The sequence below is a fragment of the Schistocerca serialis genome, chromosome 7 (assembly GCF_023864345.2).
Source record: "Schistocerca serialis cubense isolate TAMUIC-IGC-003099 chromosome 7, iqSchSeri2.2, whole genome shotgun sequence".
Lineage (NCBI taxonomy): Eukaryota > Metazoa > Arthropoda > Insecta > Orthoptera > Acrididae > Schistocerca > Schistocerca serialis.
In genome coordinates this window covers 583,343,227-583,415,315 of record NC_064644.1, presented here as the reverse complement: position 1 = coordinate 583,415,315, position 72,089 = coordinate 583,343,227, and positions in this window count along the sequence as shown.

The window sequence follows — 72,089 nt, the reverse complement described above, 5'->3', positions numbered from 1 at the left end:
TTCCTATCTTTCTGTTTACTCCTTCTTAAATTCAAAATGAAATTGTTTTCCATTTCCGTATTATTTATATTATTTGTAATGTATCTAAAAGCTGCACAACGAACAAAAACGAACAAATAACGGAAAAGCCCGCCTCCACGTGGCAAGACTTGGGCAACAGTGTGAGTGGGATCGGGAACAGGGGAGGTAACTCACATAACCACTCCTGGGCCCGAGCCCAGTCACAGTGGCTAAGAGGCTTAATACGACCCACCATAAGCAATTAGAATGTGGGTCAATAAATAAAGAGCAGCAAGTGAAAAAAAAAAAAGTCTTTAACACTGGTAGCATGCCGCGACAGCGTGGACGTGAACCGTATGTGCAGTTGACGGACTTTGAGCGAGGGCGTATAGTGGGCATGCGGGAGGCCGGGTGGACGTATCGCCGAATTGCTCAACACGTGGGGCATGAGGTCTCCACAGTACATCGATGTTGTCGCCAGTGGTCGGCGGAAGGTGCACGTGCCCGTCGACCTGGGACCGGACCGCAGCGACGCACGGATGCACGCCAAGACCATAGGATCCTACGCACTGCCGTAGGGGACCGCACCGCCACTTCCCAGCAAATTAGGGACACTATTGCTCCTGGGGTATCGGCGAGGACCATTCGCAACCGTCTCCATGAAGCTGGGCTACGGTCCCGCAGACCGTTAGGCCATCTTCCGCTAAGGCCCCAACATCGTGCAGCCCGCCTCCAGTGGTGTCGCGACAGGCGTGAATGGAGGGACGAATGGAGACGTGTCGTCTTCAGCGATGAGAGTCGCTTCTGCCTTGGTGCCAATGATGGTCGTATGCGTGTTTGGCGCCGTGCAGGTGAGCGCCACAATCAGGACTGCATACGACCCAGGCACACAGGGCCAACACCCGGCATCATGGTGTGGGGAGCGATCTCCTATACTGGCCGTACACCACTGGTGATCGTCGAGGGGACACTGAATAGTGCACGGTACATCCAAACCGTCATCGAACCCATCGTTCTACCATTCCTAGACCGGCAAGGGAACTTGCTGTTCCAACAGGACAATGCACGTCCGCATGTATCCCGTGCCACCCAACGTGCTCTAGAAGGTGTAAGTCAACTACCCTGGCCAGCAAGATCTCCGGATCTGTCCCCCATTGAGCATGTTTGGGACTGGATGAAGCGTCGTCTCACGCGGTCTGCACGTCCAGCACGGACGCTGGTCCAACTGAGGCGCCAGGTGGAAATGGCATGGCAAGCCGTTCCACAGGACTACATCCAGCATCTCTACGATCGTCTCCATGGGAGAATAGCAGCCTGCATTGCTGCGAAAGGTGGATATACACTGTACTAGTGCCGACATTGTGCATGCTCTGTTGCCTGTGTCTATGTGCCTGTGGTTCTGTCAGTGTGATCATGTGATGTATCTGACGCCAGGAATGTGTCAATAAAGTTTCCCCTTCCTGGGACAATGAATTCACGGTGTTCTTATTTCAATTTCCAGGAGTGTATGTTCGATTAGACTGGCATAATCCTCCTCACGTATTACCGTCTTAGCGTTTGCTAAGAGTTCTTCACCGTCACGTCTATTTACGTTCCAGTGTAGAGTTTCCTATATAATGGAAATGTCGTGTGGCTAGGGCCCCCCGTCGGGTAGACTGTTCGCCTGGTGCAGGTCTTTCGATTTGACGCCACTTCGGCGACCTGCGCGTCGATGGGGATGAAATGATGATGATTAGGACAACACAACACCCAGTCCCTGAGCGGAGAAAATCTTCGACCCAGCCGGGAATCGAACCCGTGCCCTTACGATTGACAGTCCGTCACGCTGACCACTCAGCTACCGGGGCGGACAGAGATTCCAATAATACTTCACCACATATTTTTTTATGGGGGTCTGAGTAGTGTACTCTACTCCGTCATCGTCCGCCAGCGCGTTTATTATTCTCTGGTTACCTCTACGTGTGTCCCTTATTACGTGGTATAACGCCGTACGTTCCTGCATAAGATGTCTCGAGCTCGCGTACGCACCCCATCCAGACGCGGTTACTTTCGACTTAAAGCGTTTGAGTATGTTAGCCAAAATCCATCTGGTTGTGATGAAGGTCTTGCAAACAGGGGAAATAATATTCCGCCGTTTGTTTCCGCCAGTATGCTTGGGCTTTTGCATACTGTATAATGCATTTACGGAGTACAGGTTTTGCATATTTGGTCCAGCAAATGATCCGCTCCCGATACCTCGTTCGGGAGAGTAAGCGTTTGTGCCAAGTCTGACTAATATGTTGCTTTAGTTCGACATCCTGCAATAGTGAGACGTTAACTTGCCACATCCCACGACCGCGAAAGGTTTGTTGTCGGATATACCTGAATGAAATATGGTATGCACAATGGTCGGAGAAGTTTATAGGCCATATCTCACAATCATCAATATTGCGCATGAATTCTTTGGTATCTAACCTGCTTGCTGACGTGATACTGATATAAGTATATCCGGTGCGGTGGGGATTCAAGTACATCCAGGTGTCTTGCAGTTCTAACTCAATCACCAATGTCTTTAGCTCTTGACAAGTATTAAAATTGGGTGTCTGGTCTTCACGGCGCAATACACAGTTAAAATCTCCGGCAATCACGGCAGCGGCTCCAACCTTCTTTAACAGTTCAACTATCCGATTCCGATAAACGTTATTTCTGTGTCGTCTTTTACACTCCTGGAAATTGAAATAAGAACACCGTGAATTCATTGTCCAAGGAAGGGGAAACTTTATTGACACATTCCTGGGGTCAGATACATCACATGATCACACTGACAGAACCACAGGCACATAGACACAGGCAACAGAGCATCACAATGTCGGCACTAGTACAGTGTATATCTACCTTTCGCAGCAATGCAGGCTGCTATTCTCCCATGGAGACGATCGTAGAGATGCTGGATGTAGTCCTGTGGAACGGCTTGCCATGCCATTTCCAACTGGCGCCTCAGTTGGACCAGCGTTCGTGCTGGACGTACAGACCGCGTGAGACGACACTTCATCCAGTCCCAAACATGCTCAATGGGGGACAGATCCGGAGATCTTGCTGGCCAGGGTAGTTGACTTACACCTTCTAGAGCACGTTGGGTGGCACGGGATACATGCGGACGTGCATTGTCCTGTTGGAACAGCAAGTTCCCTTGCCGGTCTAGGAATGGTAGAACGATGGGTTCGATGACGGTTTGGATGTACCGTGCACTATTCAGTGTCCCCTCGACGATCACCAGTGGTGTACGGCCAGTGTAGGAGATCGCTCCCCACACCATGATGCCGGGTGTTGGCCCTGTGTGCCTCGGTCGTATGCAGTCCTGATTGTGGCGCTCATCTGCACGGCGCCAAACACGCATACGACCATCATTGGCACCAAGGCAGAAGCGACTCTCATCGCTGAAGACGACACGTCTCCATTCGTCCCTCCATTCACGCCTGTCGTGACACCACTGGAGGCGGGCTGCACGATGTTGGGGCGTGAGCGGAAGACGGCCTAACGGTGTGCGGGACCGTAGCCTAGCTTCATGGAGACGGTTGCGAATGGTCCTCGCCGATACCCCAGGAGCAACAGTGTCCCTAATTTGCTGGGAAGTGGCGGTGCGGTCCCCTACGGCACTGCGTAGGATCCTACGGTCTTGGCGTGCATCCGTGCGTCGCTGCGGTCCGGTCCCAGGTCGACGGGCACGTGCACCTTCCGCTGACCACTGGCGACAACATCGATGTACTGTGGAGACCTCACGCCCCACGTGTTGAGCAATTCGGCGGTACGTCCACCCGGCCTCCCGCATGCCCACTAAACGCCCACGCTCAAAGTCCGTCAACTGCACATACGGTTCACGTCCACGCTGTCGCGGCATGGTACCAGTGTTAAAGACTGCGATGGAGCTCCGTATGCCACGGCAAACTGGCTGACACTGACGGCGGCGGTGCACAAATGCTGCGCAGCTAGCGCCATTCGACGGCCAACACCGCGGTTCCTGGTGTGTCCGCTGTGCCATGCGTGTGATCATTGCTTGTACAGCCCTCTCGCAGTGTCCGGAGCAAGTATGGTGGGTCTGACACACCGGTGTCAATGTGTTCTTTTTTCCATTTCCAGGAGTGTAAAAACAGGCATCTGATACATATAGATGGGCCTCTGATAGGGACAGGTTTCTGATACATTCCATTTCCAGGAGTGTATTATTCCCAGATGGAGCATATACGTTAATTAAAATGAGGCCATGAAGCTAGACAGCTATACCCCAAACAGACTGTAAAATAGCTTGAGCTCGACACGCGATACCCTTTTTGAATAAAACTGCTGTTCCTCCTTCATTTCCGATGTTGATGATAGCTTCGTAACCAGTTATGTCCGCTACTTTAGTTGTGACAACCTCTTGTAGCATGGCAACGTCTGTGTAAGCGACATAAAGATAATCTTTCAAACATGGTAACTTTACCGTTGAGCTTACCCGAGAGACGTTAGCTGTAGCTAGCTTGTAAGTCTGCATATAACTGTTTACTACTGCTCAGAATATTCCGACCAAATCGTGCTCGGATGCGGGTGAGACTCGGAAGATTATAACATGGTTGTATACACGTGATTGCCTAATTCCATCTGAATGCAGTACTTCCGAATGAGGGCTATTACCCTAATTATATCATCCATCGCCGTATCTCCTGTCTGAGATTTCTTAAGGATATCCATTGTGCGTGTTCTTTTCCTTTGTAATTCCTGTGTGTCTTCCTGACTTTGTATTCTTGGGGGCCATTTCCTTTGTTTAGACCCCTTTTTTGAATTGTCCTTACATGATACTGGGCGTCCAGACCGGTCGCTTAATGATGGGTTGTTTGGGTTTGCGTCCTCGTCTACTAGAATCACTGCCTACTGGTGACACTGCAACATCATCGGAAGTATAACCTAGTAGTACCTTGGGATTTTTAACAGGCATAGTAATTTCTTTTCCACGTGTCTTGCTACCATCTAAGGTCTGAGTATTAGTCTCCCATGGGGAGGCCTCATTCGAACATTTTGGCAGGGTAACCGTCGAACTCTGTTCATTTGTCAGTACGCTACGTGCGGTTGAATCCTCATTTCCTTCATTTTCTCCCTGACGTGATATGTGAGGACCCTGCCCATTCCCAGTTTCCTGTGATGGAGCTGGCAAGGTCTCCGCGTATGACAGTTTCTGCCGATGTCGCACATTGCCCTCGGAGGTGAATGCCTGGTTTCCCTCTGCGCCGGCCGGGGTGGCCGAGCGGTTCTAGGCGCTACAGTCTGGAACCGCCCGTCCACTACCCTCGCAGGCTAGAAACGTGCAGCGCACCGCGGAGGCAAGCTGCTGGAAGCAACATGATGCTATGGGAAAGATTCTTCCTCACTTGCATGGGACCTCTAATAGTCAAAGACACGCTGACCGCTGCGAACCACCTGCATCCCTTCATGCTTCATATCCTACCTGATGGCTATGTCATCTTTCAGCAGTATACCTGTCCGTCTCTCGGAGCCAGAACCGTGTTACAGTGGTTTGAGGAGCATTATAGTGAAATCACGTTGATGTGTTGGCCACCAAATTCGCTTGACGTAAAACCTATGGAACACATCTGGGTCACTATCGGATGCCATCACCACGTGCACAAATTAGCGGCACATTATTTGCGCCAGTTATATAACTTGTGCATAGACATCCCACACACCTTCACAAACCTATCGCCGAAAGGGGTGGCCGAACAGTTGTAGGCGCTACAGTCTGGAACCGCGCGACAGCTATGGTCGCAGGTTCCAATCCTGCCACGGGCATGGATGTGTGTGATGTCCTTAGGTTAGTTAGGTTTAAGTAGTTCTAAGTTCTAGGGGACTGATGACCTCAGAAGTTAAGTCCCATAGTGCTCAGAGCCATTTGAAGCATTTTGAACCTGCATCCATTCAGGTCCATTGTGCATTCCGACGGACTAGGGCAATTCCAGCAGGACACTGCGACGCCCCACACGTCCAGAATTGCTACAGAGTTGCTCGAGGAACAGTCTTCTGAGTTGGCTTTGAAGTCTTGAACCATAATATACGACGGGATATGCTTATGTTGGCCAACCAAGGACCTGTCTGTGTCTCAAATCTTTGCGGAGGGAAATTGGTTCAAATGGATCTGAGCACTATGGGACTTAACATCTATGGTCATCAGTCCCCTAGAACTTAGAACTACTTAAACCTAACTAACCTAAGAACATTACACACATCCATGCCCGAGGCAGGATTCGAACCTGCGACCATAGTGGACGGGCGGTTCCAGACTGTAGCGCCTAGAACCGCTTGGCCATCCCGGCTTCTAACATTTCGCACACCGTTGTCAACATTGAAATGTTTGTTGCCCCTCCATTTCTCACCAGTAGCCTCGAAACCCGTTCCATAAAGTGTTAACACTTGTTTGATGCGATCGAATTTCATTTCAAATGGGGGGTTGAATATGCGCACAGATCGCAACGCTAAACCAGCGTAACTTACGCCAATTGAACTACATTCACGATTGGAATGGAGAAAGTTCGCACACCGCCTGTTTTTGTCATAATCCGGGTACATGTTTCAACGTCACGCGCTTTAACATACACTGCAGTACCAAGGAAATCGATTGCCAAACCGTGAACATCATCATCTTGTGAACCTATCTTCTCGAACAAACAGTTATCGGTTTCATAAATTTTCGACCTTTCATATCCAAACGGGAAAGGAAATTTCAACGTAGACTTCCGAATATGAGCTTCCATAGCAGGATGGCTACGTTGCACTCACAAGCTACAGCGACACCCGGCTGACGACGTGACCCATTACTGGTGAGCTCCGCACACGGCGGCCGCTAGCTGGGCCAGCCAGCACTGTGCTACACTTCCTGTCCTTCGACAGTTCACTGTTTCCATTTTGCTTTTCTCCCGCAGTTCAGTACACCTCCTTTCTGTTTTCACGCTTGACCTGTGTTCAGTTTTTGACGATCCACTGAGACACTAAATCTGAGGAGCGGGCGGGAGTTTTCCTTTAAGCATCTAACCTAACTCTGCAGCTGTTTATATACTTAAAATATTTTGGCATTTACAAGTCACGATATCTTCTCTGTAACCGACGATTTTGTGTGTCATGATTTTATAGCTACACTGTGCTGCACTGTCTGCATTCCTAGCCTTACGTTCTTAATACACTACTGGCCATTAAAATTGCTAAACCAAGAACAAATGCAGATGATGAACGGGTATTCATTGGACAAATGTATTATACTAGAACTGACATGTGATTACATTTTCACGCTGTTTGGGTGCATACATCCTGAGAAATCATTACCCAAAACATCCACCTCTGGCCGTAATAACGGCCTTGATACACCTGAGCATTAAGTCCAACAGAGCTTGGATAGCGTGTACAGGTACAGCCGCCCATTCAGCTCCAACGGTATATCACAGTTCATCAAGAGTACTTCAAATGGTGCAAACGGCTCTGAGCACTATGGGACTTAACATCTGGGGTCAACAGTCTCGTAGAACTTAGAACTACTTAAACCTAACTAACCTAAGGACATCACACACATCCATGCACGAGGCAGGATTCGAACCTGCGACCGTAGCAGTCGCGCGGTTCCAGACTGAAGCGCCTAGAACCGCTCGGCTACCGCGGCCAGCCCATCAAGAGTAGTGAATGGCGTATTGTGACGAGCCAGATGCTCGGCCACCATTGACCAGACGTTTTCAATTGGTGAGAGACCTGGAGAATGTGCTGGCCAGGCCGGCAGTCGAACATTTCCTATATCCAGAAAGGCCCGTACAGGACCTGAAACATGCGGTCGTGCATTATCATGCTGAAATGTAGGGTTTCGCAGGGATCGAATGAAGGGTAGAGCCACGGGTCGTAACACATCTGAAATGTAACGTCCACTGTTCAAAGTGCCGTCAATGCCAACAAGAGGTAACCGAGACGTTCAACCAATGGCACCCCATATCATCACCCCGAGGGATACGCCAGTATGGGCATGACGAATACACGCTTCCAATGTGCGTTCACAGTGATGTCGACAAATACGGATGCGACTATCATGATGCTGTAAACAGAACCTGGATTCATCCGAAAAAATTGCATTTTTGCCATTCGTCGTTGAGTAATCCATCGCAGGCGCTTCTGTCTGTGATGCAACGGCAAGGGTAATCGCAGCCATGGTCTCCGAGCTGATAGTCCGTGCTGCTCCAAAAGTCGTCTAACTGTTCGTGCAGAATGTTGTTGTCTTGCAAACGACCGCAACTGTTGACTCAGGGATCGAGACGTGGCTGCACAATCCGTTACAGCCATGCGGATAAGATGCCTGTCATCTCGACTGCTAGTGATACGAGGCCGTTGGGATCCAGCACGGAGTTCCGTATTACCCTCCTGAAGCCACCGATTCCGTATTCTGTTGTCATTGGATCTCGACCAACGCGAGCAGCAATGTCGCGATACGATAAACCGCAATCGCGATAGACTACGCTACAACCTTTATCAAAGTCGGAAACGTGATGGTACGCATTTCTCCTCCTTACACGAGGCATCACAACAATGTTTCACCAGGCAACGCCGGTCAACTGCTGTTTGTGTATGTGAAAGCGGTTGGAAACTTTCTTCATGTCAGCGCGTTGTAGGTGTCGCCACCGGCACCACCCTTGTGTGAATGCTCTCGAAAGCTAATCATTTGCATATCACAGCATCTTCTTCCTGTCGATTAAATTTCGGGTCTGTAGCAAGTCAGCTTCGTGGTGTAGCAATTTTAATGGTCAGTAGTGTATGACGTCCTCTGTATATTGACATATGTCCCACTATTACGTGTAATTTGCGTACGTCGATTTGGCCCCTGTTACGCATATTTTATACTAGATTTTATTTTATATTTTGCGCTATGGTTTTATTAGTTTTATTTCCCGATAGTTTCATTATAACTTTTTATTATTTTTATTTCATGACAGCTGCAGTATACATTGCATCTTGCTTTTATTGTTCGTTCTGTAGATAGCGGTTGGCGATTGGGAGGAAACGCAGCGGTGCGGACATGTTTTTAGCTACTACGATGTCTTCGGTGGTCCCTCCCGCCCTCGGCACTTGTTCCGGTAGCGGTCACTCGCGTACACAGCCGTTCCAGGGTGCTTCGCGCGGCAGTCTGCTGGCCGGTTTTGCTGGGCTTCCACCATCCGCGGCGGGCAGGGCACTCATGTGGTAAACTACGAGTACTTTTGACGATCACCAAATGGCATTCTGCGGCTTTTATACTTTCATTTTAATTTCTTAACCCAGTGCCACATGTCTTGTCGTTCGCAGTCGGTTCATAATTTATATTAGACTATCAATGTGTGCTTATTTGCTGTTATAATCATGTTTTTTTTCGGTTAGGCCCCTTTTACCAGTTACGGTACCGGCTGATTCAGAGTACCCTCTCATGCCTCACCCGCGCTGAATCTCGCATGCTACTTGGAAAATTTCTTGGATTTTTTACTTGACTGTTACGACTTACTGGTACACAGTCAAGATATAACCTGATGTTCACGTTTGCGTGGACCCTTTTAACGTTAATAAATTTTATGAAGAATCCCTATAAGGATTCATTGCTTTTTGTAGCGCCTGAATATTGGATTTCCATCCCGAAACTCGGGTAGTGCGTACGATTTTATACAAATAATGGATTTGTTAAGTGCAACTGGAGCGGACTTATTCACCATGAAAACTTTTGCAGGATTACTCTTATCTGGACCATATGCAGTCGGAGGCTGTGATGATTCCATTGCCTCGTGGTATCCATGTCAAAACCGTTCAGATAATGTACATTTTGCAGGTTAGGCACACACACATGTTGCATTTCGTTTGAGTCTTATTCACAGTAAGTAAACACACAGCGGATTTGCACACTTCCACATAAGTAGACAAATGGTTCAAATGGCTCTGAGCACTATGGGACTTAACATCTGTGGTCATCAGTACCCTAGAACTTAGAACTACTTAAATCTAACTAACCTAAGGACATCACACACATCCATTCCCGAGGCAGGATTCGAACCTGCGACCGTAGCGGTCTCGCGGTTCCAGACTGTGGCGCCTAGAACCGCTCGGCCGCCACGGCCGGCACATAAGTAGACACACTGAATGAGTGTGACATCAAGGGCAGGTAAATACCGTGTATGTTTGTGCACAGCGTGCAGAATGTGGGTTACCAAAACGGATTTGCCATGGATACCACGAGGCAATGTAATCACCACGACCATAGTGACTTGAAAACTAGTTAATGGTACAGAAAATCATTCGTATCAAAAATTATAAAAAGATCGTTTTGCATGATGTACCCAAATAAATTGCCAATTTAAATCACATCGCCATCCACACGGGATTATAGTCAATATGGTCTGTAGTTGATCTTCCTACTCTGAAGCCAGCTTGTTCTTCGGCCTCCATTTCTTAAAATTGTATCTCTAAAATAGTTAAACATAGAATAGCAGTCACAGTTATTTTTCTATAATTCTATTACCCCTTTCTTATGAATTGTTGATATAAATCGTACTTCGAATTTTCTGGAATAGCCTAACCATTGAAACGTATTTTACTGAATTGTACGTTAACAATCACACCGCACTTCCAGCGGAAACAATCAAACAATCAAAGTAATAGGGACGTTTCTCACATGAAGAACGGAACCACATGTTCTTCGAATGTGATCTCAAAAGATAACATCTAACAAAAAAAAAAAAATCTGAAAAAGGGTGATTCCAACCAGGTAGATCAGGATGAAATGGAAACGGTGCTGGCACTTTTCAAGACGGCAGGTGTGGATGGGACTTTAGTATTACGGTAGAAAAATAAAAGGGTCAATAGGGAATGAGACGCTGGGTATAGCTACTTCGGAATAGCTATGCCATCCTCCTCGCGTTGGGACTACAACTCCTTCAAAAGTTTAACTAAACGTATTATGTGATTTTTTTTTCACTTTTATTTTCACAAGTCCGTCTTATTCACATAGATTTCTTTACACTTTATGACCGGTTTCGGCTTATCGCCATCTTCAGATCTGTTGAAAATATAAATATTGCGTAAGCTTACACAATATTTACATTTACAACAGATCTGAAGGTGGCGATAAGCCGAAACCGGTCATAATGTGTAAAGAAATCTATGTGATTAAGACGGACTTGTGAAAATAAAAGTGCTAAAAATAAAATGATAGCGGACTAATATACAGACTTCATGGCTTCAGTTGATATTATGTGAATGGCTACGCTAACTGCAGCTGTTAGTTTCTGGTTTATATTCGTACAATTTCGGCCTTAGGCGATTTTCAAATACTCTGTCAAAATATTTTTTTTTTCCGAAGCAATATTAGATCTTCAGTAGATACGTTTTTTAGTTAACGTTAACGGTAATGCAGTGAATCAGGTATTTAAAATTTATTTTTTGAAAAGTTAGTTGCTTTCGAGATATCCTCATGCAGCCAACCCAATAGTGCACTATCGTCGGTTATGACGATACGAACGTAAAGACAACACAACACCTGGTGTCCCAGTGAAAAAAATCCGACCCTGCCGGGAATCGAACCTGGGCCCCCTAAGTCTCCAGTCGGGCGCGCTAATCCTACAGCTACTGAGGCAAAAATTTACAAAATTAATTAAGGAAACGTCCCACATCTCTACATTGGCCAACCGGGAGTAGCGTTTAGTACATGTATGACAGTAATCCTTTTACCTCTGCAGCACATTTATTGGGGTCAGAACACAAAGAACTTCATCTGCATCTACACAGACACTCCGCAGTCCACTGTGCGGCGTGTGCCGGAGGGTAACCCATACCACTAACAGTCATTTCCTTTCCTATTCCACTCGAAAATAAAGCGACGGGAAAACGACTGTCTATATGCTTTCGTATGACCACTAACCTCTCGTATCTTATCTTCGTGGTCCTGACGCGCAGTGTATGTTCGACGTAGTAGAATCGTTCTGCTGTCATCTTCAAAGGACAGTTTCCTGAATTTTTTTCAGTTGTGTCCCTCGAAAAAATGTCGTCTTCCCTCCAAGGATTCCCGTCTGTGTTCCTGAAGCATGTCCGTAATAGTTACATGTCGTTCAAACCTTATAGTAACAAATCCAGCAGCTTGCCTTTACAGAAGAACCACAGTAAATGACTCGGTGCAGTCTCTACACATAACACATCAACGTAAATTACTGCACTACTGGTAGGTAGAGTCCCATAGAAGTTTATTTAAATGAACACAAAAAGTTAGGAAATAAGAAATTCGTCAACAGTTTTCTACCAGTCCTACGACCAAGACCTACAGCGCCTGAGAGATCGCTAGCGTTGTCGTGGTGACACTAAACAGCTGCAGGCACAGCACAGGGCATTTTGAGAATACCTAATAATAAGATGTTCTGGTGTTAGTATTACCATATGTTAAGCCTGCCCGGTTAGCCGAGCAGTGTAACGCACGGTTTTCCGGAGCGGGAAGGAGCGCCTGGTCCCCGGCACGAATCCGCCCGGCGGACTTGTGTCGAGGTCCGGTGAGCCGGCCAGTCTGTGGGTGGCTTTTAGGCGGTTTTCCACCTGCCTCGGCGAATGCGGGCTGGATATCCATATTCCGCCTCAGCTACACTATGTCGGCGATTGCTGCGCAAGCAAGTCTTCCACGTATACGTATACCACTGTTACTATACCACGCAAACATAGGTGTTAAAATCGTCTGGTGGGAGACTTTCCCTGGGAGGGGGGGTTGGGGGGGGGTCCACCAGGGGCCGAACCGTACAATAACCCTGAAAGTATCCAATACGTTACGGTACCTACATAACCTAAATTTTGTTTCGTCAATACTTTCAGCCTTATTTAAAAACGATACACTGCAGGTACAATATTGCTTTAGACAAATATCTTTAACTGGATGCTTGAAAATGGTCCATTGGTAACAATATACAGTACTTCGAAAATGAACTAAAAAGTAACTATTTCAGGCACCGTGGAGTCAGTGCAAAATTCATAGACACTGTAGATCTAGTTTAAAAAACCTTAAAGTGTTTTTTTTTGGTAATAAAGTAAACATAAAATAAACAGTTAAATGGGAAATTTGGATCCGAGAAGTTTTTGCAGCTCTTCACCATTTCTTTGGAGTTTTATTTGTCTATGTATTTCAAATTGGGGAATTACCTACTGAATAACCCATTCTTGAAATAAGTATAAATGTGAATAAAGCTAAAGATTTTATCAACGAGTTAGCTTCTGTTGTTGTTGTGGTCTTCAGTCCAGAAACTGGTTTGATGCAGCTCTCCATGCTACTCTATGCTGTGCAAGCTTCTTCATTTCCCCGAACCCACTGCAACCTACATCCTTCTGAATCTGTTTCGTGTAATCATCTCTTGGTCTCCCTCTACTATTTTTACCCTCCGCGCGGCCCTCCAATACCATATTGGTGATCCCTTGATGCCTCAGAATATGTCCTACCAACCGACCCCTTCTTCTAGTCAAGTTGTGCCACAAATTTCTCTTCTCCCCAATACTATTCAATACTTCGTCATTAGTTATGTGATCTACCCATCTAATCTTAAGCATTCTTCTGTAGCACAACATTTCAAAAGCTTCTATTCTCTTTTTGTCTAAACCATTTATCGTCCATGTTTCACTTCCATACATGGCCACACTCCATACGAATACTTTCAGAAACTACTTCCTGACACTTAAATCTATATTCGATGTTAACAAATTTCTGTTCTTCAGAAACGCTTTCCTTGCCATTGCCATTCTACATTTTATATCCTCTCTACTTCAACCATCATTAGTTATTTTGCTCTCCAAATAGCAAAACTCGTTTACTACTTTACGCGTCTCATTTCCTAATCTAATACCCTCAGCATTACCCGATTTAATTCAACTTTCAACTACATTCCATTATCCTCGTTTTGCTTTTGATGACGTTCATCTTATGTCCTCCTTTCAGGCACTGTCCATTCCGTTCTGCTGGTCTTCCAGGTCCTTTGCTGTCTCTGACAGAATTACTATGTCATCGGCGAACCTTAACGTTATTATTTCTTCTCCATGGATTTTAATGCCTACTCCGAATTTTTCTTTTGTTTTCTTTATTTCTTGCTCAATATACAGATTGAATAATATCGGGGAGAGGCTACAACCCTGTCTCACTCCCTTACCAACCACTGCTTCCCTTTCATGCCCCTCGACTCTTACAACTGCCATCTGGTTTCTGTACAAATTGTAAATAGCCTTTCGCTCCCTGTATTTTACTCCTGCCACCTTCAGAATTTGAAAGAGAGTATTCCAGTCAACATTGTCAAAAGCTATCTCTAAGTCTACAAATGCTAGAAACGTAGGTTTGCCTTTCCTTAATGTATTTTCTAAGATAAGTCGTAAGGTCAGTATTGCCTCACGTGTTCCAACATTTCTAAGGAATCCAAACTGATTTTACCCGACGTCGGCTTCTACCAGTTTTTCATTCGTGTGTAAGGAATTCGTGTTAGTATTTTGCAGCCGTGGCTTATTAAACTCATAGTTCGGTAATTTTCACATCTGTCAATACCTGCTTTCTTTGGGATTGGAATTATTACATTTTTTAAAATCTTATGAGACAACTGCTAAGGTCATCAGTCCTAAGCTTACACACTACTTAACCTAAATTATCCTAAGGACAAACACACACACCCATGCCCGAAGGAGGACTCGAACCTCCGTCGGGATCAGCCGCACAGTCCATGACTGCAGCGTTTAGACCGCTCGGCTAATCGCGCGCTGCTGGAATTATTATATTCTTCTTGAACTCTGAGGGTATTTCGCCTGTCTCATACATCTTGCTCACCAGATGGTAGAGTTTTGTCAGGGCTGGCTCTCCCAAGGCTATCAGTAGTTCTAATGGAATGTTGTCTACTCCCGGGGCCTTGTTTCGACTCAGGTCTTTCAGTGGTCTGTCAAACTCTTCATGCAGTATTGTATCTCCCATTTCATCTTCATCTACATTCTCTTCCATTTCCATAATATTAACCTCAAGAACATCGACCTTGTATAGACCCTCCATATACTCCTTCCACCTTTCTGCTTTCCCTTCTTTGCTTAGAACTGGGTTTCCATCTGAGCTCTTGATATTCTTTAATCCAAAGTTCTCTTTAATTTTCCTGTAGGCAGTATCTATCTTACCCCTAGCGATATACGCGTCTACATCCTTACATTTGTCCTCTAGCCATCCCTGCTTAGCCATTTTGCACTTCCTGTCGATCTCATTTTTGAGACGTTTGTATTCATTTTTGCCTGCTTCATCTACTGCATTTTTATATTTTCTCCTTTCATCAATTGAATTCTGTATCTCTTCTGTTACCCAAGGATTTCTATTAGCCCTCGTCTTTTTACCTACTTGATCCTCTGCTGCCTTCACTATTTCATCTCTCAAAGCTACCCATTCTTCTTCTACTGTATATCTTTCCCCCATTCTTCTCGATCGTTCTCTACTGCCCTCCATGAAGCTCTCTACAACCTCTGGTTCTTTCAGTTTATCCAGGTCCCATCTCCTTAAATTCCCACCTTTTTGCAGTTTCTTCAGTTTTAATCTACAGTTCATAACCAATAGATTGTGGTCAGAGTCCACATCTGCCCCTGGAAATGTCTTACAATTTAAAACCTGGTTCCTAAATCTCTGTCTTAGCTTTATATAATCTATCTGAAACCGATCAGTTCCTCCAGGCTTCTTCCATGTATATAACCTTCTTTTATGATTTTTGAATCAAGTGTTAGCTATGATTAAGTTATGCTCTGTGCAAAATTGTACCAGGCGGCTTCCTCTTTCCTTCCTTACCCCCATTCCATATTCACCTACTACATTTCCTTCTCTTCCTTCTCCTACTATCGAATTACAGTCACCCATGGCTATTAAATTTTCGTCTCCCTTCACTATTTGAATAATTTCTTTTATCTCATCATACATTTCATCAATTTCTTCATCATCCGCAGAGCTAGTTGTCATATAAACTTGAACTACTGTGGTAGACGTGGGCTTTGTATCTATCTTCGCCACAATAATGCTTTCACTATGCTGCTTGTAGTAGCTGACCCACATTCCTGTTTTTTATTCATTATTAAACCTAGTCCCGCATTACCCCTATTTGATTTTGTATTTATAACCCTGTATTTACCTGACCAGAAGTCTTGTTCCCCCTGCCATAGAACTTCGTTAATTCCCACTATACCTAACTTTAACCTATCCATTTCCCTTCTTAATTTTTTTATCCTACCTGTCCGATTAAGAGATCTGACATTTCACGCTTCGACCCGTAGAACGCCAGTTTTCTTTCTCCTGATAACAACGTCCTCCTGAGTAGTCCCCACCCGAAGATTGGAATGGGGGACTGTTTTACCTCCGGAATGTTTTACCCAAGAGGACGCCATCATCATTTAACCATACGGTAAAGCTGCATGTCCTCGGGAAAAATTACGGCTGTAGTTTTCCCTTACTTTCAGCCGTTCGGAGAACCAGGACAGCAAGGCCGTTTTGGTTAGTGTTACAAGGCCAGATCAGTCAGTCATCCCGACTGTTGCCCCTGCAACTGCTGAAAAGGCTGCTGCCACTCTTCAGGAACCACACGTTTGTCTGGCCTCTCAACAGATACCCATCCGTTGTGGTTGCTCCTACGGTACGGGTATCTGTATAGCTGAGGCACGCAAGCCTCCCCACCAACGGCAAGGCCCATGGTTCATGGGGGGCGGGGAGTTAGCTTCTACCATAACTAAATAAAGCATAACATTAGATATACTATATATATGTACGTGTTTTCCTGCATTCCGTGTGTGATATCAGGTCTGGAAATGCAATAGGCGATCTGTGTGAACGGAAATGAAACACTAGCGACACTTGAACCTTGGAGTGCGATAGCAGAGAGGAACGTGCATTAGAATGTGTGGCAGTGGAATTAAGATGTCTTAGGAAAAACTGATATATTTTCAGTTTAGAAGATCTGGTAGACTTTTTAAAACATGTTCCATGGAAAAGTAGTTTTTTAATAGACGTGTTAGGTGTATTTAGCTCTCACTTGTCAAATATCATTTCGAGAGGTATTTCTGTCACTTGAACACTATGGAAAGTGATTAGTAAACGAATAATAAACTTTATATAGGTTCTTTTTTAAAAGTATGGGAATACACAGGAAAACTACTTTCATAGACTGACGTGAATATCAAATTTAATTGAGAGTGCGTCTAGCTTAACTTGTGGAGTACATCTTTGTGTTATATAAAATAAATGGGTTCGGTTTCTAAACTCTTCCGTCTCTTTTGCGAATTATTAAAATCAAATGTTTTAAACTGGTCAGCAGACATTCAGTGACATGTGTTGCTGTATACCGCACATGACAAAATACAAAGGCACGGGGAATGATTGTAATGTTGCAGATGAGCGCTATTTGAAAAGTAATATTACTTTACTTTACTCCCAGCAATCTCGTCCTTCGAATTTTTGGTTGGTTGGCTACTCAAAGTCTGTTTGGTTGATTCATATTTTACAACAAGAGTTCCAGGATTCTCCAAGTCATGTATTACTTTCTGTAATGAAACGATTTGGAGGTTTTTCTTCTTCATTATTTACTGCCTTAGTTAAGATACGACAGCACATATCACAAACAAAAAGCTACCCTCCTTTTCAACTAAATAGCTGCCTTCCCACACTTTGTCAGTCTACACGATTTACAGCAAGGAGCCGAATTTTGTGAACACAACACCATTTACATGCGCCAAGAAGTTGGACCAAGACAATGAGAAATGCGAATCTCGCCACGCATAGATATTAGGAGATGTCGATCTATAGCTTACTTTACAAATATTTTCATATAACTGTCCAAAAAGTTATAGAAATAACAACAGCAATAATAATAATACAAACATCTTTACAAAAGTTTGGAGTAATATGTTTATCAAACTTTTATTATTTTCATTTTTAGTTTGAAGTAATTTGTTATGACACATTTTTGTGATTGAATATAAACAAACAATATTTTACTATCCTTATACTCATAAATAAGAAGCCAGAACATTTCAATCTATAAAGAATGCCAGTAAATCGGGTAATACATTTATTCGAGTGTACGAAGATGTAAATTAAAAAAATGTTATGACAAGTTCATTAAGAGTTTCAGTGTTTTATGTGTAGAATGGAAAGCATCAGTGTGCAACACTATTTCTGCGGTAACAACTATTGTCTTTGACTAGAAGTGTGTGCGAATCCACTATAGCGCAATGCATTACATGTACACCGCATTGTAAAATCATTCCTATGATAGAATTTTGGGGTGTGTTAACCGCAATTAACGTACAAACCATTACGATAACCCCGTATATTGGTCACGCGTGTGTTATGAGAAAAGAAAAGGTGGTTTAAGCTGTAGCATACTAACTCACTGATACAACATAAACTTAAACGTAGCCTAAAGTAGTCAGAGATTTGAACACATGTTCAGTTTCATGAAGTGGAAAGTTATCATATATGTAAAGAATATTCTGAAGTTTATAGACAGTAGGTTAAAAGAACACACCAGAAAATATATAAAAAAACGACTGGAGGACAAAGAAGAATGATTAGGATTTAACATTTAACTGACTTCCTCTTGATTTCGGGAAGAGCAGTCTCGGAATGGACACGCAGTCTTTCCATGGAAAGACCCCAGCACACGCCTTAAGTGATTCAGGGATATTGCCTCCCCTTAAGAGATTCAGGATTATTCCGGAAGACCTGTATCATGATAGGCGGAAAGGGTTTGAAACTCGTTCGAGTGCCTCCTTCAGTAAAACAGCTCATGTCAAGATCTTGTACTTGCTTCCATGCGTAAACCCCTCGACTTTCCGCATTTCACAGTCCAGAGCTGCCACTTCTTGCGGCAATTAACTAACGACCACACTCGTTAGCGCGTTTCTGCACTGCGAACCTGTTTTCAGAAACATAGAAAGTTCGAGGGAAAATCACTGGCTGCTCAGACGTTCAGCAAGAAACCAGTACACAATTACCATTAATTGCATCCTTCGCAGCAGTCAGGTTGAAATTGTATTGTATTGTAGGACTTCCTCAGCTTCAAACGGAGTCGGGTCGTTTGAAAACTCGCATAGCCGCTCGAGTAGCTGCGGTCACAAACAGTAATCACAGGTAACTACCTCGTTTACAAACGTAACTATTGAACAAGAAAATAGGTGCTAGGTATAGTACCAACGTGCTATGTACGTCCGCAATTAGCGTGATCGTCACCTCAGGCAAGAGAAATCGTCGTGCCGTTTATTCTGCGAATATTGTAACGAGTCCCTACGCAGATGGCGCCAGATGTGGTTCGAAACGTCGCTTAGCTTTTGTAGATCGCAACATTTCATCTGTAATCCAGAGGTAGGCTTGGAAGTCGTGCCAGATATGTTGATAGGGTTGATATTCGGCGAATACTTCTCGGCCAGGATATCAAGGAACACGATCACACTGGTCCCTTTACCTCAGTTACACTACGGTGATCCGGCGCCAAGAATATTCCTCATTATGGGGATGACATCAGCCACGCAAATGGTCAGAAATATTTTAACAGTGATCCGGTGCACAGCTCGTATGATTTCTTCTGTAGCAACTACATATACATGAAAAAAAAGACAATAACCTAAGTCTGTCACAAAGCAATATTTTAGCTGTAGCTGACAACATTATTAGTAAGAAATCGCGATTCGCCTGCGTCTGGTCACACAGCGAAAATTTCCCATCATTACAGTCCGAGTAACCGATAACCTCCGGCTGAACAGGAACTACGGGAATTAGAAATTATGGATCATGTCAAAAGTTTTCGATACATTTGTGTACAACGGTTCTTAGGAAGTTTAGTTTTTATGCGTACTCCATATAGATTAGAAATGGAAGGAAGAACAATAGGATCTAAAATATGTTGATTTACTTTCACTACACGATTTCCTGATCGTGATTTGTGTATGAAAATTGCTTGATGTCAAGTACACAATCGTATTTGGTTTTTTAAGATGGTAATTTTTCTTGGCGGGTGGAGAAGAACTGTTGAGCTGAAACTAAAGTCAACTAAAAGAAATAAAGTTATTTTTCGTATGGAGAAGTGGAGAAAATACTAACACCTGCTGCAGAACAAGGATATTAGGAACAACGAAGTACATGTAACTTCCTGGCAGATTAAAACTGTGTGCCGGTATATATATATATATACAGCGGAACAAGCCTTCTGGCCTCCTTGTTTCCAAGGAATCCTTAATACATCTTACCTTTATTTTGGGGAACCTAAATACAATAATAATTTTGCAGGAAACACTAATTTTATTATGTGTAATGAAACATTCTGATATTATTTTAAACGAGGAGACTAATCTTAAAAAAAGTCGTATACAAATTCACTAGAATTCTTCTGCTAACAGCAGTAATACAAAGTAGAACTAAGAAGTAATATTATGTATTATGAATGAGAGAATACACGACACTGGTGTAATGTTCTACAGTTTAAATGCTTTTTATTCCAGTCCTTGATCTCAATATGAAGTCCTTCGACGATGACCGGTTTCAGTCAGTAATGACCATCTTCAGATCTACAATATACAAAATATACAACTAGTGGACAGTCTACCTTTCAGAACAATGCAGTGTTCCATATCACGATATACTCTCATACAAACTGGGAATGTACAGATAAAATAAGAAAGCGTACCTGTTCTACACAGTGTCATAATGTGATAAAGCTGTAATGTCATCGTTAAAACATACATATGCTCAGTAAATCATCGTCACGTAAAACTGAAATATGGTGTAAAATAGACCATTCGCCCACACAGTCGTTTTGCAACGAGCGTTACTGTACAAAACAAACTGAAGTGCAGTAACTACCAGAAATATGTTTGCCCTCATGCTTTATAGATGTCGCCACTGGGGCTTAGATGTATTCTTGATTTTCGTAAGAACTGTAATATGATGAAAATACAGTAGGTAAAAATACATGTTGCAGACTTTTAAATTTTGATAACTATTATAGAATCAATTGTAATAAAATAAAAGACGAATACAGTTAAACATATAAAATTATATAAAGGGAAAGATGATAGATTTGACATTTTTATGGTGAATTGACGTTCATGTCGCAGCTTGTATTCTACAGTCGTTTTATTTTATTTTATTTTTTTCCAAGCCGATTTTCGGCTGTTGCGCCATCGTCAGCTTCAAAGATAAATACGAGTATGTGTGTCTGTGAAATTTTTGTGGGATGCAAAATTTTAAACTTGGTGCGTCAAAGAGTATCTCAGTTTTCAAACGTGATAATTGTTAGCGTTTGATTTAGGATTAAAGTTAGAGTAACTGTTTCAGTAAAATGCGATGCAAAAATATGTAGCTTAGATAAAATATGGAACACGTTGAATTTTTTTTATCGAGTTCGCACAACACAATCACTGAATTAAATTTCTCATCGCACAAGTGTTTCACAGATCTTGCTTTGCAGAGAGCCGTACTACAACGTTCCTACCTAACATTTCACAATAGACAAAATATTTTCTGATGAAGTCATACGTTATGACCTACCAGTATGGCAAGAATTACAGGAAGCGGACAACGATTGTAAATTGTATCGGACACAGCCACAATTTAATATGTATGACGGCCTTCTGTGCAGGGAAACGAAGTTAGGGCCAAGGGTAGTATTGCCAGCGAAGTTGAGGGATGAGGTTTTAAAGGAAGATCATGATCACGCGTTATCTGGTCATGGAGGGTGCAGAACGACGAATAGGAGAATGGCGGAGAGGTATTGGTGGAGAGGTAGGAAAGTAGATGTGGATCAGTATGTCAAGAATTGTTTACCATGTGCGCAGAGAGCAGATTTGTGTCGGAAACAGATACAGCTACAACGATTAGCGGAAGTAACATGTTCATTCTGTTTGTTGGGGTCGATGTCTTATGAGCTTCCAGGCAAGCACCATCGGGGACCAGATTCGTTCTGACAGTAATAGATAATTTTTCTTGGTATGTGGAGATGGTGGATAAGCCAATATGACAGGCAGCAATGGTTGCGCAAGCGTTAGTAAACAACTGGATTTTGAAGTTTGGAGTACCAGAGACAATAATTACTGACCAAGGGACCAACTTCATATAGAATTTAATGAAGGAATGTGTAAATTGTTGAATGTAAAGAAGTTGAGGACGAGCACGTTGCATCAACAGGCCAACGGAAGGACAGAACGGGTATACATAACAATCAGGAAAATGCTGAGTTTTTATGTGGATTCTCATCACCATTAGTGGGACGAGTATTTGAAGCATGTTGTATGCACGTACAAATGCAGAAGTTCATACAAATACCGGTTTATCTGCATATGAGGTAGTGTACGGGTGAAAAATGCTGTCACCGTTTGATTTGGTGAAGCTACAGAAAAGAAGGACTGGTGAATCTGTACATCAATTCGCAAGAACAATTCGGGATGTTTGGAAACTGGTACAAAAGGCGAATACAAAGGCTTTGGAAAGGCAGGAAGACGCAATAAAGTGGAAAGGAAGTTTATCGCAGTATATAGTGGGGCAATGGGTAATGCTGTCCAGCACCTACATGCAAAGAGGGAATATGAAGAAGTTCCTCACGAGGTATCATGGACCATACCAAGTTGATGAAACCACATATCCCGTTAATGTTAAGCTTCAGCTGCCAACTAGAAAGACGATAGTACGCATTGGGCGGTTACGGCCATTTAAGGGTTGCCCGGATGTGATTCCAGGCGTGTCACAGGAAGGAAACAGGAAGAAAGAGAGAGTGAAGAGAGGTGCTAAGCACAGAGAAAACCAGGAAGATAGAGTACAGGATGATGTACCGTATGCTCTGCAGTCCAGAAAGTACAAGAGTATTTATAGTTTTCTCGTTTTCGTGTCATGTATCAATGGGTTTGCGTAGAGTAATTAGGCATTGTATTTTGATATGTTGTATGTATTTTCGAATATAGCCTGCTAGGGACAGCAGTCCTTTTGAAGAGGGAGGAAGGGTTATGGTGACACCTGGCCTCAGGTTACTGAAAAGGGACGTGTAGTGTCTGACGTATGTGGAGTGTTGTCGGAGGAGAAATTAAAAGCAGTTTTGGAGAAATAAATGCGTCGGAGTAAATTTTGCGGCAAAGCCGTAATGAACATATATTGAACGATGTCAGAGTCGTACGATTTCCTGTTTAAATTTTTATTTATCGACAGTGCTGGGTCAGGGAAGTCGTGTTTATTGCACCAGTGGCGGAGCTAACATCAGGGCAGAGTGTCTCCTAACGATGGGGCTGCGCAGCCAGCGATCCATGTATGTGCCATTTTTAAAGCTACGAAATCGGCATCTACGACTGAAATGGGCACGTGACCATCAGCAATGGACGTTGGCGCAGTGGCAAAATGTAGCATGGACTGATGAATGCCGGTACCTTCTTCATCATGCCGATGGGCGGATGCAAATCCGTCAGCTTCTAGGGGAACAGCTCCTTGACAGCCGTGCTGCGAGATGGAGACAAGCTGGCGGCAAGTCCATTATGCTCTGGGGAAGATTCACGCGGGAATCCATGGGTTCACGTAACGCCTGAGATGTATCGTACACTGGTTGCAGACAGCATGCACCCCTTCCCAACGGCAGTGACATTTTTCAACAAGATAATGCACAATGTCACAAGGCCAGGAGTGTGTCGAGTGGTTCGAGGAACACAGTGGCGAGTTCCAATCGATATGCTGGCCCCCGATCGAACACAACTGGGATGTGATTGAACATGGCGTCAGAGCTCTTCAGTCCCCTCGTCGTGTGCTGATGTGTGTGCGTATGTGGTGCCAACACTGTCCAACGAACTACAAATGCCTCATTGCTCCCAAGATCCTGCTGGTCAGTGTGCAAAGAGAAGATCTACTGTTTGTTTAAATAAGTTGTTTGAGTATGCTGTGATTTGTTCTTTTAATGGATTTTGATTTCCTCTGCTGTGTTTCGTTATCTTGTTCCGGAAGATTCAGTCTGCTCAGTGCAAAATTGAGTTCTTTTTCAGTTTCTAACGAACGCTGGCCAGTAGCATCGCCTAGGGCAGTTTTTTCAAAATTATTAGGCCGAACATCGTCCCTGTGCTCCTTGTACTTCAGCCTGAAGGAGCAAATGCAACCGTTAAGCTAAATTTTGTTGATACCAGCTGTATCACATTTAGCAACTGTGGTGTCACCGCCAGACAACATACTTGCTAGGTGGTAGCCTTTAAATCGGCCGCGGTCCGTTAGTATACGTCTGACCCGCGTGTCGCCACTATCAGTGATTGCAGACCGAGCGCCGCCAAACGGCAGGTCTAGTCTAGAGAGACTCCCCAGCACTCGTCCCAGTTGTGCAGCCGACTTTGCTAGCGATGGTTCACTGTCTACATACGCTCTCATTTGAAGAGACGACAGTTTAGCATAGCCTTCAGCTACGTCATTTGCTACGACCTAGCAAGGCGCCATAATCAGTAATTAGAATGAATTCTGGACAATATTGTGAATCATGTACCGTCAAAAACGACTTTCATCATTAATGGATTAAAGTTAAGTATGAAACTAATTACGTCCGCTTTCTGAATTCTCATTCCATGTCATGTTCCAGACCTCACGTCAGCATAGTTCTCCCCTCCTCACGCCAGCCTGCGTGAGCTAAAACGTGTGCATTTCGGCTCCAGTTGTAACATGGTGTTGGCTCTTCAGCCAGCACAACAGCAACCATTCTGCCACAGACTGTGTGCTCCGAAACAGGCGGGATCCTCTACCACTGTGGAACGTACCCGCATCAGGACGAAGACGTCACGTCTGGTTTCTTTCATTGAGGTCCCGTTTGAAGAGTAGAGGCGTGTAAGAGGGGAAACAGGCGCTTCATAGTTGACACTCAGCGATCAAGGTTTTAGGAGCAGATGAATCGACAGAGCTGAATGGCCTTGATTACTGATCGGAGGTTGCCGTAACGTTACAAACGCTAAATATAGTGTCGTTTGCTGCTTATAACTGACTGCTGCAAAAAGCTGTGCGATATCAGTCGATGTCGTTCACATCGACCACCTCGTACAGTCAGCTTCAGACACTGTTCAGACTGCTGAATTGTTATGCTCATCGAATGGGCACTGCGGGTTTATTATGCAGCTTCATTCTACCATTTTATCATGAACTGAAATTTTATCTATTACTAATATTACATTTCAGTGAACTCACTTAACAATTTTAAAGTAAAAAATATTTAAAATACGAAATTTTTTTGAAAATCACGAAGATGAACAATCAGTATTTGGTAACATATGTCCTCCTTTAGCAGCGAACAAATCTTTAATTTTCCTTGGCTTAGGCATAATGCATTCTTCGATGTTATATTCTCCAACTCAGGTGTCCAGTGCCATGGTCTGACAAGTTTTTTCAGTAGCCTGATCATATTTGTGGGTATGTCTCCCTTTGCAGTTTGGCTCTGAGCACTATGGGACTTAACATCTGAGGTCATCAGTTCCCTAGAACTTAGAACAACTTAAACCTAACTAACCTAAGGACATCACACACATTCATGCCCGAGGCAGGATTCGAACCTGCGAACGTAGTGGTCGCACGGTCCCAGACTGAAGCGCCTAGAACCGGTCGGTCACTCCGGCCGGCCCTTTTGCAGTTTTCCTCTTCAGACCTTTGCGGACATTTCGAGTAGGGTTCTTGTCTCCAGAGTTCCCGGGCCAGTCCAGAACATGAATTTTACTCTCACTTCAACTTTTAGTCATTTTACCTGTGTCATGGAGCAGAATAGTGCATAAGGATGTAATTGTTGTCTGGGAACTATTCCTTCATCTGGAGTAGAAGGCGAGTATCCAGTACCGACATCGAGGCATCATCTGTTTCAGAATATAAGGGCGTCCATTTCATTTGCTACTTATTACAGACCATACGATTACTGACAGAAGATGACTGAATCGTTGAACTGTGTAATCTTGGTCAAATTTTTCATGGCTCCTGCGTCTCACAAATTCTGTTTTGTCTTGCAGAGTTTGGAAACTTGTTTTGTCAGCGAAGCGAATCTGGAATGAAAACACGTCGCATTTGGAAGTCTGTCATAATAATAGATGGAGTAGGATGGTATCATAATTTATTTACCTTATTACGGTTACTTACGGTATAGTTTTTGTTCTTCTCGTTTCTGTTTCATCACGGGATAAGTTTTTGCTTCTTGGCAGGCTGACGGCATCGCAGCCCAACTTCGCTGAAATTTCACTGGAGAGTATGGGCAGATGCAGGCACTCCACCATTCTCCAGCTTGTTGTTAATCATTCTCATCCGTTTTCTTCGGTTTTATAATACCATTCGCCTTATTTCTTTTTCTGTCATAGTGGATGTAATGCGTTTCCCACCGCGTATACCCTTACGCTGCGTTTCGATACCTTCATTATTTTACATTTTGTTTCTTATTTTTCTATCTGTGGACAGTGAAATTCCTTCCATATGAGCAATATCTCGCTGATTATATTGACAGTCTGGGAAAAGAGTTCATGTTTTGGCCTTTTTCCGTGGAGAGAGGTTAATACCTTTAAGATTTTAAAGATGGCTGCTCTTCAACATCCGTACATACAAGAGCTTCAACGGATTGGGAATAACAGCCAAACAGGTGCAAAAACAAGTGTGTTGAACGTTGACCATGGTTTCGACTGTTTTAAAACCGTCTTTTTCAGAAGATGTAGTACTTAAAAATCACATTATCTGTAGTCAAAGTGGGAGCCATTGACTCTTGCACAATCATGTAAATACATTATAAAAAATATAGCGGTGGGCAATATAACTTCGTCTCAATTTTTTTTTAAATATCACGTATTTGACGCAAGATATGACAATATATAGTATGCCAATTGAAAGATTTGTATGAAACTGACATTTAAATATAAAACGTGGTATCAGAGCCTCTGAACGTGACATATTGACGATCAATAGGATTTGTACAAATCTTTCAAACGCTATTCCATTCATTGTTATATCCTGTCTCAGATACGTGATACTTTAAAAAAATTAAAGTCTAAAAACAAAGTCTTACTGCAGACAGCTACTACTTTTATATAATGTATTTACATGATGATTATAAGGATGAGATCTATTGGAGTCAACGACTCCCACGACTCCCACTTTGACTACAGATAATGTGATTGTACGTCCTACATCTTCCGAAGAAGACGGTATTAAAAGCGTCGAAACCATGGTCGATGTTTAATAAACCTGTATTTTGCAACTGGTTGGCTGTTATTTGCAATGCATTGAAGCTCTTAATACCTACACCCATATCTAAAAACGGTTACAATGAGACCACATTGATAATTGAGGAAATAATTAGGAGTTAAAACGGAATACATTGCCTAAAATATAATGGATTACGTAAAGTCCGATAATAACTGAATAACTCGCCGATCGTCTGGATATAATGCCCTGAACTTAGCTTCACAGAGGTAGTTCTGGGCAGTCACAGCTATTCAGTATCTCAGCAAACATTGAAGTAACAGTCCGAATACATTATTGAATGGGCATACACTGTTGTCAAACAAACAAATGAGCTTATTTACTATTCTAGAATCCTGTGGATAAAATACGACTCATCGATCATAGTTTAGTGTAGAGGACTTCGTAACCTGACTCGAAAACTTCCTAAACTACATGGTAAGTATATTAATTTAGCACCCCACTGTGCATACTAGTCGACTCATCCTACCTATATCGGTTGATTTTTTCAACTTATTTGTGACTCCTTTATTTACAGTTTCAGAGTCATATAATTAGTTGTTATGTATGATGAATATTGATAAGCGAAAAAAGAGGGAAACTAACTTCCAGTTATTCACTGTGTGATGTATTTGACAGGTTTAGACTCGAAATTTGTTGGCAACTACCAATTATGGAAACAGCCTTTCATGTACTTTGGGAAAGGGACGCAAGATGCTTTAATCCACAGAAATAATAACATTAAAATTGCTACAAATACTCCATGTATCACTAGCAGAAGAGCCTAGCTAAGGATTAGCAACACTGTTTATCGAGCAAGAGGATAACTTGAATTTTAAAAGAATTTAAAAGCTATGGAGTTAAAAAGAACAATATCTTAAGTGGACAAAATTGTTTAAAATTTTATACAACAGTTAACTGAATATTAATGTTCTTTTATTTATGAGACCATGGGAGTCTAAATAATGACATTCGTTAGATTAATGAAGGCAAAAAGAGGAATACAGCTACGTTAATAACATTAGGCTGTGCCGTAAAGTCTTGCGGGACGGCTGCGGCCATCATGCGAACACTGAACACGTCTTTTTTACAGTCTTTTAGAGCGCTATTAACTACCGTCTACTTGCTTGTTTCGTACGTTTTATGGGCATTAGGCCGATGTCCAAGGAATGTTTCTCCGACTAACGTTCTGGAGGCTTAACGACGTAGAAAGCAGTTACAATCTGAAACAAACTTTTTGAGTTGTTATAGTATCAGAAGATGTCTAGTGAGTGTTAGATGGAGAAATATGGTTTGGACTACGACCTAATGCTCATAGGAGAAAACTTACTAAATACGCAAACACAGCTGTGAAAGCGTACATTGCACGGGTCCACTCGCTGTCAGAACTTCATTTCTATGGGCTTTCAAGTGTAGCCCACCTCAGAATAGCAGATAAGAGGGCTTATACTGAGTACCGAGTCACAAGGTACCAGTCTGGACACTACTGCTTAATGCGCCATCTCGCTTGGTATCGTCGGTAAAGAAATATTGTCTCATTTTCTTTAGTGTTTCACAATAAGGCTACATTAGATGAGCACAAAGAAGAGTGGTAGGCTAATTATGAGCACGACAGCCAGTTAATTAGCTTTTATAACTACATTTGTCATCAGTTTCTGACTAATTGTAATATCAGTTTGTACATTGATACGGACTCGTGACAATATGAACACGATTACAACTCGCCTTACAGTATAAAAGTAATTGCTTATGGAGACAGAAAGGTGTCACTACAGGGAGACAAGAACGTAGAGCAAATGACGTCCCAGTTGCTTGCTGTGGGGGAGGGGAGCAAACAGCGAGGTCATCGGTCTCTTCGGATTAGGGAAGGATGGGGAAGGAAGTTGGCTGTGCCCTTTCAAAGCAACCATGGCATTTGCCTGAAGTGATTTAGGGAAATCACAGAAAACGTAAATCAGGATGGCCGGACGCGGATTTGAACCGTCGTCCGCTCGAATGCGAGTCCAGTGTGTTAACCACTGCGCCACCTCGCTCTGTGACGCCCCAGTCAAATTACACATACTGTATCAGGAGAAGAGTTCTGTATATGTGAACACACCACATGCCTCTCGCATCACTTCACTCATATCATCACCAGTGTGGTTACTTTTCAACTTCGCCAATTTGCTGTGTATCAGATAATACAGAAATAATCCACACAGGAACACAACAGCAGAAACAATGCTATCTGTGGTGTCACCGCCAGACACCACACTTGCTAGGTGGTAGCCTTTAAATCGGCCGCGGTCCATTAGTATACGCCGGACCCGCGTGTCGCAACTGTTAGTGATTGCAGACCGAGCGCCGCCACACGACAGGTCTAGAGAGACTTACTAGCACTCGCCCCAGTTGTACAGCCGACTTAGCCAGAGATGGATCACTGACAACTACGCTCTCATTTGCCGAGACGATAGTTAGCATAGCCTTCAGCTACGTCATTTGCTACGACCTAGCAAGGCGCCATAGCATTTGATAATTAATATTGTGAAGCATGTACAGTAACGAGAGATGTTCTACAATTGTGGATTAAAGTTAAGTATTACATCCACTACGTACTTTATTTGCTACTATACATTCCCTTAACTGTTCCAGACCTCACGCCAGTCTGCGTGAAATTAAACGCGTGCATTTCGGCCTCTTCTGCCAACACTTCACTATCTACAATCACTTAACTAACAGCTCACACATACTGTCTACGAACAATTTATGTGCTCCTTAGAACGGGAGAATTATTGATCTATTTATCTATCCTGATAAGAATAGAGCTATGAGGGATTCTCTTACAATCATGGCGTATTCGTTGTATTTTACGTTATATACGGACCTTGCCGTTGGTGGGGAGGCTTGCGTGCCTCAGCGATACAGATAGCCGTACCGTAGGTGCAACCACAACGGAGGGGTATCTGTTGAGAGGCCAGACAAACGTGTGGTTCCTGAAGAGGGGCAGCAGCCTTTTCAGTAGTTGCAAGGGCAACAGTCTGGATGATTGACTGATCTGGCCTTGTAACAATAACCAAAACGGCCTTGCTGTGCTGGTACTGCGAACGGCTGAAAGCAAGGGGAAACTACAGCCGTAATTTTTCCCGAGGGCATGCAGCTTTACTGTATGATTAAATGATGATGGCATCCTCTTGGGTAAAATATTCCGGAGGTAAAATAGTCCCCCATTCGGATCTCCGGGCGGGGACTACTCAAGAGGATGTCGTTATCAGGAGAAAGAAAACTGGTGTTCTACGGATCGGAGCGTGGAATGTCAGATCCCTTAATCGGGCAGGTAGGTTAGAAAATTTAAAAAGGGAAATGGATAGGTTGAAGTTAGATATAGTGGGAATTAGTGAAGTTCGGTGGCAGGAGGAACAAGACTTCTGGTCAGGTGACTACAGGGTTATAAACACAAAATCAAATAGGGGTAATGCAGGAGTAGGTTTAATAATGAATAGGAAAATAGGAATGCGGGTAAGCTACTACAAACAGCATAGTGAACGCATTATTGTGGCCAAGATAGATACGAAGCCCACACCTACTACAGTAGTACAAGTTTATATGCCAACTAGCTCTGCAGATGACGAAGAAATTGAAGAAATGTATGATGAAATAAAAGAAATTATTCAGATTGTGAAGGGAGACGAAAATTTAATAGTCATGGGTGACTGGAATTCGAGTGTAGGAAAAGGGAGAGAAGGAAACATAGTAGGTGAATATGGATTGGGGGACAGAAATGAAAGAGGAAGCCGCCTGGTCGAATTTTGCACAGAGCACAACATAATCATAACTAACACTTGGTTTAAGAATCATGAAAGAAGGTTGTATACATGGAAGAACCCTGGAGATACTAAAAGGTATCAGATAGATTATATAATGGTAAGACAGAGATTTAGGAACCAGGTTTTAAATTGTAAGACATTTCCAGGGGCAGATGTGGACTCCGACCACAATCTATTGGTTATGACCTGTAGATTAAAACTGAAGAAACTGCAAAAAGGTGGGAATTTAAGGAGATGGGACCTGGATAGACTAAAAGAACCAGAGGTTGTACAGAGATTCAGGGAGAGCATAAGGGAGCAGTTGACAGGAATGGGGGAAATAAATACAGTAGAAGAAGAATGGGTAGCTTTGAGGGATGAAGTAGTGAAGGCAGCAGAGGATCAAGTAGGTAAAAAGACGAGGGCTAGTAGAAATCCTTGGGTAACAGAAGAAATATTGAATTTAGTTGATGAAAGGAGAAAATATAAAAATGCAGTAAGTGAAACAGGCAAAAAGGAATACAAACGTCTCAAAAATGAGATCGACAGGAAGTGCAAAATGGCTAAGCAGGGATGGCTAGAGGACAAATGTAAGGATGTAGAGGCCTATCTTACTAGGGGTAAGATAGATACCGCCTACAGGAAAATTAAAGAGACCTTTGGAGATAAGAGAACGACTTGTATGAATATCAAGAGCTCAGATGGAAACCCAGTTCTAAGCAAAGAAGGGAAAGCAGAAAGGTGGAAGGAGTATATAGAGGGTCTATACAAGGGCGATGTACTTGAGGACAATATTATGGAAATGGAAGAGGATGTAGATGAAGATGAAATGGGAGATATGATACTGCGTGAAGAGTTTGACAGAGCACTGAAAGACCTGAGTCGAAACAAGGCCCCCGGAGTAGACAATATTCCATTGGAACTACTGACGGCCGTGGGAGAGCCAGTCCTGACAAAACTCTACCATCTGGTGAGCAAGATGTATGAAACAGGCGAAATACCCTCAGACTTCAAGAAGAATATAATAATTCCAATCCCAAAGAAAGCAGGTGTTGACAGATGTAAAAATTACCGAACTATCAGCTTAATAAGTCACAGCTGCAAAATACTAACACGAATTCTTTACAGACGAATGGAAAAACTAGTAGAAGCCAACCTCGGGGAAGATCAGTTTGGATTCCGTAGAAACACTGGAACACGTGAGGCAATACTGACCTTACGACTTATCTTAGAAGAAAGATTAAGGAAAGGCAAACCTACGTTTCTAGCATTTGTAGACTTAGAGAAAGCTTTTGACAATGTTGACTGGAATACTCTCTTTCAAATTCTAAAGGTGGCAGGGGTAAAATACAGGGAGCGAAAGGCTATTTACAATTTGTACAGAAACCAGATGGCAGTTATAAGAGTCGAGGGACATGAAAGGGAAGCAGTGGTTGGGAAGGGAGTAAGACAGGGTTGTAGCCTCTCCCCGATGTTGTTCAATCTGTATATTGAGCAAGCAGTAAAGGAAACAAAAGAAAAATTCGGAGTAGGTATTAAAATTCATGGAGAAGAAATAAAAACTTTGAGGTTCGCCGATGACATTGTAATTCTGTCAGAGACAGCAAAGGACTTGGAAGAGCACTCGAATGGAATGGACAGTGTCTTGAAAGGAGGATATAAGATGAACATCAACAAAAGCAAAACAAGGATAATGGAATGTAGTCTAATTAAGTCGGGTGATGCTGAGGGAATTAGATTAGGAAATGAGGCACTTAAAGTAGTAAAGGAGTTTTGCTATTTGGGGAGCAAAATAACTGATGATGGTCGAAGTAGAGAGGATATAAAATGTAGGCTGGCAATGGCAAGGAAAGCGTTTCTGAAGAAGAGAAATTTGTTAACATCCAGTATAGATTTAAGTGTCAGGAAGTCATTTCTGAAAGTATTCGTATGGAGTGTAGCCATGTATGGAAGTGAAACATGGACGATAAATAGTTTAGACAAGAAGAGAATAGAAGCTTTTGAAATGTGGTGCTACAGAAGAATGCTGAAGATTAGATGGGTAGATCACGTAACTAATGAGGAAGTATTGAATAGGATTGGGGAGAAGAGAAGTTTGTGGCACAACTTGACCAGAAGAAGGGATCGGTTGGTAGGACATGTTCTGAGGCATCAAGGGATCACCAATTTAGTATTGGAGGGCAGCGTGGAGGGTAAAAATCGTAGAGGGAGACCAAGAGATGAATACACTAAGCAAATTCAGAAGGATGTAGGTTGCAGTAGGTACTGGGAGATGAAAAAGCTAAAAAGCTTGCACAGGATAGAGTAGCATGGAGAGCTGCATCAAACCAGTCTCAGGACTGAAGACCACAACAACAACAACAACAACTTGTTACGAGAGGTGTTATATTTAGTACAGGAATGTATCACTTAGAGGTGATAGTGATATAAACAGTAAAAGTGGAAGAGCTATAACAGAAAGAAAAGCCAGTAACTGTTTACTTGTGAAAAGTAGAATAATGAATATAGTTTGCTGGAAGGCAGATTTAGATTGTGTGCCGTAGGAGACGTGAGAGAGTAGTAAACATGAGGGACAACGGAAGTAATTGAGAGGGGAGAAAAATAATAGTACAACATGGCTGTATAAAAACGACAAGGAGAATCGTTTCACGCAGAAGACTATTTGCCTGTCCAAGAGTTGCTTACCCGTACGACACGAAGAACAATTTTTGAGAGAATAATTGTGGTTACGACAAAAGAAAGTGGTTTATCTGTTTTTAGGTAATAGAGGTTGAATTTTCCGTAGGGTGTAGTGAGGCCTTGTGTTGCGATTAGAAGGACATTATGAGTACTTAACCTTTGATGTTAGGTACTGAGTGTGTTTACAGTGAGAAGACGATGAACTAGACATAGCATATGACAATCTAGTAGCTTGCCTGGTCCCAACCATACCAACTGGGAGTATAAAGCACTGACATGATCCAAAGAGGCAAATGTTCTGGACGAATTGCACACTAGAATTTAGTCATTTCTGTCTTATCAATAATCATATGGTGCTGGGTTACATCATAAGGGTGGAGTTCGTCAGAATGAGTCTGCACAAATATTTTGAGAGTGTAAAGAAGTGAAGATCTTCCTCGATATGTCGACAATGGTTTCAGGTTAGTTGCGGTCCTCATCCAAACTTGCACTCAGAATCTTCATCGTTTGCTGATATAAGATTGAGCTACTGTGAAAAAGGAAGAGGGCAACTATTTGTGAAAGTCTGCACCAATAAATTTTGGACGAGATACTGAAAATTCTTCCGACTTCTCTAAATTTATTGTAGAAATGGTCTTTACGGCGTCAAAACACTGATGAGATATCATGAGCAATCAAGGTGAACAATATGTTGCCTAGGTGTGACATCCTTGCCACCCCCCCCCCCCCCATCACCACCACCACCACCATCTCATGGCTCTCTTAGGAGGATACCATCACAAATTTTCATTCCCACTGGAGCTACAAAGCTACAAATTCCTTTCCTTTAATTCTTTCTTAAATAAAATTATTTTTTTCTTCTCTAATCCTTTCAGGCAATGTACTGAATGATATTTTAAGTTGATTGAGATACGTGCACATCCCTTCAACATTTCAGCAAAGGCTTAATCAGTCTTATATCAAACAATTATATATTATATGCGGAGATAGGAAATCACAGGAACAACTAAAATAGAGCATCACTTCACGGCAGTTTGCATTTATTATAACACTTGATAACAGACCAAGAAAAGTCGCGTGTTACACTCGACAGATAATAGCACTAGAACAATAATAAACACCTGATTCAGTTTTCTGCACATTAGTTAATGTTCAACAGGCGAACACAATTTAAGTTCTCCCATAAATATAAATATGGGCATGTGCGCGTTAAAGAACTGGTTATGAAACAGTCACTTATAACATGAAGGCAGGCACACTCCATTTAAAGAGAAAATAATTTGCAAGTTTATGCATTGACTAGAACACATTATGGCGAGTGAGACGAAAGTGCTCCGTCCACAACACCTTACGGCGACAGTTAACCTCAAATAAGTTCCTTTCTTTGCAATATGACATTAAGTACAGCTCAATAGTAATAAAAAAACATTTAGATTCCACCGATATATATACATAAATACATAAAAAAAACTAAATTGGAAATTGACATATTTATACTCAAAGCAGCCGCACGCCATCTAAACACCCTAAAAATGGCAAATTAATGGCTACCTAGAGTAGCATGCTTATAGATTGACTAGAATAAATGAATAAATGTCACATACACGGCTTCTGACGGCCGACAAACTGTGTTGGGCTATTGAGCAGTGATTAATTTAAACTAGCCACAACATACGCTAATCAGTTTAGCGGCGTATTTAAAGACAAGCGTCGAGCAAGAACCCTGGTCAGAAGTACTAATTTACAACAAACTATAGCACTGAAATCAACTAATGGCAGGTTTACCATTACCGATGTGGTGTACGATGGATAGTCAATAGACTGAACACTCAGCTGAAACACAAGTATAATGCTGAGGGGCGAAACGCCCAGTCCAAAGCGTGTTTAGCGCAAACACCTAGTTTGAGAATAAAACAACCACGAAACAACAGGATGATATTACAGCTTGCAGTACAAATGCCAGAGCCCGAATATAGCCTTAACTCAAGGCAAGACTAAAGCACACTAGTTTCTCTCTCAATTAAAGTTTCCAAAACAATCAAAGCTAACAGGATTCCCTTACACGGCAGACGTGCCAACACTTCCGTTCACACCCCAGAATCAACTAGCGCAACATAAATCATTGACACATTTCAGATAATATTTTAAAACACTTGAATATCTTTGTTTACCACAAGCCTTAATTAGTTAACAGGTTAGGCTCTCTTATTGATGCCACGCAAATGAGGTTGCAATTAAAGGCCTACAATTCTACTTTGCCATTTAACACGGGTCGTGACGAGGAAAGAAAGAATCCACCTAATTAATTGAAAGTCACTACTTGGATTCAGTATTTGACGATGCGCTTAACATTAACAGACAAAGATTAGAGTCAAGTTTACACTCGCAAGCAGCACACGCAGAAAACGACCATAAAGTGAGCATTAAATAAACTGCTCCTTGTTCAGTCATTTACACACCGACGAAACAAATAATCTTAGAGGAATTACTGCAGACGCAGGAATCCCCAGTTGCTTGCAAATGACTCATATAATGGTCAAAACGTCCGTAGGATAGGTGTTTCAATGGACAAGCAGGCCTCATCCCCTTGGATCCACCTCCGACCAAGACAGTAACATTGGCTGCTATCACGGCTTTAACGATACGTCACACCTGACACGAGTCACGCCAAACATCAACAAACCGGCGTGGCCTGCTGTACTCTCCCAGACGTCCGCAATCAGAGTCCCTTCTCCCGACCGACGCTCTCCTATAAACACGGCAGGCAACCAGCCGCAGCGACGCCACAGCGCCCTCTGGCTGGGGTAAGGAAACAGTGGAGCCCGAAGCATGAATTTCGAAAGGAACGCGCTACAGACAAGAAGGAAACGCAGAGAACCAATCGTGACATTTCGTCACGGTTCATTGATATAGCACGCTTTACTAAAAGTTAATGTCATCATTCACTTTAGTTTAGCACACTACTGGCCATTAAAATTGCTACACCACGAAGATGACGTGTTACAGACACGAAATTTAACCGACAGGAGGAAGATGCTGTGATATGCAAATGATTAGCATTTCAGAGCATTCACACAAGGTTGGCGCTTGTGGCGACACCTACAACGTGCTGACATGAGGAAAGTTTCCAACCAATTTCTCATACACAAACAGCAGCTGTCCGGCGTTGCCTGGTTAAACGTTGTTGTGATGCCTCGTGTAAGGAGGAGGAATGCGTACCATCACGTTTCCGACTTTGATAAAGGTCGGATTGTAGCCTATCGCGATTGCGGTTTACCGTATCGCGACATTGCTGCTCGCGTTGGTCGAGATCCAATGACTCTTAGCAGAATATGGAATTGGTGGGTTCAGGAGGGTAATACGGAACGCTTTTCTGGATCCCAACGGCCTCGTATCACTAGCAGTAGAGATGACAGGCATCTTAGCCGCATGGCTGTAACTGATCGTGCAGCCACGTCTCGATCCAAAAGTCAACAGATGGGGACCTTTGCAAGACAACAACCATCTGCACGAACAGTTCGACGACGTTTGCAGCAGCATGGACTATCAGCTCGGAGACAATGGCTGCGGTCGTCCTTGACGCTGCATCACAGACAGCAGCGCCTGCGATGGTGTACTCAACGACGAACCTGGGTGCACGAATGGCGAAATGTAATTTTTTCGGATGAGTCCAGATTCTGTCATCGTGATGGTCGCATCCGTGTTTGGCGACAACGCGGTGAACGCACATTGGAAGCGTGTATTTGTCATCGCCATACTGGCGTATCACCTGGCGTGATTGTATGGGGTGCCATTGGTTACACATCTCGGTCACCTCTTTTTCGCATTGACGGCACTTTGAACAGTAGACTTTACATTTCAGATGTGGTACGACCCGTGGCTCTACCCTTGATTCGATCCCTGCGAAACCCTACATTTCAGCAGGATAATCCACGACCGCGTGTTGCAGGTCCTGCACGGGCCTTTCTGGATACAGAAAATGTTCGACTGCTGCCCTGGCCAGCACATTCTCCAGATCTCTCACCAACTGAAAACGTCTGGTCAATGATGGCCGAGCTACTGGCTCGTCACAATACGCCAGTCACTACTCTTGACGAACTACGGTATCGTGATGAAGCTGCATGGGAAGCTGTACCTGTACACGCCGTCCAAGCTCTGTTTGACTCAATGCCCAGGCGTATCAAGGCCGTTATTACGACCAGAGGTGGTTGTTCTGGGTACTGATTTCTCAGGATCTATGCACCCAAATTTCGTGAAAATGTAATCACATGTCAGTTCTAGTATAACATATTTGTCCAATGAATACACGTTTATCATCTGCATTTCTTCTTGGTGTAGCAATTTTAATGGCCAGCAGTGTAATTAAGATCTTAACTATTCAAGAATGAGAATTCCAATAAATCTTTATTACTCAACAATGTACATTTTGAGGATCAGTTTGTGATCACTAGAACTTTCGATAATAATGAAATTAGTCTGCATATTTTTCTGGAAAAATTAAAGTTTTAAAATCTTAAAAAAGTCCTATCATCATTCTAGATTAATAACCTCTTCCATTATTATTGTTTATCCACAACATAACATATGCAATACATACAGGGTGTTCATTTTAAATGAAGACATTGAAATATATCGAAAACAGCACATCAGATCAGAACAGTTATTATTACAATTTGTTTGTCTCGGAGGGGGACATCCAATCAATGATACCACACTCGATTCGGCCTCACATCCTCTACTTACGTGACACTGGGCAACATTGAAATTTTCAATGGGAGCACCCGTTTTTTATTGCAGGATACGATTCTACAACAAAACCTTCTTAGTTTTGTCTGAAAGATTTTCTTGGTTTCGCCACAGATGGTTCTGTAATCGCAGAAATAGAAATGGATACACAATCGTAATTTACGACATGCTGCACAATGGCCCTTGAATATCCAACGGTACGTGGGACCCCACCTCCACGCTGCGAGGGTAGCAGAGACCAGTATGTCATTACTTTTAACTGGAAACCCCATTCAGAAAGTTGTTTTCTTCCGACACATCGAAGAGGAGACTACTCGACGCGCCGCTATGGCCGTGGCTCGAGGCGAAGGCTACTCTACTTTTCCACTTAGAGTTAGTACCGCCAACTTCTATACACTTAATGATCCGCTTTTCAAATGGCCGTACACAGGACAGAAACATATCTGCGGTACTGTCAGCACAGCCGTTTCTGATACGGTCGACCGTATCTTCACGGCCTTCTGTCACATGGTGGTATACCTTATCTTTTAAATATCCCCACGGAAAGAAATCTGTTGACGTCAAATCCGGTGACCTAGCGGTCCAACTGACAGGGCCACCCCTGCCGATCCACCGACCAGTGTAAGCACGGTCTAATACCGCTCGTGCTTCAGTTGCGTAATGCGCTGGGCAACCGTTATTCTGAAACGACATATGTTGTCGAACTTCCAGGGCAACATACTGATGTAGTAACGGTAGTTCCTGTACCAACAACGTTCCATATCTGCATCCATTCTACGTGCCGTCTAGAAAATATGGGCAAATGAGTATGTCCCCATGATGCCATACCATACGGTAACCGAGTAAGGACGTTGGTCAGCTTGTCATAACCAGCGTGGATTGTCTGCCTTCCAGTAACGCAGTATGCCAGTAACGCTGCCGTGGTTTGTGAATATAGACTCATCGGACAACAGCACGCTGGCAAAGAGCGTTGGGGTCGTCTGCATTTGTTGACGTGCCCGTTCACACAAAACACTACCCGTCTATGGAAATCGGTGCCGTGAAATTCTTGATGCAGTAACACGTGGTGTGGATGGTACTTACGACTGTGCAGTATTGTGATCTACCTACGGTCATACCGGAATCGCGGTGTAAATGCCGGGCGCTTATCCATGGGTTGTGATGCACTGTATTCACACATATTTCATTAATTTCTCCTGTAACACGTTCTCATCGTTTTCTTTCGCCGACCTGTACGCTGCTATCGGACGTAAAGGTGCTCTCATCCTGTAAAAGAATGAACGGGAACCAGCTTTCTCTGGAAAACGCTCGGCATACAGGCCAACAGTAGCCTCAATATTTCTCCTACATTCTCCGTATGTCAGGATCATTTCAACTGTTTCCTCCGTCTTTGCCACAGTCATCGTCTACTTGCTCGTCTGTTAGGTAGGGACGCAGGCAATAAACACTGCGCAGATATTGTAATGTTTAGAGCCCAATCTGTTCTGCGTCTACACGATACGTGAGGTCTTGTCGGAATGTACTGCCTGTTATGATACATCGCAGTTAGTGTTGTGGCGTAACAAGACAGCTACGCCACACTGAAGTAGCCGAAAGGCACGCGTAATCTCACGTAGGCTAGAGAGAGGTCTGAAACAGGATACGTAATGAATGGTAGCAAGAAAAGTACGTAGCTGCTATAATACTTAACTTTTAATCCTTCATTTGAATACAGCATTCCTTGATGATACAAGTGAGACTCTATCTTAAAATGGTTAATGGCGCCTTGCTAGGTCGTAGCCATTGACTTAGCTGAAGGCTATTCTAACTGTCTCTCGGCAAATGAGAGAAAAGCTTCGTCAGTGTAGTCGCTAGCAAAGTCGTCGTACAACTGGGGCGAGTGCTAGTCCGTATCTCGAGACCTGCCTTGTGGTGGCGCTCGGTCTGCGATGACACAGTGGCGACACGCGGGTCCGACATGTACTAGTGAACCGCGTCCGATTTAAAGCTACCACCTAGCAAGTGTGGTGTCTGGCGGTGACACCACAGTTAGCTACACAATTACGGTGGAGCGTCGAGTAGTCTTCTGTTCGATATATGGGAGGAATGCTGTGTTGCGAATGGTGTTTCACATTATAAGTTATAAAATACCGACGTGTTCTACTCTCGCAACATGGAAGTGCGCTCCCACGTGCCATTGGATATTCGAGGACCATTGAGTAGCGTGTCTTAAATTATGATTGTGTATCCATTTTTATTCTTCCGATTACAGCATCTGTGACGAAACGAAGAAAATGCTTGTGATAAAACGTATGGAGGTTTTGCCACAGAATCGCAATCTGCAACATAAACGGGGCTCCCCATTGAAGATTTCAAATTATGCCCCCCCCCCCTCCCCCCGCCATCCACGCATGGAATGGGGTGGCTGGTCGAGTGTGGTGTCGCTGGATGAGCCCCTACGAGACTAATTGGAAATGTAACTTTTTTTGATCCGATGTGTAGTTATGTGTAGTTTTTGAGATATTTCAATTTCTTTAGTCAAAATAAACGTGTAAGACGTTTGCTCAGTGCTACACCCTTGGATCTTTTAATGTTGTATAGCTTCTAGCTTTTTCCTCACTGGAAATATGGAAAAAAAACCTTGCGGACAACATCAATAGTAACTCCAGCCTTTCGCGGAAGTGCATTATCTACAATGAATTACAGTTGAGCGAAGTTGCACAAATATTTAGTCAGAACAAGTTAAAATTTTAAAGTGCTGCAAAGATTGGCAACGTGCTTTAAATGTTACTAAATGTAAAACTGTGCACTTCGCAGACCGATGAAATGGTATTCTATGAATATAATATCATTGAATCGCAGTTTCAATCGACCAACTCAAATAACCGGGTGTAGCACTGTGAAGCGATATGAAATGGAACGATCACGTAGGCTCAATCGTGTGTAAAGCAGGTGACAGACTTGCGTTTTTTGCAAGAATGCTGCCCAAATGCAACCAGTCTACAAAGGAGATTGATTACAGATCATTTGTGCTGTTCATCATGGCATGTCGGTCAAATGTGTTGCATCCATATCAAATAGGACTAACTAGAGATAATGACTGTGTACAGAGAATGGCAGTACGAAGAGTGATTCGCATTTTGTAATATTGGGATGTCACTGGACAAGAGGTTATGAATATCTGCAATATAGAAATTGAATAATAAGCGGGACAGGAATGATCCCTGCAGTAGTCCTCTGTTAGTTTCTCTGGGTCCCAGTGTAATTCAGTGTTGCAAAATGGTTGCAACATGACTGCAAATCTTACTACGTGATGCACGAGTGCGTTTGGAATCTCGAGTTTCTTCCGGTTTTTTTTCCGTAAGATTGACAGGATGACGTTGTCGTATGCTTCAGTCGCGTCTGTGAACGGAATTATTGTATAATTATACCGATGGAAATTTAGCTGTATTTCAGTAACAAATTCAGTTGTTCCTATTCCTCTTCGAAATCCAAGTTATTTTTCCGGCAATAGTTTCTTATTTTCACACCACCATTCTAAGCCCTTCTTAATAATCCTTTCCATTACCTTCGTTGCTCACGGTGGCAAGGTTACAGGCCGATGTAACTCGGGCGTATCGCATCTTTTTCTCGATTTGTGGATGCGTACACCACGATGTGGTTTTACAGAGTCCATTTTGATCTTTTGTGTCCATATACTGTTGTAAATGTTTAGCAGCGGCCATTGTGTAGGATATGTGTCGTAGCGTCGTGTAGTCAATATACATCTGGCCAGATGCAGTACCCTTCCATTAGTATAGTGCAATCTGGAGTTCTTCCAGCGAAAAGGGTTGATACTGTTGTCCGGTTCATACTCCGCCTCGTCTTCTTTGTCCAGTAATTCAGGTGGAGCTATCATACAGAAGAATGATTCTAAAAGTTCGTCGGCCGGTGGAGGTGTGTGCAGATTCATTATCGGATTGGTATTATTGTTTCGTATTACATTCCAAACTCTGGTTAAGGGAGTGCCTTTGCAGACTGCAGTGTAGAAATTGTACCACGATTTCCTTTTCTTGTGCTTGAATATTTTCTTGGCTGCAGCTTGTAATTTCTTAAGGGCAAGAAAGTTCGTATCGCTTGAGAGATTTTTATATTTTATTAATGCCTCCCTTCGTTTCTTGAGGACTGTGTCAGATTCTGAATCCCACGAAGATGGTGACTGGCCTATGAATAGTCCTCTTAAATCCTTTCTGAGGTATTGAGACTTCTGCTGTTTCATTGATAAGGGATGCCAAGACCTTATAATCTATTTCTGGATCCACAGTTCCTATGATCGATTCAAGTTTGGCCTCCAGTAATGCATTGTATAGGTGTCAACTGGCTTTGGTTGCGTTCCATTTCCGTCTAATTGAGTGTCTGGCTGTCTCCCTAGGTTGTGGGTTTATTATAATTTCAAGTGACAAGTGATGAGAACCTAAAGTATCCGGTATCACTTCCCATGTTGTTCCGATAGACAGTGGAAGGATGCTATGCTCAAGTCCATTGCCGTCGGGGCTTCATTTGGTCGGAATATTCGTGTGTGTGAGCCATCATTTATTACCATAAAGTTTTCTGAATCTACTACATGCACTAGCACTTTTTCCATTGCTTGGCATTCCTGCAGCCGACAGCGCATGGTGGCCGTTAAAGTCATCTAGAAGCAGGACGGGGTTTTCCGAAGGAGGCAATTATTGTTGACAATTGTTGTTTGGAAAGCCTGTCATTAGGTGCTCTGTACGCCGAGATCAAATGGAGGTCTTTAATCTACAGACGGATAGCGACCCTATGCAGTGGGTAATGCTGAACGCCAGTATTGACAACGGAAAAGGGAATATCTTGTTTTACCAACAACGATGCACCGCCGTAGCCATCATTTCTATCGTCTCTAAGGGCAAAGAAGCCACGGAGTCGAACGGTTCGTTCGGTGTTAGCTACGTTTCGGTGACGGCACAAATGTCTATTTGACTTTCGAGCAGAAAACGTCGGAGGCTATCTTTGTACGCTTTGAGCGATATTTCATTCCAATGGATGAGTTTATATGCCATTTTGGGGTGTAAGGAGTGGGGTTGACATATTTTAGATTGACATCTGGATCGAATCTGTTTGTCTTACTGGATTGGGCCCATTTGTAGCCTGCTCACACGATGGGTGATTCACCACTACCATAATTAAAATGTTGTTAATGAGGTAGTTTCCAACATCACACTGTTGGTTGAGTCTGTGAAATTGTGGTGGTGCAGGATTACTATCTTTGATTAGTAATGAACGTCCTTAGCGATGAATTTAAATATTTAAGTGTCCATGTTTTTTGCGTTGAGAGTCTACCCAAAAAATTTCTCACATTTTGCCCCACCAAGTATCGCCCACTCTGATTGTACATTCCCTAAGTACAATGAGTAACTAATGTGCTGTGAAATTTAGGATGGGGGGTTTTGGAAAAATATTTTCAAAATAACAAAAAATTTCAGATATTTTCATCTCTATACACAAATATATTGACAGTTTCGGAAATTCATGCATTAATGTCATATCTGACAGTTCATATCCTACGGTTATTTGTATTTGGAAAACGTAATTTTTAAGTTCGCACAAAGTTACCAATTTTCATTTTTTTTTTTTTTTTTTGTCATCAGTCTACTGACTGGTTTGATGGACGTATTCCAATCTCTGTCTTCCTCTACAGTTTTTGCCCTCTACAGCTCCCTCTAGTACCATGGAAGTCATTCCATCATGTCTTAGCAGATGTCCTATCATCCTGTCCCTTATCCTTATCAGTGTTTTCCACATATTCCTTTCCTCTCCAATTATGCGTAGAACCTCCTCATTCCTTACCTTATCAGTCCACCTAATTTTCAAAATTCGTCTATAGCACCACATCTCAAATGCTTCGATTCTCTTCTGTTCCGGTTTTCCCACAGTCCATGTTTCACTACCATACAATGCTGTACTCCAGACGTACATCCTCAGAAATTTCTTCCTCAAATTAAGGCCGGTATTTGATATTAGTAGACTTCTCTTGGCCAGAAATGCCTTTTTTGCCATAGCGAGTCTGCTTTTGATGTCCTCCTTGCTCCGTCCGTCATTGGTTATTTTACTGCCTAGGTAGAGGAATTCCTTAACTTCATTGACTTCGTGACCATCAATCCTGATGTTAAGTTTCTCGCTGTTCTCATTTCCACTACTTCTCATTACCTTCGTCTTTCTCCGATTTACTCTCAAACCGTACTGTGTACTCATTAGACTGTTCATTCCGCTCAGCAGATCATTCAATTCTTCTTCACTTTCACTCAGGATAGCTATGTCATCAGCGAATCGTATCATTGATATTCTTTCACCTTGTATTTTAATTCCGCTCCAGAATCTTTCGTTTATTTCCATCATTGCTTCCTCGATGTACAGATTGAAGAGTAGGGGCGAAAGGCTACAGCCTTACCATACACCCTTCTTAATACGAGCACTTCGTTCTTGATCGTCCACTCTTATTATTCCCTCTTGGTTGTTGTACATATCGTATATGACCCGTCTCTCCCTATAGCTTACCCCTACTTTTTTCAGAATCTCGAACAGCTTGCACCATTTTATATTGTCGAACGCTTTTTCCAGGTCGACAAATCCTATGAAAGTGTCTTGATTTTTCTTGAGCCTTGCTTCCATTATTAGCCGTAACGTCAGAATTGCCTCTCTCGTCCCTTTACTTTTCCTAAAGCCAAACTGATCGTCACCTAGAGCATTCTCAATTTTCTTTTACATTCTTCTGTATATTATTCTTGTAAGCAGCTTAGATGCATGAGCTGTTAAGCTGATTGTGCGATAATTCTCGCACTTGTCAGCTCTTGCCGTCTTCGGAATTGTGTGGATGATGCTTTTCCGAAAGTCAGATGGTATATCGCCAGACTCATATATTCTACACACGAACGTGAATAGTCGTTTTGTTGCCACTTCGCCCAATGATTTTAGAAATTCTGATGGAATGTTATCTATCCCTTCTGCCTTATTTGACCGTAAGTCCTCCAACGCTCTTTTAAATTCCGATTCTAATACTGCATCCCCTATCTCTTCTAAATCGACTCCTGTTTCTTCTTCTATCACATCAGACAAATGTTCACCCTCATAGAGGCTTTCAATGTATTCTTTCCACCTATCTGCTCTCTCCTCTGCATTTAACAGTGGAATTCCCGTTGCACTCTTAATGTTACCACCGTTGCTTTTAATGTCACCAAAGGTTGTTTTGACTTTCCTGTATGCTGAGTCTGTCCTTCCGACAATCATATCTTTTTTGATGTCTTCACATTTTTCCTGCAGCCATTTCGTCTTAGCTTCCGTGCACTTCCTATTTATTTCATTCCTCAGCGACTTGTATTTCTGTAGTCCTGATTTTCCCGGAACATATTTGTACTTCCTCCTTTCATCAATCAATTGAAGTATTTCTTCTGTTAAACATGGTTTCTTCACAGCTACTTTCTTTGTAGCTATGTTTTCCTTCCCAACTTCTGTGATGGCCCTTTTTAGAGATGTCTATTCCTCTTCAACTGTACTGCCTACTGCGTTATTCCTTATTGCTGTATCTATAGCGTTCGAGAACTTCAAACGTATCTCTCATTCCTTAGTACTTCCGTATCCCACTTCTTTGCGTATTGATTCTTCCTGACTAATGTCTTGAACTTTAGCCTACTCTTCATCATTACTATATTGTGATCTGAGTGTATATCTGCTCCTGGGTACGCCTTACAATCCAGTATCTGATTTCGGAATCTCTGTCTGACCGTGATGTAATCTAATTGAAATCTTCCCGTATCTCCCAGCCTTTTCCAAGTATACCTCCTCCTCTTGTGATTCTTGAGCAGGGTATTCGCTATTACTAGCTGAAACTTGTTACAGAACTCAATTAGTCTTTCTCCTCTTTCATTCCTTGTCCCAAGCCCATATTCTCCTGTAACCCTTTCTTCTACTCCTTCCCCTACAACTACATTCCAGTCGCCCATGACTATTAGATTTTCGTCCCCCTTTACATACTGCATTACCCTTTCAATATCCTCATACACTTTCTCTATCTGTTCATCTTCAGCTTGCGACGTCGGCATGTATACCTGAACTATCGTTGTCGGTGTTGGTCTGCTGTCGATTCTGATTAGAACAACCCGGTCACTGAACTGTTCACAGTAACACACCCTCTGCCCTACCTTCCTATTCATAACGAATCCTACACCTGTTATACCATTTTCTGCTGCTGTTGATATTACCCGATACTCATCTGACCAGAAATCCTTGCCTTCCTTCCACTTGAAACACGTATGTATTCAGTAGCAGCGATGGCGAGGCATGACAGAATCTCTGACCAGAGAGTTGTTTATCGTTGCTAGTCTGCGCTTGACTGCGCGAGAGTTCTGTTGCGAGAAGGTAGTTGTACGTAGCGAGTCGCGAGAGCATGCAGTTGCGAGTCGGAGTTGTGTGTGAGGAGTCGGCGGGCGTCGACATGGGTCTCTGGTCAAGGTTCGGGACGAGGTATATTGTTAAATAAGGTAATGAAGCAGCATTGCGCACATCTGATAATGTAATGTATGTTAATTGTAATTAATTTGTTCAAGAAATGCCCCAATAATAATTTTGTTTTCAAAGCAATCGTTTTTAAGAAAAGAATCATTCGAATTGAAACAATATTTCCTATGCTTTTCCTTCCAGAATCAATTTATCAAATTAATTATTGCACAGGGCCTAATGTCAGCGCAGCTGCCCTTATAAAATTTATCAGGTTGATCTTAACATTAATTTTGTCGGGACTTCATAACATTTTTGCACATTTTTATTATCATTGAGTTTTAGTACTGTGGGAAGCTAACATTTGGGAGTATTTGCAATTTTATTCATTTCTTTTCATTTTTCATATTTTCACGGGGAGGTTACACTTAGCACGATGTCCTATTCTCATTTAAATATTTTCTTTTATTTTTGTGGGGAGGTTACACACTTCACTTCACTGACCCCTACTACATCTAGATTGAGCCTTTCCCTTTTCAGATTTTCTAGTTTCCCTACCACGTTCAAGCTTCTGACATTCCACGCCCCGACTCGTAGAACGTTAGGCTTTCGTTGATTATTCAATCTTTTTCTCATGGTAACCTCCCCCTTGGCAGTCCCCTCCCAGAAATCCGAATGGGGGACTATTCCGGAATCTTTTGCCAATGGAGAGATCATCATGACACTTCTTCAAATGAAGAACCTCTATCCGCTCCTCCGCCCTCGTTGACAAGGCCGTTGGCAGAATGAGGCTGACTTCTTATGCCGGAAGCCTTCGGCCGCCAATGCTGATTATTTATCAAAACTTAGGCAGTGGCGATGATCGAACCCGCCACTGAAGACGTTTTGATTATGAATCAAAGACGCTACCCCTAGACCACGGGTCTACAAAATGAAAGAAAGCTCAGAAGTGTGTATGTATTGATCATGTCTCGTAGTATTGGGAATAACGTATTTATTGAAAATAAATTCAGATGTTTATCAGTTTTGGTTTCTTTATTACAATTTTTTAATTTTTCCTTTCGTTACGAGATTTTGAAATATACTCTCATCTAGAGAGGCCTATAGCGTTTTGACAAATCATCAGAAAGTGAAAATTCTGTAGTTTCGGAGAGGTATCATGTGGGACTTCAACATATATTTTTTTCTGAAACGTTTGAAATAGTGATGTGACACATTCACTCTTGACCTGCATGATTTGAGACGAATTCGCCATCCTGTGAAGTTTATGGAGCAAGGGGGGGCTGCAATCGCCACCGTCCATGGTGATCGTAAAGTAACAACGGTTTTAGTGACGTTATGGAAGAACAAATACCGAAATGATAAGTGCATGCACACCACGAGCTCTACTCGGATAGTAAGTGTTTACACCTAGCACGTCGATGTTGCTGTGTTTCCTGCTTGCCGTAGCGAACTGGAATCGGTCTTAATACTGCAACAAATCACGGTGTCTTACATTCAGACACGATACCTGCTTGCTGCCATTCTGCCACGTCTCCACGTCGAGGCACTTACTGCGCTTGGCACTTACTGTGCCAATCGGTTGGCACATGGGCGCCTCTTTACTGCCGTGACTTGCGTGAGCAGTGGAGGGTCACGTGACCGTGCGATATAAGTTACACACCATATGCAGTGCTCTGGAGGTCTTTGAAGGACGCGGCTGACAATGATGAAGTGACATCAATGCGACCACCTGTGGAAATCCTGGATAGCCAGCTTTTGCAGTGCGGACGTGCACGAAGATAGTCAGTGAGGTTGTTGGAGAGCCATTCCGGCACCTCTGCCGTTACCATCTGCGCTAGGTTTCTAGGTTGAGAATCCACGGCTGGAACGGGCCGATCGAGGGGGTTCACAGATTCTCGATAGGCGGCTAGGGGAGTACGGTAAAGTCATCATGCCGTTCTGCGAACCCTCAGTACACTGCAAGCTGTGTGACAAGTTGCATTCTCCTACATCGTGCTGAAGAGAAACGCAAACTGCGTGTAAGGGGTGGACTTGGTCCGCACGGATAGATGCATACTTGTGTTGATGTATTGCAGCTTCCAGAATGACGAGAACACCTAGGGAGTGCCACTAAAATGTTACCCAGACTATAACGTTCCATCCCCTGGTCGGAACCCTTCTAGACACTCCGGGATGATGATGGCATTGAAACAGAGGATGACACGCGTAAAGCAGAAATACTAAACACCTTTTTCCAAAGCTGTTTCACAGAGGAAGACCGCACTGCAGTTTCTTCTCTAAATCCTCGCACAAACGAAAAAATGGCTGACATCGAAATAAGTGTCCAAGGAATAGAAAAGCAACTGGAATCACTCAATAGAGGAAAGTCCACTGGACCTGACGGGATACCAATTCGATTCTACACAGAGTACGCGAAAGAACTAGCCCCCCTTCTAACAGCCGTGTACCGCATGTCTCTAGAGGAACGGAGGGTTCCAAATGATTGGAAAAGAGCACAGGTAGTCCCAGTCTTCAAGAAGGGTCGTCGAGCAGATGCGCAAAACTGTAGACCTATATCTCTGACGTCGATCTGTTGTAGAATTTTAAAACATGCTTTTTGCTCGAGTATCATGTCGTTTTTGGAAACCCAGAATCTACTATGTAGGAATCAACATGGATTCCGGAAACAACGATCGTGTGAGACCCAACTCGCTTTATTTGTTCATGAGACCCAGAAAATATTAGATACATGCTCCCAGGTAGATACTATTTTTCTTGACTTCCGGAAGGCGTTCGATACAGTTCCGCACTGTCGCCTGATAAACAAAGTAAGAGCCTACGGAATATCAGGCCAGCTGTGTGGCTGGATTGAAGAGTTTTTAGCGAACAGAACACAGCATGTTGTTATCAATGGAGAGACGTCTACAGACGTTAAAGCAACCTCTGGCGTGCCACAGGGGAGTGTTATGGGACCATTGCTTTTCACAATATATATAAATGACCTAGTACATAGTGTCAGAAGTTCCATGCGGCTTTTCGCGGATGATGCTTTGGTATACAGAGAAGTTGCAGCATTAGAAAATTGTAGCGAAATGCTGGAAGATCTGCAGCGGATAGGCACTTGGTGAAGGGAGTGGCAACTGTCCCTTAACATAGACAAATGTAATGTATTGCGAATACATAGAGAGAAGGATCCTTTATTGTATGATTATATGATAGCGGAACAAACACTGGTAGCAGTTACTTCTGTAAAATATCTGGGAGTATGCGTGCGGAACGATTTGAATTGGAATAATCATATAAAATTAATTGTTGGTAAGGCGGGTACCAGGTTGAGATTCATTGGGAGAGTGCTTAGAAAATGTAGTCCATCAACAAAGGAGGTGGCTTACAAACACTCGTTCGACCTGTACTTGAGTATTGCTCATCAGTGTGGGATCCGTACCAGATCGGTTTGACGGAGGAGATAGAGAAGATCCAAAGAAGAGCGGCGCGTTTCGTTACAGGGTTATTTGGTAACCGTGATAGCGTTACGGAGATGTTTAATAAACTCAAGTGGCAGACTCTGCAAGAGAGGCGCTCTGCATCGCGGTGTAGCTTGCTCGCCAGGTTTCGAGAGGGTGCGTTTCTGGATGAGGTATCGAATATATTGCTTCCCCCTACTTATACCTCCCGAGGAGATCACGAATGTAAAATTAGAGAGATTAGAGCGCGCACGGAGGCTCTCAGACAGTCGTTCTTCCCGCGAACCATACGCGACTGGAACAGGAAAGGGAGGTAATGACAGTGGCACGTAAAGTGCCCTCCGCCACACACCGTTGGGTGGCTTGCGGAGTATAAATGTAGATGTAGATGTAGAGCCGTGAGCGGCTCGTGTTCATGCCGTTTACTGCTTGTCATCTTGTCTTTACCGATCTGTCGCCTCGTTTCTTATTCGATTTACTGGCGTCACTAAGTCGCTGGCCTGCCTGCCCGTGAGTGGCAGCAGCAACGCTTATCGATTGGAGCACAGTCGTATTATCTTTGCAGAAACCGCATTTCCGGGTCGTCGTGTGTCGGGAGTTCAGTCGGGATTGAGCACCAGTGAGGTACGGACAGCGAGTACTCGCCCGACGGTTTCCGGAGCCCTTCAGTTGGTCACCTTGCCAGACGTGGGTCGGTTCCTTGCTTGTGCAGAGATGTCGGGTGGCCAGTGGACAAGTCTCCCATCTGCATGCTTGGGTCTGAGCCAGTGTGTCGGGGTCAGCGTGCGTCTGAAGGGAGTCGGGACGCAGCAGCACTGAGGTCGTAAGTAGGCTGTTTGTGTTTTCTTATTGGCAATGTTACGTAGCGCTCTGTATGAAAATCACTGGTTGTGCTGTGTGCAGTCTGTGGCTAGTTTGCATTGTTGTCTGCCATTGTAGTGTTGGGCAGCAGCAGCTGGATGTGAACAGCGCGTAGCGTTGGGCAGTTGGATGTGAGCCGCCAGCTGTGGTGGATGTGCGGAGAGAGATGGTGGAGTTTTGAAATTTGTCATGAACTGCTATATATATATATATATATATATATATATATATATATATATATATATATATATATATATATGATATTAAGGTAAATACATTGTTTGTTCTCTATTAATATCTTTCATTTGCTAACTATCCCTATCAGTAGTTAGCGCCTTCCATAGTTTGAATCTTTTATTTAGCTGGCAGTAGTGGCGCTAGCTGTATTGCAGTAGTTCGAGTAACCAAGATTTTTGTGAGGTAAGTGATTTGTGAAACGCATAGGTTCATGTTAGTCAGGGCCATTTTTTGTAGGGATTTTTGAAAGTCAGATTGCGTTGCGCTAAAAAATATTGTGTATCAGTTTAAGCTCAGTCTTGTATAAATTGTTAAAAAGGGGACGTTTCATATGTCGACACTTTGCCGAGGATACCTCACTGGAATCTTCTGATTTTTTTCTTGTAGTTTGTGTAATTAGTGTAGCTATTGTTTATTGCTAGCGGGTAATTGTAGAGAGAATCTCCTTTATAGTTGCAGCCTTTCATTGTTGTACAGTAAAACAGTTGTGGCATGCATGTAGATTTGCACCAAGTATTTCGCAGCTGCGCTTGCAATTAACTACATATTATTTTCAGTGCTATGTTAATGTGTTCTCTTATTTTTGCTCTTCAAATTGTGCTTTTCTGTGTTATCGTGTGAAATATTGTGACAATAATGGCGTGTGAAAAACGTAACACTAGGCTCCAAAGTAAACTGAGAAATAATAGTGACGCAGAGCGTAGCTTGCCAGCACCACTGTATAATGAATTAACAGACGTTCAAAGTAGTAATTTGGTAACTGTGCATAGGGAAATGGAGCGGGCTGCAAACAATGGCGTAGACAGTGAAACAGGTAGTGAACAGGGAAGCATTATCGATCGATCGCTCGGCAACAGCTCGCCTCAGGAATCCGAAATGACAGGATACAATTTTTCAATTACTGTAGATTCAGGTTTTGCGTCCTCACCGTTTTTTCAAATGAGTCAAGACACATTTTCCGCTTGTCAAAATGTGAATGTTGCCAGTGCAAATTCACTGCTGAAAAGCACTGAGGAAGATGTTTCAGACACCAGTGCATTGTTATTACAATGAATGCAACAAATGGGACAAAAGCTTGAAAAGTTAGACACAATGGAACAACACCAGAGACAAACACAGCAACAATTAGACACAATGGAACAAAATCTTCAAAAGTTAGACACAATGGAACAAAATCTTCAAAAGTTAGACACCACGCTTGAACAAACATGTGAAGATTTAACTACTTCGTTACATAACATCGAATCGAAATGTCAAAAATTCTGTAATGACGTAAAAACACAAATTTGTGAGCATTTCCAACCTATTTTTTCGCGTCATGAAAATGCATTACAGAATCACGAAGCAGCCATAAAAGAACTGCAAACCATTGTTCATGAAAATCACGACACCTTGCAAGCTAAAATTGACTCGGTTGCATCTACCGATTCGGTTACGCAACTTGCAAAAACTCAGGAAAACTTAAAGGACACAGTAGATACGATTTAACCACAAATGGACACTCTGAAACTTGGTTCAGAGAAACACACTGAGGAAATAAGTACACTATCGGAGAAAGTAGCCGAACTTTCGGATCAGTTCACAAACTTATCTGCAAAGGTAGATGATGATCTGAATGACACAAGACCTGTAGCCATCACTGACACAGAAGAGTATGAACAAATTAAGAAATTCACACAAAATCAGAATCAAATTAATACGCAATACTAAAGAGAAATCCGGGAAGTACAAGATCAGTTGGCACAAGTAATACAAAAATTTCATATCTCAGAGGACACTCACGCTCCAACACGGGAAAAGGAACTTAGAAATACGGAAAAGCCACAAAATAATAACACAGGGCATTTCGGAAATTATGAAAGAAATTGGCAAGGTGCACCGAATTTTGAGATGGAACCGCCGACACGACGTAACAATGACCGACATGCGACTCGCCGACATGATGATTTTGACTATAAGCTGTTCATTACTACACGTAAATTCAAAACGTTTAAGAATTCTGCCAACGACATTCATCCACAAGCATGGCTCCATCAATTCTCTCATTGTTTTCCTCCCAACTGGTCGTTAGAACACAGATTAGAATTTATGTGTGGCTATTTAGAGAATGAACCAGCAGTAAGAATGTGATCGGTCATTCACGATTGCCACAGTGAAGGAGAATTTTACCATGCCTTCCTCTCAGCATATTGGTCTCAAGCCACACAAGACCGAGTAAAACATGGCATCATAATGATGAAACATTTCGAACAATCTGAATTCTCCAGTCTTGTGAAATATTTTGAAGACATGTTGCACAAGAATCAGTACCTGTCAAACCCATACAGCCCCTCAGAACTCATCCGCATTTGCTTAATCAAATTACCTGAACATTTACGACATATTATTTTAGCAGGACGTTGCAAAGAAGACATTGAGGCTTTTCAGGGACTGTTACAAGAACTGGAAATTGACACTGACAATCGGGGAACGCGGAAACAGGAGCACAACAATTACAGGTCACATCTGTCACAATTCCGCGATGAAAGAAATAATAACCGGACACGACAAGGCTATTCTCACAACACATATCGTGACCAAAACAGACACCACCCGTATGACAACCGTTGGCAGAGTAGTAATAATTACAGGGAAAGATCACCTCTCCACAGTAGTGACTATCACAGAGACAATCAGAGAAACAGACAATTTTGGAACCAAAATAATTATTATCAAGGGAGACAGAATAACTTTAGACGCAACGGTCCAGCGCGCAGTTACGATTCAGGGAGAAATTCTCCACCACGTTGTAACCTCTCCCTCACTTATCGACCTTAATGACAGTGAAAAATTAAACCGTGTGTACCTAATGGAAATTTGGGAAAAGCAATCGTCACCGAAGTTAATCTGTCGGTAAAGAGGGAGGAAAGGGTTACATCTAAATGAAAGGAAAAATGCAAATGAAACTGGTGGAAATTAATTTTGAAAAGGGGTAAAGTTAATGAAGAAAGTAAATGTGCGGCCGTTAACAATTAACTAGCGGTAATTAGATATTTGAGATTTGGGGGAAATTACGGTCGCCAGTCCTAAGGACAATTACTATAGTAACGGAAAAAGAAAGGTAATTACCCATATAATTAGCACTAGAAGCGTGGCAACTGAAGGTTGACACGTGTAGTGTGAAAACTGAAAGTTTGTCAGAAGTAATAAATTTCGCTACACTCTGACTTAATTTAGCAAAAGAATTAATAAAACTGGAAAATCGAAAGTTAATTTAGTGACTGAAGTTAATAGTGAGCTTTCTTTCTGAAGCACATCGAAATACAGTTAGTCTTGGACTACCTCAACAATCAATTCTAAAGCTACTTGAATCTACGCAATTTAGAAAGAAGAGATTTAACTTTGAACTTGAATTAAACGATTCTGAACAATTAACAATAGTAAAATTTAGTACGTACCAAGCTGAGCTGCAGTCACAGGTAAGCTAAAATACGGTAACAAAACTCGCACTCTTAATTTGTGCTTGTGTAATCTAACTATTGCAGCCAGCTAATGCTTAAATTGAACTTTGAAATTAAAGCAGTGAAATGGAATTATGCTGGCGTTTGAATTTCAACGACACTCGGGTTCATTTCGGAAAAGGAAGGGACCCTACTTGGCAATGCAATTCGGACAATGAGCAACAAAGGTTCATACTAAGTTGCTGTAATTTTGCGAGGCAAATGGAACAATTTGAAAAGCTGAGGTCACACAACACACCTCCTCCACTCGCTACTCCCGCCAGACTCTCTCTGCCCGCGCTCCACGCGGCAGAGTTAACACTACCAAAGATCCTACACACTTTGATTCTTCACACAACCCATCGATGTAATCGTTCGATAGCAGTTTTCCCTAGGCAAGACCCAGCGTAAAAATACAAATAATATTTACGAAACAAACCAATTATACATCGACATGAGTGCATAAATATATATATATACAAACAGTAAAACAATTACAATATATAAAGAGACAGAAATGTCATATCTTGAGGTAACAAAACAAGGAAAACAAATTATAGTACAATAGATGGAAATAGGAGGATATGCATTTCCGGCGTTACACGTTCCCCACATTGTCTGAGGATGTTCGTGTAACGTAAACAGACTCAGAAAATGCCCAAAAAAAAAAAAAGAAACAGCGGAAATGCATATGCTCAAAACATCTACAAAATTTAGCATTCGCCTAATTAACCATAAACCAATTTTTAGACGATAATAATTGAGTGGGGACATTCCTAATCTTATTCCACTCTGTCATCTTGATCAAAATAAAACAGGTTGACAACATATTAAAATTCATAGAAAACATAGAAAATGGTTTAGCTATTCTAAAAATCTAAATTCCTAGCAGTATCAAGAAATGGAATACTATTTACAAAATTAATCAGATTACATGGTCATAGAAAACAGGTATATCAAAATACGCAATTTAATAATTAATTACATAGAATACGTATTTTATATAAACTTTTCATAATTAATATTCTCGTCATGAGTGTGCACTTAACGCTAAACAAGAAAATAATATTCAGCAGATCGAAAAAAACATAAATATTGACAGCAGAATTCTTTCACATCAGCTGTCCGGGAAGAAAAAACAACTCCACCTTCCGTACTCGCAAGTACAAAGAATGCCGACAGCGGCACAAGAGCCGACAGCGGCACCGCCTCGCCAGTATTGTTGCGGCCGCCTGTGCGGCACGCCTGATCTCACTCGCCTGTGTAACGGCATTTCCAGAACGTCCGTTTCACTGAATTCTTTCGGAAAAACTCACTCCCGAGTAATCTCAAGGAGTCCATTAACACTATCACAGTGGATAACTCAACACTGTCCATCATCACACATGTACAAGCCTGAAACTTAAAACAGCGTCTAAGTACATCGGCAATGACTAGTAAAACACATATTCATGGAATCTTACAGCTAGTTACAAAATCATATTTACATTGCTTAATCTACTGTGACTCAGCTGAAAACTTAAATTAGCAGCTTGGATTTTTAAATTGATTAATTTTCAGTAACTCTTAAATCATTTAATCAACATAAATTACTTATTAATTACAACTTCTTTAATGACCTCTAGGTCAGGAAAAAGCATCGCCACATGGCACATCCTTAAATCTTACACTCTATATCTACATACTGTACAAATTACCCTATCTGTGGTACTAATCAATCCTTGGTTGGTACAATTTCAGGTCTACAATGTTTCGTATACCTAATAGCTTTCCAGAGCTTGGATACTCTAAGCAATAAGCATTTGTGAGAGGTATACCAATGACTTTATATGGTCCATTATAAACAAACTTAAATTCAGAGATTTCATTGTCTATCTCGCTCGATTTCTCATGAGCTTTTACAAGTACTAAGTCTCCGATCGCAAACTTAGCAAAACGCGCCTTAGCGTCATGACGACGTATGCGAGCATCGGCTTTAAGCTTCATTACTTCTCGCAAACGATCTTTTTTCACACCAATACTAATGTCAATCCGTGGAGGGAATTTGATTATCTCTTCCACTAAACTTTTACTTCTGTCATCCAACAGGATTTCCTCTGGAGAAAATCCCGTCGATTCATGTCTCAAGGTGTTCATAATTCTCTTAAATTCTGCTTCATATTTGCCCCATGCCCTATGGTTGTGATGGCAATAGGTACGGGAAAGTCGGCCTCGTCTTTGTTCGTGTGTTACATTTGACACACCGTCTACAATACTTTCCAATTCACTTTCCACATTATTGTCAATGCCGAGATTCTTCACATTACAGTAGTTCAGATTCATACCTACGTCAATACCACCCGGCCAGTTAACAATGTGTGTTGTTGTTGTGGTCTTCAGCCCTGAGACTGGTTTGATGCAGCTCTCCATGCTACTCTATCCTGTGCAAGCTTTTTCATCTCCCAGTACCTACTGCAACCTACATCCTTCTGAATCTGCTTAGTGTATTCATCTCTTGGTCTCCCTCTACAATTTTTACCCTCCACGCTGCCCTCCAATACTAAATTGGTGATCCCTTGATGCCTCAGAACATGTCCTACCAACCGATCCCTTCTTCTGGTCAAGTTGTGCCACAAACTTCTCTTCTCCCCAATCCTATTCAATACTTCCTCATTAGTTATGTGATCTACCCATCTAATCTTCAGCATTCTTCTGTAGCACCGCATTTCGATAGCTTCTATTCTCTTCTTGTCCAAACTATTTACCGTCCATGTTTCACTTCCATACATGGCTACACTCCATACGAATACTTTCAGAAATGACTTCCTGACACTTAAATCAATACTGGATGTTAACAAATTTCTCTTCTTCAGAAACGCTTTCCTTGCCATTGCCAGCCTACATTTTATATCCTCTCTACTTCGACCATCATCAGTTATTTTGCTCCCCAAATAGCAAAACTCCTTTACTACTTTAAGTGCCTCATTTCCTAATCTAATTCCCTCAGCATCACCCGACTTAATTAGACTACATTCCATTATCCTTGTTTTGCTTTTGTTGATGTTCATCTTATATCCTCCTTTCAAGACACTGTCCATTCCATTCAACTGCTCTTCCAAGTCCTTTGCTGTCTCTGACAGAATTACAATGTCATCGGCGAACCTCAAAGTTTTTATTTCTTCTCCATGAATTTTAATACCTACTCCGAATTTTTCTTTTGTTTCTTTTACTGCTTGCTCAATATACAGATTGAACAACATCGGGGAGAGGCTACAACCCTGTCTTACTCCCTTCCCAACCACTGCTTCCCTTTCAAGTCCCTCGACTCTTATAACTGCCATCTGGTTTCTGTACAAATTGTAAATAGCCTTTCGCTTCCTGTATTTTACCCCTGCCACCTTTAGAATTTGAAAGAGAGTATTCCAGTCAACATTGTCAAAAGCTTTCTCTAAGTCTACAAATGCTAGAAATGTGGGTTTGCCTTTCCTTAATCTTTCTTCTAAGATAAGTCGTAAGGTCAGTATTGCCTCACGTGTTCCAGTGTTTCTACAGAATCCAAACTGATCTTCCCCGATGTTGGCTTCTACTAGTTTTTCCATTCGTCTGTAAAGAATTCGTGTTAGTATTTTGCAGCTGTGACTTATTAAGCTGATAGTTCGGTAATTTTCACATCTGTCAACACCTGCTTTCTTTGGGATTGGAATTATTATATTCTTCTTGAAGTCTGAGGGTATTTCGCCTGTTTCATACATCTTGCTCACCAGATGGTAGAGTTTTGTCAGGACTGGCTCTCCCACGGCCGTCAGTAGTTCCAATGGAATATTGTCTACTCCGGGGGCCTTGTTTCGACTTAGGTGTTTCAGTGCTCTGTCAAACTCTTCACGCAGTATCATATCTCCCATTTCATCTTCATCTACATCCTCTTCCATTTCCATAATATTGTCCTCATGTACATCGCCCTTGTATAGACCCTCTATATACTCCTTCCACCTTTCTGCTTTCCCTTCTTTGCTTAGAACTGGGTTTCCATCTGAGCTCTTGATACTCATACAAGTCGTTCTCTTATCTCCAAAGGTCTCTTTAATTTTCCTGTAGGCGGTATCTATCTTACCCCTAGTGAGATAGGCCTCTACATCCTTACATTTGTCCTCTAGCCATCCCTGCTTAGCCACTTTGCACTTCCTGTCGATCTCATTTTTGAGACGTTTGTATTCCTTTTTGCCTGTTTCACTTACTGCATTTTTATATTTTCTCCTTTCATCAATTAAATTCAATATTTCTTCTGTTACCCAAGGATTTCTACTAGCCCTCGTCTTTTTACCTATTTGATCCTCTGCTGCCTTCACTACTTCATCCCTCAAAGCTACCCATTCTTCTTCTACTATATTTATTTCCCCCATTCCTGTCAATTGCTCCCTTATGCTCTCCCTGAATCTCTGTACAACCTCTGGTTCTTTTAGTTTATCCAGGCCCCATCTCCTTAAATTCCCACCTTTTTGCAGTTTCTTCAGTTTTAATCTACAGGTCATAACCAATAGATTGTGGTCAGAGTCCACATCTGCCCCTGGAAATGTCTTACAATTTAAAACCTGGTTCCTAAATCTCTGTCTTACCATTATATAATCTATCTGATACCTTTTAGTATCTCCAGGGTTCTTCCATGTATACAACCTTCTTTCATGATTCTTAAACCAAGTGTTAGTTATGATTATGTTGTGCTCTGTGCAAAATTCGACCAGGCGGCTTCCTCTTTCATTTCTGTTCCCCAATCCATATTCACCTACTATGTTTCCTTCTCTCCCTTTTCCTACACTCGAATTCCAGTCACCCATGACTATTAAATTTTCGTCTCCCTTCACAATCTGAATAATTTCTTTTATTTCATCATACATTTCTTCAATTTCTTCGTCATCTGCAGAGCTAGTCGGCATATAAACTTGTACTACTGTAGTAGGTGTGGGCTTCGTATCTATCTTGGCCACAATAATGCGTTCACTATGCTGTTTGTAGTAGCTTACCCGCATTCCTATTTTCCTATTCATTATTAAACCTACTCCTGCATTACCCCTATTTGATTTTGTGTTTATAACCCTGTAGTCACCTGACCAGAAGTCTTGTTCCTCCTGCCACCGAACTTCACTAATTCCCACTATATCCAACTTCAACCTATCCATTTCCCTTTTTAAATTTTCTAACCTACCTGCCCGATTAAGGGATCTGACATTCCACGCTCCGATCCGTAGAACGCCAGTTTTCTTTCGCCTGATAACGACATCCTCTTGAGTAGTCCCCGCCCGTAGATCCGAATGGGGGACTACTTTACCTCCGGAATATTTTACCCAAGAGGACGCCATCATCATGTAATCATACAGTAAAGCTGCATGCCCTCGGGAAAAATTACGGCTGTAGTTTCCCCTTGCTTTCAGCCGTTCGCAGTACCAGCACAGCAAGGCCGTTTTGGTTATTGTTACAAGGCCAGATCAGTCAATCATCCAGACTGTTGCCCTTGCAACTACTGAAAAGGCTGCTGCCCCTCTTCAGGAACCACACGTTTGTCTGGCCTCTCAACAGATACCCCTCCGTTGTGGTTGCACCTACGGTACGGCTATCTGTATCGCTGAGGCACGCAAGCCTCCCCACCAACGGCAAGGTCCATGGTTCATGGGGGGGGGGGGGGGGGAATGTGTATAGGCTGGTATTGCCTATGCACACCGTCTCCTGCCTCGTCAAAACTCACTACTATTGTTTTATCTTGTGACGTACATGTCAAAGTTTTGCTTTCGCAATTAATCACTGCACGGTACTTTAATAGCCAATCTAACCCGATAATTACTTCCGTAGTTAAGTCTGGCACGACAACAAACTCTTGTTCAAATCGTGCCCCACATATCTCGAAGTTGACAAAAATCTGTTTTGTGACCGGTTTACTGGCCTTCCCAGTAGCACCGATAATTTTCACTCCTGTTACTGGCATAACTACGATGCCGGGTCTGTCTTTCAGTAACTCAAATACTTTCCCAGATACAGCACTCAATTCTGCACCGGTGACAATCAACACGTTTAGTTGTAGTTGGTGCATATTAACAGACACTACTATCTGTCTACACTTGTCCTCGACTGTTTCATTATTTTCCCATAATAAATCCTCGTCTATATCCATGTCATTCCAGAAACAACCATCCGGCTTTGATCCTAAATTCGGCTTATCTGGCGGCTTTTTCAGCCTCTGTTCACATACAGTTTTAATTTCAACACGTTTGTCCTGAGGCTTAGTCTGTAGCTTCGCCTCCAATACCGAAACCTTTTCCTGTAACTCGTCAACTAGTGAGTGTTGCTTTGCTATCAATTCACTAATTGTCACCTTCGTTGATTCCACTTTGGTCAGATTGATCTCATCTGCCAATCTACCTGGAAGAATGTGCCCAGTAGCATCTGAAATTCCTTCCTCTGGATCTGCGCAACCCACACTGCTACCGTCTGACCGCATAACGTCAGCTCTAACCTCATACACGCTGTAATCTACGTGCTTTTCTGCCAATCGTGTCCGGCTATCACCAAAATTTCCGTAATCCGTTTCCTTAATACTCTCGCAATGTTTAAACTGGAGGTTTGCGTCGGATGGGTCGGCTACTTCTACCACTATAACTTTCGGTAAAGTCTGCCGGTTAGGGCCAGAACTTTCCGTTACTACTTCAACACCCAACTCTTGCGGGATGAAACACGACGAATCTGACTCGTGCTCCCCATTAACATCAATTATTTCTGGTAAAGTCTGCCGGTTAGGGCCAGAACTTTCTATCACTTCACAAACACCACCTTCCTGAGGGACGAAACACGACGAATCTTGCTCGTGCTCCCCATTAACATCAACTATTTCTGGTAAAGTCTGCCGGTTAGGGCCAGAACTTTCCATCACTTCACAAATACTAACTTCCTGTGGGACGAGACGCGGCAAATTCTGCCCGCGCTCTCCATAAATACTTCTCCCGTACAGGCCCCTATAATCTCTTAGTTCGTCGTATAAGCGACCGAACTGCCTTAACCAGACCTCATCCCCCTCTGCATCCCCTCGCTCAATGACGGACGTGTTATCCGACATCTGATCTTCTCTCAACAATTGCGAATCATTCTTAAACTCAATCTCCAGTTCCGCTGTGGGTATTACAGCTGCCCCTTTATAATCGATTTCCGGAACACTACTTAAATTGTTCTCACTGACAGTGAATGTATTTTCTACTGCCGTGTATACAGTTGATCTACTACTTGTGGGCGCACTCCTTTCTCCTAACACTGGCACACTCTCCCGCCGTTGATTATTCCACACGGAATTTTCATAACGACGACACCTGGGTTTTCTCCTGTTATTGGGCCGCCAAAATTTCTCCACGCCTGGTCGGCCCCTCACCGGCGCGGCTAATGGTTTCCCTGTCTCGTCCCAGCAGATACGCTCCCCGGATGCTGCTGAGGCGGCTGATCACACCCCCTGGCGTTATTACTATTCTGTGAAGCCCGTATCACGTTAGTATGATACTGGTTTCCGTCATTCCTGTTATTATTTGCATTGTACCGATTGTTATTACGGTCCGAACCATTATTGTTATTGCTGCCATGGTTGCGGTATGCATTATTCCCGTGGTTATCGTTGTTGTGGTTGCTGTGGTACCCGTTGTTGTTACCACGGCCTCTGCCACTGTCGCGATTATTGCGCCAATTGTCCTCGTCCTCCACTCTTTCCAGGAAATCATTGATTGTCCTGTAATTGCTTCCTACGTATCGTTTTGTATCATCTGGAAGCTTCTTGTAGAGTTCCCAGACTATTTCGGATTCCGAGCGGCGGTCACGCAAATATTCCAACTTGCGGATCCAGCCCTCACAAAACTCCTTCATCGAACCGCGCGAATTCGCATCGAAAGGCCTCGATACGACAAATTCGCGCCAGACACTTTGCTGTTTTTGCTCTGACCAGTATTCAGCCAGAAACAAATTTTTAAATTCGTCAAAAGTCAGGTTCGTAATGTTGAGGTTTAAGCCCCAACGCTTGGCATCACCAGCCAACACATCAATAATCGCATTAATTTTTCTCTCATCAGTCCATGATCTGGGTAAAACTCTTTCACAATTCTTAATGAAATCCGTCGCGTGTATACCGCCTTTTTTCAAGGGGTCGAACCGCTCCTCTTTCGTCAACAATTCCGAACTATGTGCATAGATTGGCACATAGCTCTGTTTTTCGTCAAGTTTCTTTTCTAATTCCGACACCCTCGTAATCACTTGGCAAGTGGTTGTCGCAAGCGTTTCCACTTCCCTCTTTTTCTCTTCGCAGGTATTAGCCTGCTTCGTCACTTTGGTATCTACTTCGGATACTAAAGCCTTTAAAGTTTCCACCTTCTTTTGATCCTCTTTTTTCACTAATTGAATTTGTTCCGTCACCTTATTCTCGATGATCGGAGCAACTGATTCTCCTACACTTTTCTCGATTCTGCTAATTTCAGAATTAAAACAAGTATTTATGCTCGCAATTTCCGCCTGAACGCCTATCATTTCCTGTTTAAGATTACCGATTTCGGTATTAATTACAACAATATCTTCTTTGATTTTATCAACTTTTGTGTTAACAACTCCAACATTGTTGATAACAACGTTAATAGCTTTGTTCTGATTGTCTAGCATCCGTTCAAATTTTTCAGATTGAGCTTCTTGCTTGGCAGCCTGATCTTCTTGCTTGGCCGATTGACTCTTGATTTCGTTAATCAAAACATTCAATAAATCAGTTAAATTCCCGGAAACTACCGGTTTTACTTCCGTAGCGGCTTCCTCTTTAATTGTCCCCCCGTATTCGTCATCAAGGGATTCGCATTTGATTTTCACTTCCGACTCCGAAACATTTTCTAAAGTGTGGAATTCCACTTCTGCTCTCTGTTGCGTTTCGGCGGTCGCGTCTTTCATGCTAGCCGCCTGCCCCTGAACAATGGGTATCGCGGTGCGCGTTTCCCACTGTTCGACCGATTGTTCCGTATCCAAGTCTACCAAATTTTGGCAATTGTTGCCTTCACTCATTTTAATAATTTTCAATATAAATGCCAAATCTCAAATATAATTAGGATTACTCCCACTACATATTCTCGCTGACGTAACGGCCTGTACGTAACCAGTACTTCGTTACGAGATTTGCAACATACAAAATTCGTGTCCAGAACAACCTCAAATCCGAAGATTGTCCTGTCACCAGGTCGCCACGTGTAACCTCCCCCTCACTTATCGACCTTAATGACAGTGAAAAATTAAACTGCGTGTGCCTAATGGAAATTTGGGAAAAGCAATCGTCACCGAAGTTAATCTGTCGGTAAAGAGGGAGGAAAGGGTTACATCTAAATGAAAGGCAAAATGCAAATGAAACTGGTGGAAATTAATTTTGAAAAGGGGTAAAGTTAATGAAGAAAGTAAATGTGCGGCCGTTAACAATTAACTAGCGGTAATTAGATATTTGAGATTTGAGGGAAATTACGGTCGCCAGTCCTAAGGACAATTACTATAGTAACTGAAAAAGAAAGGTAATTACCCATATAATTAGCACTAGAAGCGTGGCAACTGAAGGTTGACACGTGTAGTGTGAAAACTGAAAGTTTGTCAGAAGTAATAAATTTCGCTACACTCTGACTTAATTTAGCAAAAGAATTAATAAAACTGGAAAATCGAAAGTTAATTTAGTGACTGAAGTTAATAGTAAGCTTTCTTTCTGAAGCACATCGAAATACAGTTAGTCTTGGACTACCTCAACAATCAATTCTAAAGCTACTTGAATCTACGCAATTTAGAAAGAAGAGATTTAACTTTGAACTTGAATTAAACGATTCTGAACAATTAACAATAGTAAAATTTAGTACCGCCGAAGCTGAGCTGCAGTCACAGGTAAGCTAAAATACGGTAACAAAACTCGCACTCTTAATTTGTGCTTGTGTAATCTAACTATTGCAGCCAGCTAGTGCTTAAATTGAACTTTGAAATTAAAGCAGTGAAATGGAATTATGCTGGCGTTTGAATTTCAACGACACTCGGGTTCATTTCGGAAAAGGAAGGGACCCTACTTGGCAATGCAATTGGGACAATGAGCAACAAAGGTTCATGCTAAGTTGCTGTAATTTTGCGAGGCAAATGTAACAATTTGACAAGCTGAGGTCTGCCATACAGTTCTGAAACATTACGTGCTTTTAGTCTTCCTTGTTGGTTGATTGAAGGTTTGAAGCCGTCGATCGAGGAGGTGGCGACAGTCACTCATTGTCGGCCGTCGCTGTTGCAGAAGCTGGATGTTGGCGCGCCTTCTTCTCGACACGGTCACCAGGCGAAACGGGCTCTTGATGTGCGCCAGCTAATGCTTCCCGTCCGCGACACCATGTCAGAAACTATCATCGCGAGTCGAGCGCAATTACATGCTGCCAAACCCCGAAAGCGCGGCAACTCGCGGGAGCGTCACATAACACACCTCCTCCACTCGCTACTCCCGCCAGACTCTCTCTGCCCGCGCTCCACGCGGCAGAGTTAACACTACCAAAGATCCTACACACTTTGATTCTTCACACGACCCATCGATGTAATCGTTCGATAGCAGTTTTCCCTAGGCAAGACCCAGCGTAAAAATACAAATAATATTTACGAAACAAACCAATTATACATCGACATGAGTGCATAAATATATATATACAAACAGTAAAACAATTACAATATATAAAGAGACAGAAATGTCATATCTTGAGGTAACAAAACAAGGAAAAAAAATTATAGTACAATAGATGGAAATAGGAGGATATGCATTTCCGGCGTTACAACGTGACCGACAAGAAAGAAACTATGGCATCTACCGACATGACGACAGACGATATGATCGTAACGACAGACCTGAATTGCATCAGAACTGGCGGGATTCAAACAGAGCAGGGCCCTATCGAGGAGGTGAATTTGTAGAAGTTAGGTCTCCAAATCCCAATAACGACGTGCGCCAACAAAGAGACAATAGGCAATGACTCATACCGTTGGCAGCCACGAAACGTACGTATGAAACTGACGACGCAGCTGCCGTAGCTAGTAATTACGTAAAAATGGAAGACATTAGGGACATCTTACTGCAGGAACAAGACGTAAAACATAACAACATTGCATATCCTGTGATTCACATTACTGTAAATGACGTAAAATTTACGGCAGTACTTGACTCTGGCAGTCCCATTTCAGTAATTAGTGAAACAGCTTTTAGCAAATGCAACAAATCGAACGATTGCCCCACACTTCCGTTACGTAAGATTAAATTACAAGGTGTAATCTTTGGAAAAAGTGTAGATGTACGCCAACAAACCAATTTAGAATTCTTTTGCCAAAGCCACAGCTTCTCTATGAACTTTCTTATTGTTCCATTATTGTCGACGGAAATTATATTGGGAGTAGACTTTTTGAATGAATACAAAGCAATCTTAAACTTTAACGATGCTGAAATAAGTTTAGAGAAGGAAGGTAAGTCAATAGCTTTGAAATTTGAAGATTGGCTCTCAAACCATGACGAGGAAATTAATCGGCTTTCTTCTGTTGGACAACAGTTCGGAATTTTCTACGGAACTAGACACTAACAATCACTCTGCAAGTACTGACAGGGATGATATCGACGGCATATTTGAAACTAATGAGTTAATTCAGAATAAAATTCAAACAATCGAGAATTGTAATGACACTGATAGGCAGGACCTTTTTGAGATTTTACAAGCACATTCCATAGTTTTTACTCACAAAACAGGAACAATCAAGGGATTTCAATACCAATTTCGTGTTCGTGAGCATACTAAATTTTGTGTTAGACCATACGTAATTCCAGCACATTATAGGGACCGTGTTAGAACAGAAATACAATCTATGCTTGACGAGGGCATTATTGAGCCTGCAGTAAGCTCATACAACAATCCATTACATGTTGTTGAGAAGAAAAATGGATCGATCAGGCTTGTCTTAGATTCGAGACAAATCAATACTATCATTATTCCTGAAACAGACAGGCCGCAAACGTTGGAAGAACTTCTTCAAAATTTTAATGGTGTAAAAGTGTTGTCTTCCATTGATCTCAGATCCAGCTTTTATCAGTTCGAACTTCATCCAGAATGTAGAAAATAACAGCTTTCCTTTGTTTCGGCGTTTGTTATCAGTTTCAGAAACTTCCTTTTGGTTTGAACATTTCTTCAGCAGCATTCATTCGCGGGCTAAATTGCATATTACCTGAGTTCTTAAAACGTCACATCACCTTATATGTGGACGATATTCTAATAGCAGAAGCTTCATGGGAACAACATAATCGCATACTCAACAGTTTGTTACGTATTTTTGCAGAATCTAGAATTACAGTTAACTTAGAAAAGTCTGAATTCGGTAGGTCAAAGGTGAGGTTTTTGGGACATATTATTTCTTCTGAAGGTATTCAGCCGGATCCTGAAAAGTTAGAAGCAATCAGAGCCATTCCAGTTCCATCCACAAAAAGACAAGTCCGCAGTTTTCTAGGTCTCGTAAATTTTTACCGTCGTTTTCTGAACATGCAAATTCCTGTTACACCAAAACTTTGTTCTCTCACTGGAAAAAATACTATTTGGAACTGGGACGAACAAGCACAGTTGGAATTCAATTCTTTGAAAGAATCGCTACTTAACGCGCCAATACTAGCTCATCCAGATCTGTCACAAGATTTCTGCCTTAGCACGGATTCTTCTACAGTCGGTCTTGGTGCCCACTTATTTCAAGAAGCCATAGAAAATGACACTACCGTTCAGAAAACCATTGCTTTTGCTAGCCGAGTGCTAACAAAATCTGAAAAGAATTATTCCGTTACTGAATTAGAAGCTTTAGCTATCGTTTGGGCATTTAACAAATTCCGTTTCTTTCTTTCTGGTAAGAACGTAAAAGTATACAGTGATCATCGTGCATTACAATTTCTTATGTTTTCAAAATTAAATCATGGTAGGTTAAAACGTTGGGCATTGTTTCTGCAAGAATTCCGCTTCACAATAGTCTACATTCCCGGCAAGGAGAACATTGTTGCGGACACACTGTCACGCGCACCGGCTGGGCTTGAGAAAAGCAACACAGAAGGCAACCTCGAAAAAAATTTCAGTATTCTTTACATTCAGAAAGTCGCCTTTGAAAACTTCATCACCACATCTTTAAAGGACATTGCTCAAGAACAAGATAAAGATACGATTTGGTAAGACATCAAGAGCAAATGGTATGAAAAGACACACACACAGATTCGGCATTATTATCTGGTTAGAAACAACATACTGTTCAAACGTTGCACTGTTGATGACAAGCTATGGGTACTTTGCATTCCAGATGATTTTGTTAATAAGCTCATTTGGTACATTCATTTCAGCTATGCACATTTTGGTCCACGAAAATGTTATCATATTCTTCGAACGACTTGTTATTTTAACAATATGGAAAAGAGAATTCGAAGAGTGTTGTCTATTTGTAAACTTTGTCTAAAGGCGAAACCATCTACTATCTTCCATCGTGCTCCGCTGTTTCCTATCATTCCTTCTAAATTAAAAGAATTTGCTGCTGTTGATCTCTTGGGACCGCTTGTCAGAACATCTAATGGATTTTCGTACGTTCTAGTCGCTGTTGAACTTACTTCAAAATTTGTTTCTTTCACACCGTTACGTAAAGCCACTGGACGGTCTGTATCCAACGCCTTTGTTAAAAATGTCTTACGTGAAGTTGGACACGTTAGCAAAGTCATTTCAGATAACAGACCTCAATTCAGATCTGCTGTTTGGTCACGCATGCTTCGGAATCATAAAATCAAACCAGTTTTTATTTCATTGTACTCACCACATTGTAACCCGTCTGAATGGATTATGAAAGAAATCAATAAGCTTTGCAGACTTTATTGTCACAGAAAGCATCAGCATTGGGACAGATATTTACACTTATTTCAAAATGTGCTGAATGAAATGCCTCATGATTCCACTGTTTTACCACCTACACTTGTACTAAAGAATGAAGAACCACCGAACAGAATCAGAGAGCTTGTACCTTTCCTGAATACACGTAAACTTCGACACAAAGACATAATTGATTTGGCTCTTAAAAATATAAAATCTGCAGCAGACAAAAGGAGAAAACTACATGGTAAAGCAAATGCAAAGAAATTGTATATTGGTCAGAAAGTTCTCATTAAAGCTCATTCATTGTCACATAAGAAGAAACACTTGAGTCACAAATTCTTTCTAGTTTACAATGGACCTTATGGAATCCGACGTATACCACATGATAATTGCGTTGAAGTTGAAACTCTGCGTACTAGGAAGAGTAAAGGTTTACACCACATTTCACATGTAAAACCGTTTATTGAAAGATAATCTGCTTTTTAACTTTGTCTTTACCATATAACTTTTCACTTTACATTGCTAGTATGCTTTGTCAGACTTAGAATCTGTTAACATAAACAATGTTTGAAGTTAAATATCCAATCAAGAACCAAGAGAACTTATTTAAACAGAAATGACGAATGCATTGTTATAGTGAACAGACGTCACAGTGTTATTGTGTGTGTACATTCTTGCTTGTTATTTGCACAACTATGTAATGACTATAAGGCTTACATACTTAGAACATTTACCAGTACTGCTAATGAGATTTTAATGCAACATTTTGGTTTACTTGAAAGTACATTCTGGATTTAAAGTACTTTCTGTGAGATACCAGATGACACAGAGGTTAGTTTATGTGACAGCTACACGATTTTATCACGACGCTACTAATGAATGACAATTTACAATGTTGCTTTTGCGGTGTATCTGTTTTATATCTGCACAGTTTTTCTGTATTATTCTGGAAAGTAAAACATGTTTTAGTAGTAACTTTTGTGGTATAGCTACAATGAGACTGCCTTTTCCGTAGCACAACAATACGACACAGCACAGCACTTTCTTCATCACGGCAATAAGCGTAATAACTAAGATATCTATACACAAAGCATTTCACTTTTGTTTATCATGAGGTAAGTACACTGACTTCAGCAGAACTTTGCTTACAGAGAGCGATAACTACGACAGTTCCACAGAATTATCTTACAGCAAGACGCACATTTAGCACTACAGGACACGCATTTGAGTGATTAATTTTGTACTTAAAACATTTATTTTTTTAAAGATATTTGAAGTACAATGATACAAGGGTTTTCCGTGATATATTTCATTCCATTGCTGTAATCTGTAACACCTGAGGGTATAATTACATTAATCCTCAGGGGGGTACACACTTACTTTGTGTACCATGTGTTTGGCAAGCACAAGGAGCCCTAGCTAATATGGTATTTGCTTATACAACTTTACACATCGGTACCATATTTCTCCAACACAGAATTACACAGCTATCTGATTATTTGACAGAGAAACAAACATTTTTTTACTACATCAGTGACACATGTTTACGCAATTACACAGTTGGGTAACTTCACACTTATGAAATTGTATTTTGTCTGTACTTTGTGAACTGTTCATATTTTTTCGGAACCATTGTGATACTACGAGAGCTTTGAATGATGTATTTGGTATGGGATCATGATTTTTAAAGTACGTTTGAGGTAGATGACACTACTGAAATAAGCAGAGAATATTTGTTTAGGTTTTGAAATTATTGGAGGAAGCTACAACGATTTTGAGATTTGACTGAGGTGTTATGATGTTATTATTACGATGACTATGTGTATTATGCTGTTGCGGTATGTTTATGATCAGTAAGCTGATGCTATATGAGTTATTTGATTATGCTACATATCTGTAATGATGAAATATTGAAGAAGTGTCGACGAATAAGGTAAGGAATAATGAGTAGTGGTTAGGGACTCTGGTTTGTGAAAAAGGTTGTTGGAAACCAAGAATCGTACTTTAAGAGTTATGAAATGTGTGTATATGCGTGAATGTATCACAATGCTGGCGAAAATTTTTTGGACGCTGTTATATTTATAGGATTTTGTTTCTACAGATGTGTAACCCAAATTCTTGACCTGTGAAATATTTTTATATGAGACTGTCACTGTGGCGGAAACTGCCATCGTAAATATTTCAGCAAGAAAGGTAAGTGACCTTGACATAATGCGTTTTGGGCGCCCAGCTGAGAGGTAGATGTCTGACAAAAGAATGCCATTAGGTGCAAAAAAAAAAAAAAAAAAAAGGATGCCATTATCCTCGCTATTGACATTCCTTTGTAGAAAGCATCACAAATACGACACGCTCGAACTTGAAAACATATGATTACACTGTGGAGCTCTTAATTTATGATATTTACTAAAATGCCTAATGAAATGATGAGAAACATTTTACATCCATTGTCTTTCTAGTTGAGAGATTGCTCATTTTGTTTAATATCTAGTTTCTAGCAGCACTGCAGCATTGGTTAAAATAAAATTTTATAGATGTACTAATATAAATATTTTCTGTCTACAGTTTGAGTAAATAATAATTTTTTCAAAAAAATGAGGGAGCACAAAAAGACATTTACCTTCACAAGAACTGCATTCATAATTTTCTTTTCAAGTACTTGGTAACTTTTTTGGTAGAATAACTTCTTGTGGTGCACCACTTTAATTACATAGACATTAAGATGTGATTATACATTTCCATTATCTGCATTGTTATCTTAAGTGTACTATTTTTTCTGCTTAAGCTTTGTCATGCTTAGGTATACGTTATAGCATTTACTGCTGCTGTTTGCCAGGCATAGTGCTACTACATTTTAATTTGTGTTACTCTGCTAAGCCAGATTTATTTTTCTTGTTTGCTGCACATTGCCTTATATTAGTTGTAATATTGCAATTGCTTTGCTAATTTCTATAATGCTGCTTGCTTCACAAATCTGCATTTTTTTTCATTGCTGTTTGCGTTAATTGTTTTGTACTGCTGCATTGCCTCATCCCTTAGTTTAGCATCTGAGCTCAGTAGATTTAAGTTAGGTTAAGAGGGGGTAGACTATATAAGAAACTGATTATGCACAATAGAGAAAAAATGCATTGAGAAGTTATATGAAAAAGATTTGGGCCAAAATGGGTATTGTACACTGAAAAATAATTATTTTGAAAGAAATATGAGAAAAAAAGGAGGCCATTATCCTCGCTATTGACATTCCTTTGTAGAAAGCATCGCAAATACGAAACGCTCGAACTTGAAAA